This window comes from Pleurodeles waltl, chromosome 6 (genome assembly GCF_031143425.1).
Source record: "Pleurodeles waltl isolate 20211129_DDA chromosome 6, aPleWal1.hap1.20221129, whole genome shotgun sequence".
Lineage (NCBI taxonomy): Eukaryota > Metazoa > Chordata > Amphibia > Caudata > Salamandridae > Pleurodeles > Pleurodeles waltl.
In genome coordinates this window covers 288513518-288585606 of record NC_090445.1, presented here as the reverse complement: position 1 = coordinate 288585606, position 72089 = coordinate 288513518, and the positions used below count along the sequence as shown (strand labels likewise).

The 72089-nt window shown below is 44.3% G+C and overlaps 1 protein-coding gene across 1 annotated transcript; it reads right to left on the bottom strand.

Moving 5' to 3' along the window:
- Positions 1-20350: 20350 nt before the first annotated feature.
- On the bottom strand, positions 20351-56341 carry LOC138301526 (olfactory receptor 10A7-like). Its single transcript, XM_069242041.1, has 3 exons — positions 56144-56341; positions 35279-35401; positions 20351-21319 (listed from the first exon to the last, which is right to left on the bottom strand). The coding sequence occupies exons 1-3, from the start codon at positions 56339-56341 to the stop codon at positions 20351-20353; spliced, it is 1290 nt and encodes a 429-aa protein (XP_069098142.1).
- Between the last annotated feature and the right edge of the window lie 15748 nt (positions 56342-72089).

Here is a 72089-nt window from a genome sequence, read left to right as displayed (position 1 = left end):
AATTTGACCCCCCAACCCCCACACCCCCCCCCCGGGAGCGACCCTTGCCTACGGGGTCGCTCCCCCTGCGTGACATTGGCGCCAAAAAACAAACCCCAGGTGCCTAGTGGTTTCTACCCCCTTGGGGGCAGGTTGACCTAAAATCGGCCAATCTGCCCCCCAGGGGGGCAGAAATGGCCTAAATACAATTTGCCCCCCAGGGGAGCGACCCTTTCCTGATGGGTCGCTCCCCATCTCGAAAAAAAACAAACAAACAAAAAAAAAACACACAACAAAAATGTGCCCTGGTGCCTAGAGGGTTCTGCCCCCCCGGGGGCAGTTTGGCCTAATAATAGGCCTAAAAAATGGCCTAAAATAAATTTGAACCCCCAACCCCCACCCCCCCCCCCGGGAGCGACCCTTGCCTACGGGGTCGCTCCCCCTGCGTGACATTGGCGACAAAAAACAAATCCCAGGTGCCTAGTGGTTTCTGCCCCCTTGGGGCCAGATTGACCTAAAATCGGCCAATCTGCCCCCAAGGGGGGCAGAAATGGCCTAAATACAAGTTGCCCCCCAGGGGAGCGACCCTTGCCTGATGGGTCGCTCCCCATCTCGAAAAAAACAAACAAACAAAAAAAAAAACACAAACAAAAAAATTGCCCTGCTGCCCTGAGGGTTCTGCCCCCCTCTGGGGGCAGTTCGGCCTGATAATAGGCCGATCTGCCCCTAGGGAGGGCAGAAATGGCCTAAAATAAATTTGACCCCCCAACCCCCTCCCCCCCCCCGGGAGCGACCCTTGCCTACGGGGTCGCTCCCCCTGCGTGACATTGGCGCCAAAAAACAAATCCCAGGTGCCTAGTGGTTTCTACCCCCTTGGGGGCAGATTGACCTAAAATCGGCCAATCTGCCCCCAAGGGGGGCAGAAATGGCCTAAATACAATTTGCCCCCCAGGGGAGCGACCCTTTCCTGATGGGTCGCTCCCCATCTCGAAAAAAAACAAACAAACAAAAAAAAAACACACAAAAAAAATGTGCCCTGGTGCCTAGAGGGTTCTGCCCCCCCCCCCCCCTGGGGGCAGTTTGGCCTAATAATAGGCCGATCTGCCCCCAGGGGGGGCAGAAATGGCCTAAAATAAATTTGAACCCCCAACCCCCACCCCCCCCCGGGAGCGACCCTTGCCTACGGGGTCGCTCCCCCTGCGTGACATTGGCAACAAAAAACAAATCCCAGGTGCCTAGTGGTTTCTGCCCCCTTGGGGCAAGATTGACCTAAAATCGGCCAATCTGCCCCCAAGGGGGGCAGAAATGGCCTAAATACAAGTTGCCCCCCAGGGGAGCGACCCTTGCCTGATGGGTCGCTCCCCATCTCGAAAAAAACAAACAAACAAAAAAAAAACACAAAAAAAAAATTGCCCTGGTGCCCTGAGGGTTCTGCCCCCCTCTGGGGGCAGTTCGGCCTGATAATAGGCCGATCTGCCCCTAGGGAGGGCAGAAATGGCCTAAAATAAATTTGACCCCCCAACCCCCACACCCCCCCCCCCGGGAGCGACCCTTGCCTACGGGGTCGCTCCCCCTGCGTGACATTGGCGCCAAAAAACAAATCCCAGGTGCCTAGTGGTTTCTACCCCCTTGGGGGCAGATTGACCTAAAATCGGCCAATCTGCCCCCAAGGGGGGCAGAAATGGCCTAAATACAATTTGCCCCCCAGGGGAGCGACCCTTTCCTGATGGGTCGCTCCCCATCTCGAAAAAAAACAAACAAACAAAAAAAAAACACACAAAAAAAATGTGCCCTGGTGCCTAGAGGGTTCTGCCTCCCCCTGGGGGCAGTTTGGCCTAATAATAGGCCGATATGCCCCCAGGGGGGGCAGAAATGGCCTAAAATAAATTTGAACCCCCAACCCCCACCCCGCCCCCCCGGGAGCGACCCTTGCCTACGGGGTCGCTCCCCCTGCGTGACATTGGCGACAAAAAACAAATCCCAGGTGCCTAGTGGTTTCTGCCCCCTTGGGGGCAGATTGACCTAAAATTGGCCAATCTGCCCCCAGGGGGGCAGAAATGGTGTAAATACAATTTGCCCCCCCCCAGGGGAGCGACCCTTGCCTGATGGGTCGCTCCCCATCTCTAAAAAAACAAACAAACAAAAAACAAAACACAAAAAAAAAACTTGCCCTGGCGCCTATAGGTTTCTGCCCCCAGGGGGGGCAGAAATGGCCTAAAATAAATTGCCCTCCCCCCCAGGGAGCGACCCTTGCCTAAGGGGTCGCTCCCTTTGCGTGAAATTCACGCAAAGAAAAAACTCCCTGGTGTCTAGTGGTTTCTACCCCCCTTGGGGGCAGATTGGCCTAATTAAAAAAGGCCAATCTGCCCCCAAGGGGGGCAGAAATGGCCAAAATATAATTTTACCCCAAGGGGAGCGACCCTTGCCTAAGGGGTCGCTCCCCACCCAAAAAAATAAAATAACACATAAAAAAAAAAAAAAAAAAAAGGTCCCTGGTGCCCTAGAGGTTTCTGCCCCCCCTGGGGGCAGATCGGCCTAATAGTAGGCCGATCTGCCCCCAGGGGGGGCAGAAAAGGCCTTCCAGAAAAAATGCCCCCCATGGGAGCGACCCTTGCCCAAGGGGTCGCTCCCTTTTGTCAATATCATAAAAAAAAAAAAAAATCCCTGGTGTCTAGTGGGGTTTCAAAAGCCAGATTGCAAGCAATCCGGCTTTTGAAACCCTCGGAGAGACTTCAAAGGGAAGGAAATACTTTTCCTTCCCTTTGAAGCCCCTCCGGGCCTCCCCGGTGATTGAAAGAGAAATGCTTTTGCATTTCTTTTTCAATCGCGCTGGAAGCAGAGCTTCCAGCACGATGAGGGAGGCCCCTGTGACACATCAGCGCGCGCGCGCGCGCTGACGTCACAGGGGGGGGTGGGGGGGCGGGGGTGGAAGGGGAAGGTCTTCCCCTTCCATCCCCGCCTTGGGGGGGGAGGGGGGTGCACGGGGGGCGCGCTAGCGCGCCCCCAAGTTCCCCTGTGCCATGGACGAGATGATCTCGTCCAAGGCACAGGGGAACTGTAGCCTTGGACGAGATCATCTCGTCCAAGGCACAGAAGAGGTTAAAGGGTAGGCTAGCGTAAAAAAAAAGACATTAGTCGGGTGGGGCTGGCGGTATGGAAGAAGGGGGTTTTGCACCAAAAAATGATGTAAGGCAGGTCAGAGTGAAAAAAAATGACTCTAACCTGCCTAGAGCCATTTTCTGATGCAAAACCATCCATACCACATGACTCCTGTCTTAGAAAATAGAGAATATGCCCACCACCCAAATGGCCAGCACAGGGGACCAGGGTCCCATGGGCATGGCCATTGCACCAAGTTCCATATAGGGGGCTCCATTTCTTTATACTTACCTGTAATTAACTATACTTACCTGGGATGGGCTCCCCCATCCTCCGCTGTCCCTCTGGTGTGGGTGGGGGTGTCCCTGGGGCCTGGAGAGGGCACCTGTGGGCTTATTCCATGGTGTTCCACCATGGAAATAGGCCCACAGGTCCCCTAACGCCTACCCTGACCCAGGTGTTAAATAATGGTGCAAAGCAAGCTTTGCACCATTATTTGACCCCTCTCCCCCTGTGCGTGATTTTAGCACGAAGGGATAAATATGGCGCTAACGCCATAGAGTCAGGTTTTGCACAGGAATGCCAACTTTGCATCTCATTTACGCAAAGTAGGTTTCCATATCCAAAAAATGACTGTAACTCCATAAATTTGGCACTAGACGGGTCTAGCGCCAAAGTATAAATATGGAGTTAGTTTTGCACCCAATTTGTGTAAAAGAAAATGACACAAACTTGGCTCAAAACAAGTATAAATATGCTCCTTAGGCCCTGATTTATACTTTTTGGTGCAAAACTGCACTAACGCAGTTTTGTACCAAAAAGTTTAGCACCGGCTTGCACCATTTCTGTGCACCCACCGGGCACCATATTTTTGGAATGGTGCGAGCCGGTGGAAAAGGATAGGCTAGTATAAAAAAAAATGACATTAGTCGGATGGGGCTGGCGGTATAGAAGAAGGGGGTTTTGCACCACAAAATGACGTTAGGCAGGTTAGAGTAAAAAAATGACTCTAACCTGCCTAGAGTCAATTTCTGATGCAAAACCATCCATACCCCATGACTATTGTCTTAGAAAAGACAGGAGTCATGCCCACCACCCCAATGGCCAGGACAGGGGCTCAGGGTCCCCTGGGCATATACATTGCACCCTGTTCCATGTATGGGGGCCCTTTTTAGGACCCCCAATGGCATTTTAAAAAATACAATAAAATACTTACCTGTACTTACCTGGGATGGGGTCCCCCATCCCCTGCAGTCCCTCTGGTGTGGGTGGGGCTGTCCCTGGGGCCTGGGGAGGGCACCTGTGGGCTTATTCTATGGTGTTCCACCATGGAAATAGGCCCACAGGTCCCCTAACGCCTGCCCTGACCCAGGCGTTAAAAAATGGGGCAAAGCAAGCTTGCATCTCATTAAGGCAAGGTAGGTTTCCACGTCCAAAAAATGACTTTAACTCCATAAATTTGGCGCTAGGCGAGTCTAGCACCATAGTATAAATATGGAGTTAGCTTTGCACCAAATTAGAGTAAAATAAAAATGATGGTAATTCGGTGCAAACAGAGAATAAATATGCTCCTTAGTTTGTAGAACACTCTCTGTATTTTCTGTGCTTATGATTTTGAGTTCACCTACAACTCTTTGTATGTGTGGCAAATGCATGTATATACATATATATATATATATATATATATATATATATATATATATATATAGATATAGATATAGATATATAGATGTGTGGGTGTCATATGTCACTTATATGAATTTATATGTTCATGTAATGTACTGCGTAGCTTATGTAAAATATACAGGTAAGCAATATGAACATACACATTGATTAAAAGCCTATGGGGCATATTTACTAACCCTTACACTGCCGGTGTGTCACTTTTTGCAGACCCATATCGCTGCGTGGCTTGTCAGCGGCTCGTAGATATGGTGTAGGGCAACACAGAGCTAATTGCTGCGTTGCTTTACATTACGGCAGGGAGGTGTTCAATGGGCATTGCGGTGGGTGCATTCCCAGATTTACAAGGATCTGTAACCCTGGAAATGCATCAAAACTGTACGCAGGCTCAACGAGAAGAAATATTTTTATTTCACCTCATTGTTTTTCTCTTTCCATGTGTGAGGCATTCTGAAGCACACATAGAAAGAGGAAATCCTGCCAACTACACAGACACCATGGTGCAAGAGTGTATACATTGGCGCTAGGCAGCAATTTGTGCCCCAGCGCTGGGGGAAAGGACCGAAATGCACTGTATGTTGCAAATACGGTGTATTTCTGCCCTTTTGAATTGGCGTAGGGAAGCACAGCAAAAAAACAAAGCTCTGCCCTACGCCAATTTGTTGTGAATATGTCCCTTTGTGTATAAGGCACTAGAGGTCATCAAATCTATGGCATACTGGCCTCAAAAAGTTTAGTCACTAATTGCAACCACTTTTTGCAATCAGTATCTCTGTACATTTAGGCATAAATCTTAATGGGAGCCTGAATATGTGCAAACCCCCTGATTTTCGATGTATAGCATCAAACAAATCTGTGTCTTAAACCTTTTTTCAAGCAAATATCTCCAGGACTTTTTGTGGCAGTCCCCTGATGACACGCAAACAATAAGGACTCCAAGACATTCTGGTCAAGCCTGCTTGCCTCTGCTGAATGTCACTTATAAGGTTGGAAGGTGCAAAATGACCTGAGAAAAGGGTACTGGAAGGCTGGAAGAATTCCACTGGATCCGGGTGAGCTAGACATTTCTGCTGAAACTAAGCACCTGGTTGTGTAATGCCTCATGTAGCTGGGAGAACTGACATGGATTCCGATGAGGCAACACCAATGTTTTAGGGATTTTGCTAAAGGTAATAGTGATCCCATAGCTTGTGCTAAACAGTTGTGGATTTATAGAAATGTTAATTTCGGGATTGTTCAGACAACTTGCCAGGGATTGTTTAAGAAATGCATCATTGGTGGCCTTATCTTATTAGTTGTGTTTACTCAGAGCTTTTAGCAAGAAAGTTCAAGGCTATACCAAGATAGTTCTTGTTGTATTTTATGGTTGGGAGGTATAACAATATGGGATGGAATGTCGAGGCACAAGGTGGAGCGAGGTGTGAGAGGTAACGGTTGAAGTCGAGGGTGTGAGACGGGAGAGACGCGTAGATGGATTACTCCTATAACAAATAAACTTACCTTAAACTGTTTATCTTTGGAAGACTCTTTCCTTCATGTTTTGGTGATGAGTGGGAGCAGGAGCAATTCTTATTATCCACATTTTGTAACTCACATCTATTGAGATGCGCAGTGCAGCAAGATTTGACTAATGGACAGGAAAAACTGAACTGGAACATATCCTCGTTTGATCCATGTGGTGAGTGCTATATTTTGTTTTGTAAGCTAGGTGGGAGTGTCCGCTTATGTAACTACTTCTAAAGCTTGTTGAAAGGAAAAAAAAAACCTTACAACTATATCGAATTCCATTTTGTGTTCTTTCACCGTAAAGTGCCTCAGTTTCCTACATTATGAATGGTGATACTCTCTCAATGTCAAAATAAAGTGAACTTGGTTCCACAGTAACTCTGAGGACTTATACATTTTAGAATTAACCAGGCTGAAACTGTTAATTGATACTCTGCATTTTACTCAAATTTCTACTGGCTTAATAACGTCCAGTATATCTCCACCACCATTATTTCTACAAAATAAAGGAGAACCACCTTTAGAATAGGAATTATAGTTTCCCATGTTTTTAGCTTATATTGAAGTTTTAGACAAAGTTGAATGTTCACCTCAAAGGAAGCTTCCATTACTAAAACATACTTTAGGTGGATTGGGCCTGAAAGAATTTAAAACATTACCATCCCAAGAAGATGCTGGTGACATGAATGTTTTTGACTATGCTGTGAAACAGTTATCTAATCATTACGGTAAAAAAAATAATACAGTGATGGAAATATTCAAATTTTATTCAAGAGTGCAAAATAATGAAGAAAATATTGAAGAATATGTATCTGCACTTTGAGCTCTTACTGCACCATGTGAGTTTGAAACAATAACGTATAACCAAGTTTTATGAGATCAGGTCATGATGAAGACAAAATGTAAAAAATTGCAAGAAAGGCTCTGGGTGGGCACTGACATTTCACTGATTGCCATCATTAGCATTTCAAAAAGTATTGAACAGTCAGAGAAATTTGTTCAAGACATTAGAAGAGGTAACATGTTCCGTGATGATGAACCTTCAAAACCAGAGATAAGTAATACTGTTAATGCTATCAAAGGTGTAGAGTATGAAAAATAAGAATATTTACTAAAACAAAGTCTACCATATAATACAGATGTGTCAGTAACTTTCACCTAGGAAATTTTAAATTGACCAAAATTGTATCTGGTGTAAACGGAAGAGGCACTTTGGCAGCGTATGCAAATGCAAACCTACAAATAATGTCAATTTCATTGTAGAGGAGGACAGTGAAGAGGAGTATAAACCAAATTCCATACTGTGTATTAAAGACTCTAAAGTTAAACAATTTCCAAAGTGTGTAGTCAACATAAACGGACAGCATGTTAAGGTCCTGGGAGACTCATGTGCATGGTATAGTATCATTTGCAAAGATTTATGGCAACTGAAGTGGAAACAAGAGAAATTACTGAAACCAGATGTACGTCCTGGAGGTTATACAGGTCATAGGATTGACTTACTTGGTTTTTTTGGGCCAACATTAGTTTTAACAATAGGAACACTCGTGGGAAAATCTACATAGCTGCAACAGGAGACCCAATTTTGGGTTGGCCACATTAACAAGAGTTGAACATGAGACTTGATCCTAATCCGTAGCTAACGGTGTATGCTGTCAAAGATATAGGAAAGGATAAAACAATAGAAGCACTAAAGAATGGTTTTCTGATGTCTTCTGTGGAAAGTTAGGGAAATTGCTTGGTTTCAAACATAAAATCATTTTGTTGCATAATGCTGTACCAGTAAGGCACAAAGTTTGTAATGTTCCCATAACTTATAGAGTAAAGCTGAAAGAAATGTTGGATGATCTGTGTGAAAAAAACGAGTGATTCAACCTATTGAATCTTCTCCGTGGTTGTCACCAGTCGTCATTGCCTTGAAACAGTAAGGTGACCTTAGGTTGTGTGTGGACCTTGAAAGCCTCAATAATGAAATTTGGATTGACAAACACCCTTTGCCGAAACTGCAGGAATTAGTGTCCATGTTGGCTGGAGCTACCGTCTTGCCACACTGGGCTTGGCCAGTGCATACCACCAAGTGGAATTACAGGTTGAATCTTGTCATTTGACTGCATTTATCACTCCTGAAAGGCTGTTTCAATTCTGTAGAATGCCTTTTGCTCTGGCAAATGCAGCATCTGTGTTTCAAAGATTGACAAAAGAAACTTTAGAAGGAGTGCAGGGGTGATCACATTCCAAGAGCACATTTTGGTCTTTGGGAAAGATGAGGAAGAACATGTATTAAATTTAAGAAAAGTTCTTAAAAGATTGAGGGAAAAAGGTTTGACTCTACAAAGAACCCAAGTGCAAATTGAAATGTGATGACCTAGAGTATTTGGGGCATAGCATTTCTAAAGATGGCACATTAAGGCCATTGAAGATGTTCCTATTCCAGGAACCAAAGACCAGCTGACATCTTTTTTAGGTCTTACAGAATTTGATTCCAGATTTATAGATGGTTATGTCATTAAGGTGGAGTGTTTATGCAATTTATTAAGAAAAAACAATTAATATAAATGGTGTACTGAGCATGGTAATGCTTTTATGAATCTTAAAAAAGAGTTGGTTAATGCTCCTTTTTTTTCAATCTTTTGAAACAGGAAGAGAATGTATAGTAACAGTGGATGCTAGCAATTATGGCCTAGGAGCCACCCTTAAGCAAAGAATGAAGTCTGATGAATATGTGGTATTATATGCATCAAGGGTTCTCAGGGATTCTGCGAGTCTATTCTGTAATAGAGAAGGGGTTACATGCTTGTATATGGGCGGCTGATCACTTCAGGCAATATTTATGGGGTACGCGTTTTGTGTTAAGAACAGATCTCAAACCCTTAGTTAATGTATTATCTCCAGGAGGGGGCAGGAATTTAACAGCTATCTTGGCGAATTGGCAGCTAGATTACAGTTATACAGTGCGAGCCAGGAAAGTTGAATATTCATGCTGATTGTTTATCGAAGTTATCACTGGACAGAAGTGTGGATGATGATAATTTGGATTATGATTGTGAGGTGGCATATACTATGGATGACATTAATGGTTGTCATCACAACAGTATAGGGATGAAAAGTATTTCAAAAGAGGATTGGGAAGATCAAATGAGTAAAGATTTAAAAATTTCCACAGTGCGTGAATACTTGACTAAAGGATGGCCTATGGAGAGTAAGCTGCGTGGGGAAATAGGGAAATTTTTCAAAGTAAGAGATGAGTTAATGTTTGAGGGGTTCTGTTTGCTTGGAAGTGATAAGATAATTTCTCCAAAAGATTTAAGAAATAGCTTTATTTATTCAGGTCATGATGGCCATATGAACATGTCAGCTACCAAAAAGAGAATTTGTGAATTCCATTGGGGCCCACCGTGGATAGTTTGGTAGATAATTGGGTCAGAGAGTGTAAATTGTGTCCTAACAGTGACAAATCGATGAAACCATGCTCAACTGACTTTACTCCAGTAGAAGTAGCTACTGTACCCTGGAGGAGGTTGGGAATGGATATATTGGGTCCTTTTCATACGATTCCAAAAAAAGCAGCATTTGCCATAGTACTAATAGATAATTTCCCGAAGTGGCCAGAGGTGAAGATGACCAAAGAAAAAGTTCAGATATTATTATTGAGTTCTTAGATGATATTTTTTGTAAGGAAGGGGTACCTGAAGAACGAGTTACAGACAACGGACCCTAGTATGTGGGTAAAATATTTGAAGATTATTTGCTCAGGTGTGGGATTTAACATAAGAAAACTGCAAATTATTACCCCCAGGCCAATGGTCAGACTGAAAGATTTAACCGTGTAGTTAGAGAAGCTATACAATAAGCAAATAAAGGGGTTTACCATGGAAGAAGGCATTGCAGGCTACACTGCTTTCTTATACAACCTTGCCAAATTCAGGTACTGGATGTTCTTCATTTGAATTACTGCGGGTAGGAAACCAGGATCTAAATTGGCTCCTTGGTGGCTAAGAAATAAGTATTTCTATTCTGACATGAACATAGATTAGAGAGAAATTAGAGAACGTGTTAAAAGATACCAAAAGAAGGTGAAAAGGAGCCTAGGTCAACATAAATCTGTATAATTGGGCAAAAGTATAGAAGTAGTAGATTGGGTTTGCATCAAAAAAACAAATGTGTATAGAAAGGAATTTTCTAAGTGGTCTGATCCTGTTAGAGTACTACAAGTGTATAGCAAGGCTGTTAAGGTACAAGGGGGAAAAATTTGGAATTTGAATAGAGTATCTTTACATAGAGGTAGGGTAACTGCAGAAGCAGGATATAGCATGGATGCTTTTGAAAATAAGGAGGATGATATATATGAGGATAACAATCATTTATTGGGCTTTCTAAAAAATGGTGATTCAATGAATGGCTATTCTGTGAAAGTGAATGAGTGTGAGATGGAAAATGATGATTCTGTGAGAGCTAATGAGATGGATACAAAAATCCAAATATGATTTGCTGACTCGGGGACATTTTGAGACTAGAAATGAGTCTAACCAGCAGCATTTGAAATCCAGAAGTGAATGAAGTAACATTTGTTTTGCAAAACCTGAATTTCTAGCCAAATCAAATACAAGGCATATGTTAAGGAAAAGTTCGAGGGTCAAACATTGTCCAGTGAAACTGGCAGATTATGTTAAATACTAAATGTTTGCCTTCTTAGTGGGTATGCATGATTACATGTAAAATGCTAGTTTATGTTTTGTACAATGTTATGTATTCTTCTTAGGGCAATAATTCTTCATGGTTATTTATATTTGATTTTATGTTGTTTTAATGAGAAACGTGTGTTGTGTTTTATGGTACGGAGGTATGACAATATGGGATGGAATGTCGGGGCGCGAGGTAGAGCCAGGTGTGGGAGGTAACGGTTGGAGCCGAGGGTGTGAGACGGGAGAGATGGGCAGATTGACTGCTCCTATAATGAATAAACTTACCTTAAACTGTTTATCTTCAGCCAACTCTTTCCTTCAGTTCTATAAAGGCTCAAGGCAAAAATACAATCAAAGAGTAGAAACTTAGGCAGGTGATGCTGGGTTCATAGAAAGAAGATGAGTGCTTTACTGTGTCTTAATATACTGTTCTTCAAATATGTGTGCCTCCATTTTATTCCTTTTTCCTCAAGGAGCTGCCCCAGTGAATGTTGGAGGGCTGCTCCAGATTATGGATGAAGTGATATTGGATGAATTGTGCCTATTTTCTTTTACGTTTTCTTCTGCTTGATCTGATGTCATGCAGATGGTAATCTTGTCAGCTACTGCAGATGGTGATCTTGACAGAAAACTAGCCTGGGTGCCAAGAGCCTCTTCAGATGGTAGTCTAGTCAGCAATATAGTCTGGTGCCAAATGGAATGGATTTGCAGGCTATGTAACTGACCTTGAAGATTGTTTGGATGGTGGGGCATGCTGTTGTGGGTAGGTTGACCTTAAGTATGATCAGTGTGGGGTCTAGGAGGCCACAAAGCAGAGAAATCCAGATGAAAGAATACAGAGATTTGAACTGCAGTTCTGAAGATGTGTACGTGGAGGAATGCTTTCATTTTTATTAATAGAGACAGCTGGAATCAATTCCGCTTCTGGTGAATCTGAGTGATTTGGAAAAACTATTTTCTACAGATGTGAGTTCCTTATTGTAGGAGCACATTTAGAAGTGTATAGTAACCTGTGTTTTTTGCTTTTTGTTTTTGTTTTTATGAGAAACCAGTTATTTAAGTCTAAGGTTGGTTATGTTATTGGCACGGACAGAACCAGCTCAGTCTCTCTATTATGTTTTTTTAAGAAATCGTTTCAAATGAATCCGACAAAATCATTGTCATTTATACAGTATAAAAAACAAAGATTCTGAGGATTATAAGGTCACCATGATTTACTTATTGTTGGGACATTCTGGCAGGCAGGCAGGCACCACAGTGAGCCTGAACCACTGCAAAAGTTTATTTGAAGAGCACTGTCAGGAGCCGGCCATTGCTAATGACTTAAAGTAATTACCTTAAAGTTAGTTACAAGGGCTATCTTCCAACAATGAGGGGGGGCAGAAGATAGTCTTTATTTTCTGCATTCTGCAATGCCTGTAACAAGGAATAAAATAGTGAAATTGACTGCACCTTCACATTTGCTTACCACAGATGGAATTTTGGAATTTCACCCATTGCTAATTATCTGGTTCTAATGTGGCTTTTTTCAGGATAGGGAGTACCATGACTGTCTTCAAAACTGTTGAGAAGAAGCTGTGAGAGAGGAGTTGTTGAGAGGGATAAGATGACTTGTCCCAATAACATTTTGAAAATGTCAGACTCACCCAAAAATACAATTCAAAGTTGACACTTCAGACTATGTGGTTCTGGAGGGTCCACATAAGAATCAAGGGTACATCATGGAAAAGAACGGCAACATGGTGTCTATGACTACTGGGGAGATAGATGGAGGTTGGGCAGTCCTGCATACATACAAGTATTGACATCTAAACCACTCTAAGATGGGGGAGGATCACTGTATAGGGAATTAGGGTCATACCTATCCAAGACGGCAATGGTATTTCACTTCCAGATCACGGTACGCAAAACAGAATTTACGGGCTGCAAATTGTTAATGCTGCTGCTACTTACCACTCACTCATCCTCATTTAGCTCATTTTATCCTGGAATTCCTGCATTCAATTTGTATTCAGGCCTCAGTATATGTCATACTCCAGTGTTTCTCCCTTCCTGTCCCCAACTCCCCATTTCTCCAATTCCTAATTCCAAGTGCTTACGTTTCTAATGTCTCAAGAATCTTAGGTTTCAGGGAGGCTTGGGACTATTTGCGTGGAGTCCAGTCCTACCTAAGGTTGTGACAGATGTATGATGATGGTAAGCCATCATCTTTATAGGAGGTAACTTTGAAGAAGTTGCCGAATTTGTCAAGGTCTGCAAAAGACATAGGTTCGAAGGATGACTTTTATGGTATGTAATGTGATAGGTAGGTTTATGAGAAGTAGAGGCTTGGTGTTGTTGATATGCTATAATATGTATTTTTTTACTGAGTAAGAGATTAGAGCCATTATGCTTGTCTTCGGAATACAGGATTGAAGGGTAATATTGGGGGGGGGGGTTGATGCAATGCTGGACAGTCTTCATGATCCTTCTGCTTCACTCATGAAGTTGATACTTTGCTTTGGCTGACACTAAGGACAGTGGTATGGGCAGGTCGAATGGATGTGGTGCTGAGGTGGTAACACAATTCAACTATTGAGTCATTATTCTCATGGAATTTCCTGTAGATGTGGTGGAATGTGATGGACTTGGTTGCAGAGTGTAGGAAGTGGTATGTGAGAAAGTCTGTGAAGGTAAACATTGCTTGCATGTCTAGGAGGCTAGACCAGAAGGACATATGGATGATGATGAAACATTTTCTCTTATGAGCTCGAGCCACATAATGCTGGATGCTGTAGCCTGTGGGGATAAGGCCATCAAGCATGTTTCCGTAATGAACAGTGCTTCAGAGCGGTGATACGCCATGAGGTCTGTGATGACTGGAGGTTGAAGTACTGGTGAGTGTGTACTGATGAGCATGAGTTGGAGTGTGTGTTTGTTAATATGAAGGTGTGTGGTAGTTAATGGCATGAGTAGGTTGGACTGTATCCTGTGGGGATGTCATGTCAATATTTGTGTTGTCTTTGTCTAGTTATGATTGTGGATATTGTAGGGCTGGATAGTGATGTGTGGTGGGCTAGGCATGTGATTATGTTTTATTTTACAGGTGTTTTCAACAGCTGCAGTGCAGCAGGAATTCCTGGGTCTAAGAGATTGAAACTGAAGATATCTATGTTTATGTTTGCCCTGCGGTGAGGATTCCAGCGCTGAAGGATGCACTAAAGTGTTAATTTTATTAGGGGAAGAGTCAAGAGGTTAAGTGTTGGAAATGCAGTAATCTCTTTTTCTTTTGATATTCTGGGGAATGTGATGATGGAATGGGAAATGGAGCCTGGATGCCTGGTTTCTTCTTTTTTTAAATGTGTTTTGTGGGAAACCAGTTGTTTTACTTCCTGTTGATATAGATGCTTGCAAATGCAGTGTTGTCACTTCTGATAAAGCCTGATGCTAGGAAATGTTGGGATGTCATTTTCTGTTGAGAAGGATGTGCATATGTACTTGCAATAAGAGTAAAAACTGGTTGCTATTTATCTTTTGCTGTGAATACCTTGATCATGAGTGCCCAAGAGGAGGATGAGGTATTTGCCCACCCCCTCTGTAAATATCAACACCAGGTCCAGTAAATACCTGCTATCCTTAGTTTTAACCTGGAAATGGGGTATATAGTGTGGAATTAGCATTACAACTACATGCCTCTGTAATTACTGGACATGTTGTCCAACATACATGTCAGGTTTGACCTACCAAAATAAACTTGGGGGAAAGTGTATGGTGCAATAGTCATTATTACCAGTAATTACCCCATGTGTAGAACTCCACAGGGTTCAAATTGTAATCTATGCACAAAAGGAGTTGGAGCAGGGATACAAATTTAGCCCCCACCTTGGAATCAGGGGCAAAGTATTTTAAGTCACAAGAGTAAGTGTTATTGCAGAATTTTATATACCCATGCTCCAAGGTATAACGGCTGATATTGCAACCCTAGGAAAGAGATGGCAATCTCAAATACATTCACAATGTAAAGAGCACATTGGGGAGAGTATGCAGCAGACAATGTGACCACTGTATACTCCCTTTCAATAAAATAAAAAAAAAACACAAGGAGATCAACAAGTCTCCCATGAGAGGAGCGAGAGAATTTATTACAGGTACACAGAACGTTATATCAACACTATCAAACAAATACACAGAACTATATCTTCACCCACTATCTTGCATCAGGCCTACTGGGCCTATTTGCTCCACAAATATAAAGATTTATCTTAAAGGGACTCAACCATATTCTAGGGAGTACTTTGAAAATAATTACCAACCAGGATCCTAAAGAATATAAAGAAAATACCTTAAGCAACCCAGTTTCCTCTTTACTGGTGGTTGCTGAGGTATGATTAAAAACTTTAGGGTGGGTAAAGATTGGGAATAAAGATCCTATTACCCTATTCACTTGTCAACATGTTTTAACTCATAGATTGTGGTCAGTATGGGTCCTTGGGCTTTCAGCAGAACAAAAACCTGCCCCAGAACTTCTGTACCCCTGACTATGCGGATTTTCTGGACGGAAGATAGACAAACATCAAACATATAAGGCATACAAACCGGCATACTGTTCAGAGTTATCAGGAAAAACTTCACTTTTTTTCCTGTGGAATCAACAAATCACATATGTGAAGGCATTCTCATGCTTGCTGATTTTCAAATTCACAAAAGTCGGCCAGAGTAGCTGCGACTTCAGAGCTTTTGTCCTACTCGTTATTTTCTGTGACCCATAAAACCCAAGCAAATGATGGATCATTTAGTTGTTGAAGCTGTTGCAAACAAAAACCCACTCACATGCATAATGAATACCATAAGCATTTCCCGGCAAACAGTAGTGTAAAATTCAGAAAAAATGATGTTAAAGTTGTTCTTACCCTATGCAAATAATTTAGTAGGCGGCATGGTAGGAGGAGGGGAGACGTGACCTGTAGTAACATACTCAGTCAGAGGGAAGAAAAATACTATACGCCAGGAACTCTGCTCCACAATGCGCTCAGGTAGAACCACACATTAATTCTTGTCACACTTACTTCTTTAAGGGTACCATGCTAACTACTATTTTGGCCTCACTACTGCTAGCTCTGTCTTAGCACTACCACAACCAGCTTGCTCATAAAGCTGCTGATTACTACAGCATTGCATAATGTCGTCATCACGTCGTCACATGGCCTGGAGAGAGATGTGAATTGTAGTCCCTAGCTCCTGCAGTTCACAATGCCTTTAGTCTAGGGTTCACGGATCTTCACAGGGGGTGTAAATATGTGTAAGTATGCTTGCTTAGTGTTGGCAAAAAGGTGGTAGAGCTTTCTGCGTTATTTTCAGAGGATGCATACAAATTGTTTGTGAGATGTTTCAAGAAAACAAAGCCATATCAAGATATTATACTGGAAGAGGAGCATAGAAAGTTTGGGGTTTATTTCAGTAAAACAGTCATTTCCATAATGACTAATGGTGTTCTGGTAGTTTAATTGTAATGAGGATGGCTTTTTAAAGGAGATACTGCTGGGAGTTTTGGTTAAGGATCTCGATTTGAAATTTTATTTGTGAGAGGGGATGGTGAGACTATGAATGAACACTCTAAACTTCCTCCCATCCTTTCAGGAAATAGAATTCAAAAGATTCCATGGGGATTTTGTCGTTCAAGCAATATTTATTGGTCCTAAGTTTGTAGATCCAATGCTGTTTTCTTTCCAACAGTCAGTAAAGGCCCCTTTTCTAGATAGTGTTTTGTCAGTTTTGTGGTGGATCTCTGACATCTAATGTTGGTTCTAAGTTCACCAATACTTATTTTGATCTTGAGTGATGTCATGCCTATGTAACGTAGCTTCCGCAAGCATTCGATCAGGTATATAGAATTATATATGGAATTGCAGTTTGTATTATTCTTCTGAACTCAAGGGGTTCTGAGATTCAGGTCAATGGTGGTGAGGAGACATACTGTGCAGTGGCCACAGGGGTGATGGCCCGTACCTTAAGGGATGTTCCATAATGTATTTGTGGAGGTGGTTGTGTTTCTTGGTGGTCTGGTGTGTATCAGAAGGTTTCTGAGGTTGGAATTTCCTTAAAGGAGAAAAGATGTTTTTTAAAACTGAGTTTGTTGCATGTTAGGATATGCCAGTTCCATGAAACTATCCTCTTGACAAATTGGAAACATTACTGTGTGTGGTTACACAGATAAGTTATTTGTGATCTTCTTTATTCTGATCCTGTAAGAGTAAGTCTATGGTTGTTCTGTGCCCTTTTGTTGGCTCTTTGGATCAGTCATTCAAGGTACAGTCTGCCAGAGAGTTTCCTGGCAAGTATAGTGTCTTCTAGCTTTCAGTCCTTGATCCCTGTACAATTTCTAATATTGTGGAGGAATTATCGAACTGGTAGTTTGTCTTTGAGCACCTGGGAGTTCACTTTCAAAGTGGAGGAGACTGTTTCTGTCTCTAGGCTTTGTCTGCCTTGTTAAGCCTTGATAATGACATTGAGGAAGAGGATTTCAGCATTAGTAGTTGGTGTACTAAATCCCAGGAACTTGTTCCCACTGTTAAGCCAATCCAAGAAGTGATCTGCATCTGCAAGGGACTGGTGCCACATGATGAAAATGTCATCTATCTATCTGCGCCAAAGGCGTAGTTTCTGTTGTTCGAACCAGTGTACATACAGAGAGGTGGTGCTCAGCGCGAACATACTCCCCATTTAAGTTTTGTGTTCCTGTAAATAGATGGTATCTTCAAATTGGAAAAAGTTCCTTGTGAGGGCCAAGTGGCCTAATTGTATGACCCAAATGACTGATACTTCAAAAGGCCACTCCCTTTTTCTTTAAGGATATTTTCAGTCATGCAAACACTTTTTTCTTGGGGTATGCTTGTATGAGATGCTTCCCATCTAGGCCTATCAAAAGTTCTGAAGTTCCATCAAACTCGAGGTCTGAGATGATGTTCAGCAAATGTTCTGTATCTTTAATGTAGCAAGACCAGTGGACCACAACCGGGAATAAGCAGCATGTAGACCTTGTTGTCAACCTGATGATGGAACAGCTAACTGACACCTGAGGAACTCAGGGTCCTAAATCAAAGTTTGGGTTTTGTTCCAACTAGCCTTGTTGATTGACATCTAATCCAGACTACACACTTATTATGATTAGATTACCATTAGTCAATATGGAAATTATTGTTTTATCAAGATAACCCCCAAACTTCCTTTGCTCCTCTCCCAGGATCATTTCCAGATATGGTTTTGTTTTCAAAGGACACCTCACAAACCATTTTTGTGTATTCTCTAAAAAGAACAGAGGAAGCTCTACCACCCTTTTGCTAACACTCAGCAGGCATTTGTATGTATTTCAAGTTAAAGTGCATGATCTCCTTTTTTAAGATAATATGCTGATATGTTCCTATTTCCCACAATCGCCTTATAAGCAGGGTATGTTTCTCCTTTTTTATAACAAACTGGCAGGAAGTTCTCCACTTTCTTTAACATGGGGCAGATAGAATTATTCACTTTTGTCTCTCCCTAATCCACCCATGTGGAGCTATGAACCCTGGGCTTAACACATTGTGGATTGCAGCAGCCAGGGACTACAATTCCCATCACTCTCCATGCCCCATGACCATGTGATGAAGACATCACGCGATGCTGGAGTAATCAGCAGCTTTATGAGCAGACTGTTTGAGGTAGCGCTAAGGTGCAGCCAACAAGAGTGAGGCCAAAATAGGTAAATGGGTAGCATGGTATCCTTGATGAAGTAAGTGTGGAAAGAAATAATGGGCAGTTCTATTTAAGCATATTATCTTGTCGAGCTCCTGACCCACATATTCTGATTTTTTTCCCTCTAACTTAGTGTGGGACTACAGGGGCACACCCCCTCCTCTTACCAGGCTTCCTAATGAATTAATTGCATAGGGTAAGAACAACCTTAACACCAAATGGTGTGTTTTTATGAACTTTACACTACTATTTGCCAGTATTTGCCTATGGTTTACCATGCATGTCCGTATGTTTTTGTTTGTCACAGCATCTACGGCTATATGCACTGAATTATTCATTGTTTGCTTGAGTTTTCATAGATCACTGAAAATAATGAGTAGGACAAAAAGTTGGAAGTCACTACTGCTATGCACAACTATTGTGAAGTTGAAAATCAGAAGTATGAGAATGCCTTCACCTATATGATTTGTTGTCACCACAGAAAATGAAAGTGGAGTTTTTCCTCAAACATCAGGGTAGTATGCTTGTTTGTTTGCATGCTTTACATGTTTGATGTCTGTCTATCTTCTGTCCAGAAATCAACATTGTGAGGGGTACGGAAGTTCGGGGGCAGGTTTTTGTCCTGATGAAAGCCCAAGGACCCTTAGTGGCCACAATCTACAAGCTGAAACAGGTCAACAAGGGAAAGGGTAATAGGTTTATTATTCTCCAACTTTTCCTGCCTTATAGTTTATAACCACACCTGAGCAACCACCAGTAAAAGGGAGACCTGAGTTGCTTAAGGTATTTTTAAATTCTTTAAGACCCTGTCTGCTAATTATCATTGAAAGTGCTCCCTGGAATATAGTCGAGCCCATCCTGGATTTTAGTAATCAGGATGAGACCCAATGATGAAGCATGCCACTACTAGAGTGGGAGAGGGTAATTTAAAAGAAAAATGTGTATTTCTGGAGCAGACGGCAATCAACTCAATAGGTGAAGATACAGTTTTGTGTATTTGTTACTCCCTTTCAGGGCCCATATATGCCACTTGCACAATGAAAGATGATCCTTATAGAAGCTACAGCAGTGTGTATGACTACCATTGTCTGCTGGTAACTTATCAATGTGAGTGCAGAAGAGGTTGCATATCAGTGATAGAGTTCCTTGTGAGTTCCAATCAAGATGAGCAACCCCTCTGACCCCTGTTTGCCTTGTGAATCATAAGTGGTTCCAGGGTTGACATTGCAAGCAGCAATATCACTCTTATTACATCACAAATCAGAGTTGTAGTAATGGACAAGTATGAACATTTGTACAAGGGATTCCAACTGCAAATACTTCTTATACATCTGGCTCATCATTTTCTGGGAGTCTCTATTCTCATAACTGCTCTCAAAGCTCTATATCTCTGTACACTGGATTCCAAACTTGAACTTCCTCCTCTCTGAACTGTAAACACAAGAAAGGAGATCATACTAGAGACCCCCTGATATTCACCCTCTGATAAGAGTGTCAACCACTTGCTACAACACACCCAAGAAAAGGTCAATGCAAAGGTAAATATTTTCCCCTGTTTAACCATATTATACCATTGTCACACTCCACTTATTTTCAGAACACACCCTTTCTTCTAGTTTTTAGTGATTTAATGATACTTCAAAGCAATTATATTTAATGGCATGAGGATTAGTTGTCGTGTATCAGAGCAATTATATTCTTTTTGACAGTATGTTTCTATCTAGCACCCTCCACAGGGCTCCCTTCACCTCTTTGTTCCTTAAGCTATAGATCATGGGGTTCAAGAGAGGTGTCACCACACTATACAAAAGGGACAACAGCATGTCATTGTCCTCAGAGGAACCAGTCGTCTTTACCCTAACATAGGTGAAACCCCCGGTTCCAAAAAAGAGAGTTACTGAAATAAAATGAGAGGCACAAGTAGAAAACACCTTCTTCCGGCCTTCAGCTGAGCGGATCTTTAGAATAGCAGACACAATCCGGGCATAAGAGTACAACACAAGAAGGAACGGCATAGGCAGCACAAGAAATCCAGTGACAGACACTGAGATCTTGTTGGGAGTTGTGTCTGTGCATGCTAGCTTCAGAACTGGTGGAATGTCACAGAAAAAGTGCTCGATGACATTGGGACCACAATAGGGCAAGCTGAAGATAGAGGCTGTCTGACCCAGAGAAATCAAGTTACCCCCAACCCAAGATGAGGCTGCTAGCTGCAGGCACTTGCTTTTGTTCATGATTATGGCATAGGTGAGAGGGTTGCAGATGGCCACATACCTGTCATAAGCCATCATAGCAAGGAGGAAGCACTCAGTCACACCCAGAGTGAAGAAGCAGTACATCTGAACAGTGCAGCCTGCAAATGAGATACTCTTATCTTCAGCTATAAAGTTTACCAACATCTTCGGCACAGTTACGGAAATATAGCAGAGTTCCAGGAAAGACAGGTTTTTGAGGAAGAAGTACATGGGTGTGTGGAGCACAGACTCCAGTGTGACAACTATAATAATCATGATATTTCCAGCAAGTGTGAAGAGATAAACACATAGAAAGAGAACAAAAAGACAAATCTGCAGGCGGAAGGGTAGATTGGAGAAGCCAAAGAGAATGAAGTCTTTGACAGAGGTGTGGTTTTCCCATGTCCCATTGCTGGAGGATGTCATCTGGAGGCAAGAGAAAAACAACTTTAAAGAAAGCAGTAGATTGCAGTGCATACACAATGGTGAAATAGTCACCACAGTTTATAGAATGTTGCTATGTCAGAAGCCTTGTCAAGATATTCTTTGCATTTTCTTTCATATTTCATAAGATAATTTTGGAGCAACTTAAATATTTCTTATGCCTAAACCTAAGTTGTAAAATGTTCTACTGCTTTTTAGGAGCATTTTTATAACATTAAAATATTTTTTTCTTAGGATGCATTATAAAGGTTGCATGAAAGACCACTGAGACATGCCGAACTGGATCTGAATTGCAAAAGAGAAAAGAAAGCCATAAACTAGAAATGCTGCATTGTGTAAATTCAGAGTCAGTGGGTGAAGATGTAGGAAAGGAAAATGCAAAACACATGAATTTTAGGTGTGTTCATTTAAATAGCACACAATGTGGAGCCAACTGATGTTGCTGTTATTACTGATAAAGCATTTGTTGCCTGGATGTGACATGACTAGACATTCATGAAAAGGGGAGGTGATGGACCACATGGAGGGTATATTTGAGCCCTTGTTATTCAGCATGCATATTGCTAAAGTGATGGTGCATATGGTGAGATCTTTTCTACCAAAATAGGTTGGCACAAGTATTAATAATAAGGTACATAAATAAAACAATTCTGTTTGGAGAGGGACTACTGCTATCCAATGTGGACTCAATGTTCTTCCTGACGATTGTGAATCAAATATTATAATGATCAATTAGTTGAAATTGAAGATAAAGTCAAACAGTACACCTATGTTGATATGATCCTCCAGAATTGGAGTTGTATACTACCACTGATTATTTTTAAATGAAATCAGATGATAAAGGCCTCAATTTTAAGTTAGGATTGACAGCAATTATTGTTTGTCCCAGGAAAATATAACATTAAGTTTCTGACCCGTATGACTACAGGATGAATATTGCACGCAATATTTTTGCATGTGCCAAGCACTAACGTCTATGGTCTGTTTGCAATATTTATTGCATGGAATATGTGAAAAAGCTAACATGCAGAAAATAAAATCCAATTACAAGTATGGTAGGTCACTAAAAACAATTGAATATAATATATAAAATAGTCCCAGCCATAAGCAAGTATTAAAAGCTGAAGAAAGTGTAGAGAATAAAAAAAAATCTCAAAACCAACACAAAAAATCAGAACAACATAACAATGCAGAAAAACACAAAACATGCTCTGTCTGAGTTGATTAAATAAATGAATTTCACACACTTGCACACAGGGCCAGACCAACATAAATAGCCATCAACAGGTGAAGTATTCACAGGTTGATCTCAAACTTTGACTCCGCAACACACCGCCATGGATGCATCACAGATAGGTCACTACATCATGCTAAGCCATACTAAGGATGGCTGTCAAGTCTTCCAGCCACATCCTCAAAGGCACAGCACCACAGGATAAGGGATAAGATCAACAGAGAAAAAACGGAACCTTTAAATATGACTCTACCAAACACCCTAAGGACATACAGACTTGATATACACTCTGTGCACAAAATCCTTGCCTCATGTGGGCACCCCCTGGGTCACAATAATGGGATCAGCACTGCCATCATCCCAATACTGAAAATGCTACTAGTGCTAGAACGTTTTGCACCAGACACCACACAATGGTCAATAGGATTGGTGCACCACATCTATTAGCCACCATTCAGCAAAATATTGATCCTGTTCTGGGCACTTTGGTGACTGTGAATGGACAGCTTATACATTTTCCCATGGATCCTTCCAACAATAATGCCACCATGCAGGATTTCCTGATGCTCTATGATCAACTCACTGCACTATTGAATCGTCCCATCATCATCAACATCACAATGCAATATCGTTGCAGTTATTCAATATCCACACATACCAGCAGTACCACAAAGAGTTAGCAGCTCCTAAGGCAACACATACAATCCATTGTAAATATGAGAAACTTCAATCTGATAACGATTCTCAGCGAAATCTATTTTGCAATAACATTTACCTCTGTTGCAACATGTTTTTTAGAGTAGATGAATACCTACATGTGCTTGCACACTTGCACCACTTACACCCACGAGTCCCTGCCCTGCAGGTAAGACATGATACCTCTTTATGATGTGGCTGTGACACCAGTACTGGATTCCAGTAATCTTCATGAAGAAGCTTCTAATCAAGCACGCAGACCTCCTAAGGCAGAGTTTTATATGAGTGCACTGTACTAAAGGTGCCTGCAGTACTTTTATGATATGATTTTCTGCATTATAGTGGTTTGTGCCATGCTCCGTAGCTCCAGCATCATGTGACATATACCAATAGCTGAGGACATTGAGGATGGGGTAGACAGCACAGATGATGATTATGAAGAGTCTTGGCAAAAGGAAGAACACAAATAACAGAATATGACTGGGAATAAATTCTGGGACAATGGCAACATGGATTTTTTATAACTGAACATACACTAACACTAATTTGAATGTGTCCAATACAAAGAATGTGTTACAAGATATAAATATATGAGGAATTCATTTATGTATGTATTTAACTGTACTATTTAAATACATTTATTTAACTTTTGAGAGGTTCCAAGATGGTTGACTGAGGGGAGCACCTACAGCTGGCTTCTCCTAAGATCTCTGGAACAAATGGAACACCTCCATCACCCCTTAACCACAAAATATTTAAGTTCAAACTAAACTCTTTAAGATCAGCATAATAAGCCAAAAAATGATATCTTCCTACACATTGCAATGTTATAGTTTGCCTCAGAAAAAAATAAGAAAAAGCACATGATTGTCCTTGATTGAGGAGGCTGACGAAAAAGTCTGTGGACAATCAGAACTTGATGACTTCTACAGCATGATAGTTCCTCATATATGCAAAGCTAATCCACCAAAGTCAATACCAATGAAACCAATCTAATGCCATAAAATTCACTGGAAAAGTAACATAGAGAAGTGACCAAAGTGATTGCAAGTAGAGAATGAAACCAGCATTTGATGCTCACCCGGATCTACCTCTTTCACGTCTGTCAACTTTGAAATTAGCTTTACTGTGCAAGATAAGTTCTCTGGGATGGAGTTGGTGATCGACGTTGCTGTAGATGTTTGTGATTTGCTGTGGAAGAGGTTGGGTACACCAAGGATTAAAAATAAAAATCTTGACTTCCATCCCTGGGAAGTCCTGCGACCATGGATTCTTTCTTAAGAACCCTCCTTGTCTGGACATTTAGTTTTTCTGCACAGCATCATAATTTAGAGCATCACCCAAAAAACCTTAGCCTGTGCAGCGCATAAAAAAGCTACTGAAAATGAAGGTGTATAACTTGGAGTATTGCATTCTAAAATGTACACTCTGTACAACACTAGAGAGCTGTTGGACTTGGCCCATTGTGCAGGGTCATTCCAATGCTTTTTGACTTCACCTGCTTGTTTTCTGAACCAATGTTTGTTGGCTTTTAGGTTTCTATGCACTTTAGTACTGCTAACCATGGCTAAAGTGATTGCGCTCTCTTTATTAAACATGGTAAAATTGGATTACACCCAATTGGCACATTTAATTTACTGGTAAGACCCCAGTTAAGTGGTACTACATGTACCCAGGGTGTTTATATTAAATGCTACTAGTGGGCCTGTAACAATGGTTGTGCCACTCATTTTTAAACATGTCTCAGGTCTACCATTGCAGGCTGTGTGTGCAGTTTTTAAACTGTCATTTCGACCTGGTGAAATAAACCTTTTGCTAGGCCCATACATTCCTTTTTAACATGTATAAGTCACCCCTTAGGTAGACCCTAAACAGCCCATACGCCAGGATGTAGCATAATTCAAATGGTGGATATGTACTTTTATGTTTTGCACGTCCTGGTACTGAAAAATTCCTACCTTCCTTTTTCAGCACTGCAAGGCCGACCTCTCCTATAGGATAACATAGAGCCTCCTTATTAAATTTTTTAATGAGTGATAACTTTCAACTGGAAACAGATGGACAGGTGGAATTTGGTGTCTAAAGAATTGTAATTAAAATACTTATTTAACAGTAAACTCAGATTTATAGTCACAATCATGAAACTGGAGCTTTTAGAAAGTTGGCATTTTCTTGTCCAGTCCATTTGGTGAGTGAAGTCCCTCCCTCGTGCACATGACTAGGTGCAGCTGGCAGTTATTCTTTGTGAATTGCTCCCAGACAGTGAAACACAGGGAAGGTAGGTGGTAGCAGGATGGGCCACTGTGACTTAATGATGGGCTGGGGCTGTCACCTACCAAACTTGCACATCACAAAGGTCCTGCCTGAACACATTTGCAATGGGTTTGTCACTAATCTTTTTTGTTCCAGACAAGCTTGTCCCAGGCAGTGAGGAAGAGAATACCTGACACCTCAGTGGGGTGGAAACCTCCAGAACCTTCTCCTACTTCAAAGTGGCACAAGGTATAAATAATGGACCTTTAAGCCTGACTCTCCAGTACACATCTGGACATGTGGAAGACTCAAAAGAAGGGATGCTGTGCTGCTTTGCTGCAAGGACTGTCACTCTGCTTCCTTACTATATCTGCCCTCCTATCTGAGTGAGAAGGACTGGACCTCGATCTTGAATGAAGGACCACTACAGTGACTTCAAAGGCTAGTTGGCTGGCCGTCTGATCAGAACCCTTAGGAGCAGAACAGGCTTCCTCCATCTGTCAGCCATCAGTCATGCCCACCCAAGAGATGCCACCACAGTCATGTACCCTTGGAAGTGACTTGAAGGTGCTTTGGCAGTCCAGCTGTGGTGCCAGCAGAACCAATGGCTTGCGATGCATGGTGTAGCGCCTCACCAAACCCCTCATTGGGACCATTGCGTGATGCATCCCCAGTGCTGGATTTCACATCGTTGTCCGCAGCATCCAGGAATTGCCACTGCATGACGCTTCTTCAATGCAGTCCTTCACATCGCAAGCACCTAGTCAATGGCATTTTTGGTGTGGACATAGACTCCACATCTCAAGCCCCACTGTTTCTTCAGAACCAGCCCATGAGTGGCACCTCTTTGACTCAGGAAATCACATTGCATGCCCCCTGACAATGGAATCTGCGATGATGATGCAGGACATCGCATCTCAGCCTCGTATTTCCCAGTAACCACCAATGAACAAGGCATCCTTGACGCAAGACTCTGTGTCACTCTGCAACCAGGATTTAAGGGACTTTGTCCAATAGGCCTAACTAGGTAACCCAGTGCTCCATCATGGTTGGCCTGAGCTTGTGACTTTTTCCTAGTTTAGCGTGACCGGATAACCTGGGTTGGCGCATTGTGCCGTTTTGGTTCTTTTATCACTTAAATCTTTAAAACCACATATCTACAGTTCAACTGGTATCATTTTTTGTTATTTTGCTCTTAAATTAATTATTACATTTCACTTTATTTTCCTAATAAAGAGTGGGATTTGCATTTTTTTGTGTTTCACTTTATTACTGTTTGAAGTGCTGCATATATAAATTACACATTGCCTCAAAGTCAAGCCTGACTGCTTTTGTGCCAAGCTGCCAGAAGCTTCAGCACATGTTAATCTGGGGTTTGCTTGTGACTTCACCCTGACAGGAATTGTGGTTGCTGCTTGAATAGAGTCCCCCCTACAACCAGTAGTCTAATTTCTTATAAGTATTAATTTACCTCCTCTGATATTTCAGTTGAGTTATTCCACCAATATGGGTAATCAGTTGTTTTGTTTGTGCAGGGCTCACATACCTCTGAAAGACAAAGTGCTATAGAAAACTCTCAAATAAATAAATAGTTGCTACAAATACCTCCAGACATTGTTTCAGCAGCACCGTTGTGGTGCTCTGCATATGGCAGTGCAAAATAGGTCCTTTGTAACTGAATATCAAACATACATTTAAAAAAATACAAATGTCTGGAAGTCTTATGGCTGCTCCTGAAGAAACTGCCAGCACCCTCATGGCCTAATCCTTGTTATAGATACAGACTCCTCACCAGGCCCAGAGAGCTGAGCCATGAGGGCAGACCATCTGCCTCACCTGAGTAGGCCTGCAGTGACGTAGAGGTTGATGTGGTAGATGTGGCCTTGGAGGATGCAAAATGTTCCCAAACAGCAAATTGCCTTTTGTAACAAGATAACCTCCTGACTTTTAATCCAAACATGTCCATTGTTTTCATGATGTTTGCATATCTGTCATCCATTGTGAGTCTGAGGGTGAGTACTGAAGCTGAATGGCCTATGAGTGCACATGTGTTTAAGGAGTACACACACTTCTGGCATTTTCTATGCCATTGAACATACATTTGTGAGAGATGCTGGAATTGCTACTCATCCTCTCAATCTCCCTTAGCTCTGGGATGACAGGGAGGCATTGTACCTGTTTTCCATAGCTTTCTATAAATGTGGGTTGTTCCCTTTTCATGCTTGATATGCACCTACTGCACTCAAGTACCACTGAGAGTGATTGTTATGTAATATGGGCTTTTTCCAAAGGATGGGTAACTTCTTCCTCTTTTTTGCTCACTCCAGGCAGACTCCAGTCATCCTGGCACTCAGCTGTTCCATAGTTTCAGTGGTTTTCTTCTGTGTGAGTTCTTCAGTGGAAGGAAGTGTCAAGGAGATGACATCTTCAGGCTAGATGAGGTCCTCTACCTCCTCCAATATATTTATAACAACAGTGTTTTGTGCAATGCGGTAGAAGTAGTCTGGAAAGTTATTGTTTCATTTGCAAATTAATGCTTGGCAAGCCATACAAATACTAGTGACATGAAACCTTTTCTGCATGAATATCACTACCCGAGAACTGTAAGTACGGATATGCTGACTAGACAGCCAGCACCTCACTCATGGAAATGTGACAGTGAACAAATGCATCATGCTAATGTGTGTTAATCGCTGTTCTGTCTATATACTAATGTAATGGGGGAAGCTGAAGTAGGCAGGCAGGTAATTTAAATGGAAACTTCAATGGAAACCTCACCTATCTCCACCAACATGTCATGATGTCTGTCAGTAGTCACTTAGGATCTGTAGCAGGATGACATTGTATATGTATATCACTAGGGCCTTCTTAATTGTTAATTAAGAGTTTGCTTCTTGGACATTGATGACCATGCACACATTTACTAGGGCTTCTGTCACTCAGTTCCACAATGCAGGTGTGTAAAACATTGGATTTTTGGTTGACGTGTATGAACATCCACATCAAGGAACCACAATTCTTGTCAGGGTGAACCACAAAAGTCACTAAATTAATATGTGCTTAACACTCTAGTAGCTTGCCACATAAGCAGGCAGGCTTAACTTAGAGGCACTGTGCTAAGTATTTATGCAGCACCCAAACAGTAATAAAGTGAAAACATAACATAAGAGAAACATCACACCAATTGAGAGATATAGAGAAAAAGTTAATAAAGAAAATGACACAAAATTGAATCAAATCCAATCAGTGGAACGGGAGATAAGAGTTTTTAAAGTTTTAAGTGCAAAATAGCACCTAAAAGAATAAAATGCCAACCACAGGCATTTAGTTGCTGAAAAACAATGAAATATGGCTGGTTGCAATGGAGCACAGTCGGATTCAAGAGATTGGGCCCGGTCTCAACTTATCTTCAGACTTCAAAGAAATTTTATAGAAAAGTTCCTGAGAAGGGAAAGTTCAGTAGGGCAAGGCAGCCATTGGTGTCAGAGGAGGAGACATCATCCTAGGGGAGCCGCTGGACGAATTTGTGATGAAAGTTTCTCCATTTGGACTTTTTTGGAAGTCAAAAATCTTCAACAGGATGAAGCTGCAGTTTGCAGGCAATGAGGGCTCCGAAAGGCTGGATAACCTTTCTAAGAGGTCCTGCTGAACAGGTTTTGCTGCTGTGGAAATAAACGTAGTGGGAGCTACCGAATAGTCAGGCCGACCGGCATTGCACCTAGGCAGATTGGTGAGCAAGTAGGTCCCGTTGTCCTGTCATTTTCTAGGCCACTTTTTGAGAAAAATATTTTTAAGTCCCAAGCTTCAGGTTTAGGCAGGAGAAGCACCTTTAGCATAAATTCTAAGGGTCTAAGACTGGTTGGGCACTACTTGGGGAGGTCAGGACTCACTCGCTGTCAGGTCTAACAAGTTGCACATTCCCACTGCCACCCACTCTACTAATGTTTTTTGTACCTTGAGTCCTCCATCCTCGAGTGCTCTACTTGTCATTTACTCTAGACATGCCAAAGATGCTCAAGATTTTTTTTTCCACAACTTGAGGGAGAGCAGTGAAGAACCAACACCAGGTGCAATCCTTTTGTGCTTGTGCCTAGTGACTATTTCATGTACCCACCAACTATTTGTGGGCCTCATTATGAATTTGGTGGTCGGACAATCCAACTGCCAAACTCACGGGGAGGACGCCACCGCCACGGTGGTGGCGTCCCCTCGGTCATATTACAATGGCAACATTGTATTACGATGTATCCACCAGGCTGACTGGCGGGAACATTGTATTACGATCTTCCCACTATGCTGACTGGCAGGAACATTGTATTATGATGTTCCCACCAGGCTGACTGGCGGGAACAGTGCTACGGTATTGGTCACGGCTTCCTTAAGGGAGCAGAGGCCAATACTGTAACAAACAAGCACCATCGGAATGCACACTGTCTGGGGGCATTCCGCTGGTGCTGGGCAGGGGGGCCCCCGGTACTGGTTTTCTGCCACCCTTTTCATGGTGGGGTGACCACCATGGAAAGGCTGGCGGAAAGCTGAACTATAATCAGCACGGTGACGCTGAGTTCCGAGTTGCCGTACCTGAGTACAACTCAGATGTCTGTCAGACCGTCGGGAACGATGTACCTTGCGGTGACGGCATCTCCCTGGTGGTCTGACCGCCAGGGTTGTTATGTGGTGCCACACTCTGAAGCCCTAAGACTTGGAACCTGTTGATATCATTAACATTGCATGAATACAGTATAGATGTTGTCCATTATCATGCTCCACAGGCATATCCTCAGTTTTGGTGTTTTTTTTTATTTTTAACATGAGCTAGCCCATCAGACAGTTGTGGTGTCTTAAGACCGCCTGCCCACTCACAAACAGGAAGGATGTGTTGGCGTGATTTGATGCTATCCTGAAAGTCTTCTGTATACTTTTCTGGCTGTTTCTGTTCCCAGAATTTTTTGTTGCTCCTGGATTTCCACTACCAGAAACTTGCTGATGTTCTACACATCACTTATTATCAGGTGCAGTATTTACCACACCCGATAAATATTTCACACACAGTGTGTATGACATGAGGTTGGTTAATATTGCACACATATTACTAACATTTGTCTGTGTTTCAGAACTCATAATTTGCTGTATTTATTTCACACATTTCCCCACATCTGCAGTGTCAGTTTTTTTTGTATGTGTGAGTATGGCAGTTTTTACCATCAAACTCATATTCGAAGCCATAGAGGATTAATGCAAATTGCTGAAGCTTTCTATGAACGTACCTATTTGCTGATAATATCTGGAGAACCTTGCTTTTTGCCCAAAATGGCCAGATTCTGGTGTGGTGCTAAAATGTAACTTAAGTGTAATTGAAGGAAAGTGATAAAAACCATGACAAAAGCTTGAGGAAAGCAGTACTTTTATGATCAGTCATCGTGGATTTGGATTTAACATCTGTTGAAGCAAAATGATGTTTAGTGTTGTACGATCTAGTCCTTGTAATTGAGTGTACATTGATATGGTATAACACTTATATGTGAAGGAGGCATGAGCAAAATATGAATTATGCTTGTGCAAATAGAACATTTTATGACTTTTGAAGAATTCGGTTTTCTCAAAATGTCACACTAGACAATTTACCATAATTTGCGGCCAAGGAAGAGCAGAACATTTCTTGCTTGAGCGACATTTTTGGCTCGACGCAGTGACCCCCTGCTATTGTAAATGTCTTGTTAAGCAAGGTACTCCCTCCCATTGTATTATCAATCAAGACACTGGCCATTTTGCATAATATTTCTGACATTGTATAAGGAGTAGGTACTTGGTTTTGCACACTACTAGTGTGAACATTGATATGCAATGATCGAGTTTTTGAAATGAGAAATTTAGAACCCTGGAATAAACATTTTAATATGCATTCAAAAACGGTATAATTTTTTATTTCGCTTGGACAGTAACACGAATGATACGGTGTTTTCTTTAGCTATAGCTGATTCAAATCTATTCACTTAAATTAAGCTGGAGGTACTAAGATTTCACCTTGGCTGGCTCACCACATCTGACATCTAGGGTGCATGGATTTTGATTGCACAGCCAGAATTAATTTGCATGCTCTGAAGGAATGGGCTTGTAGTACACATTTTAAATGGAGCAATAGTAATTCCAGGAATAATACAACAAATAAAGCATGGTTCACAATGGAAAACCTTCATTTGGAAATCACTGCAAGATTTTCCCCACACGTGAGTGGGAATATGTGCTGGATGGCATTCATCACACATATCCAACTAGTAGTAGGATTTACAAGTGTTTACCCCCTTACATGAGAAACAACAATTTACATTTTCAGATCTATGCAGGGATTTCCTGCAATAGAAGCAGAGATTGTAACCTGTGCTAGGGAGAAATCAAAACGACAAAATATAAGGCAACTCTATTCAGCTGACCTAAATCACACACCTGGTCTCTTCCTTCTTATTCTTTGACTGTGTCACTATTCATTCTGATACAGACATGAAAATAACTACAGTCACCAGGATGCAATCAAACCCACTCAAAAGGAAAAGGAACCTCAATGAGGAGACAGACCTTGTACTTACCATTACCACTACATGACTTGTTTTCACACACCCTCAGTGAAGTCAAGAGGGCGGCCATGTGTCAGGAGGAGACAGATTGCACTGGGGTGGAGGTATGCACTATCAGAAATTTAAAAGAAAATACCAAAAGAAGAGAAAGAGAGTGAAGGAAAATTGTTTCCAGGATTCGGGTGGCAAGACTCTGCCTCGATGAACATCTTCTCTCTACATGCACCCTGATCTGATATGTGTCCTGCCTGTTTCCGAAAATCCCAAAGCCAAACCAGAGAAGAAATTAATCCCCTCTATGTTACAACCACATTTCTACTCTTTACTCATATCGCACTTTTCCTCCTCAATGGCAGGTGCACATCTCGTTTCTACTCACACACAGCTTTAGCTCCTCCTTGGCGTTTAATTGATTACAGTTAACTTAGGGTGATCCATTCTTTATGTTTGGCATGACAGTACAGTTCTCTGCATGACCTTTTAGTATAAGTGCCTTAAATCATTCATAGAGTGGTCCTTGGCGCTGCCTTAAAGGAGTATTACGTGGCAGTATTTGATGGCTAAAGAAAGTGCACTCAATCATCGCACATTCATTTCTTTATGCAAAACTAATAGGCAAAGGCAAATCCAACCTGCCCAAAGTACATACATGTGCCCAACACCCCAAACAATGAAACGAGAGACCACGGATCCAGAGTGTGCCTTAAGCTACACAGGCCACACATGAACCTTTATTCTGCTCAATGAGCAACCAAAGTGCATTTAAAGCCAATGGCCAGTCCAGGGATAAAGAAGTCCGATGGGCCACAATGGCCTCAACTTGACTCCCATAAGTGCAATGGTACTCCACCTCATAGGGGCAACAATGGGGCATCCAGGCACATCGGGGGAACTGGGGCGGGGGTGGCAGGGGTGGGGCCTTGCGACTGGGAGGGGGGCTTAGATTTATGTTTGGAAGGTGGAGGGGGCTTGGGTTTTGTGACAGCAGCTGGTGGAGTGGACTTGGCCTGGGGTGCAGCAGATGTTCCTGGGCCAGCACGGGGTCTCTTCCTCACAGGGGAGGCCCAGGAATGGGAAGGGCGGACAGCGGCAGGCTGTGACGTGGGAGGAGTGGACAGGGCAAGGAAGTGGGCACGTTTAGGGATGAGACGGGGTGGGCCAGTGGGTTCAAATAGGTCTACACAGGATAGGAAAAGTTTCTTAGGTGCAATTGGGGTGAACCTGGAGGAAGGCGTGGGAGTGGAGGTAGAGGGAGTGGTTTTAGGTGTGCGTGATGTGGGTGCAGGTGACTGGACAGTATGCTGAGGTGTGGTGGATGTGTGATGGGTGGGTGTTTTGGTGCGTTTGAGTGTCTTGGGAGGAGGGGGTGGACACAGTTGGACAAGGCAGGCTGGTACTGTAAATGTATGTTGTCTGGGTGTCTGCAAGTCTGGTGAGCGTGCTGCATGTGTCAACTAAAGTTGTGGTGAGTGCAGGTGTGGTGTCTGGGTTGCATGAATGGATGTTTGCTATTGTGGTGACTGCAGGAATAGGGTCAACGTTGAATGAGGGTGCAGTGCCTGTGGGTGTGCATGTACAGGGGACAGACAGGGAGGCGGAAGAGGTGGGCACACTGGGGTAAGTGGATGTTGGTGTGTGTGCATGTGTATGTTGGCTGTTTGTATGTGTGTGGTAGGTGGTGTGGTGTGCTTCTTGTGTGTTGAGGTGTGGGCCTGCGTGTCAGAATGTGTGCTTTGGATGGGTGAAGGGAGTAGGGTGCTGGAAGGGGTAAAGGTGGTTGGAGGGGGGACGGATTGACCAGGGACACTGGCTGCCATCAAAGAGGAGGCCAAAGCCTGAAAAGATCTTTGTAGGCCGGACACGGCACCGTGAATGCCACCCAGATAGGCATTGGTCTGCTGCACCTCTGATGCTAGCCCCTGGATGGCATTGACGATGGTCGTCTGCCCTACAGAGATGGTTCTCAGGAGGTCAATAGCTTCCTCCGTGAGGGCAGCAGGGCTGACTGGGGCAGGGGATAAGGTGCCTGGGGCAAAGGAGACACCCACCCTTCTAGGTGAGCGGGCACGGGAAACTCGGTGGGGAGCAACTGGGAGGGCGATGATGGTATGGGGGTGGCGGAAGATGACACAGTAGGGGTGGGCCCACTAGGGTCCACCACCGCCAGGGAGCTCCCATCGGAGGAGGTATCGGAGTCACTATCTCCAGTGGTAGTTGCCTCCCCTGTGGTACTCCCCTCACTCCCCAACCCACTGGTCCCCTGGGCGTCAGACGAGTCTACCTCTGAGGATCCTTGGGCCGCTGCATCCCCACTCACTGGTGCCTCAGCTCCCTCGCCAGATAATGTTGATGTACACAGACAACACAAGAGAGCAGGAATGGGGAGACAAAACAGGAGAGACACTTGTAAATAGTGGAATGGAGATACAGAACTGGTTCACACATACAACCACCCTGAAAATATTCCACCATGCAGCATCTACCGCTATACACATGGCTATGCACCTGACTAGTGGCCACAACCCTGCTCTACAGCCATTCCCCACAGCACTGAAGGACCTGACGTACTGCAGACTTGACCCTTACACCCCTACTCCCCACGGGGGCCATTATGTAGATGGACATCAGTCAGAGTCCCTGCTAGACAGCATAAATACAAACGCACACAGACACATTCATCAAGGAGCCAAATTATGGTATTTGTACTCATCCCCTTGTGACTGCTGTGCAGCCTTCAAGCGCCCATCCAGGTCCAGGTACGCCACTGCCAGGATGCGTTGCATAAGGGGGGGTCTGTGCCTCGTTGGGAGGACTTCCCCATCTGGGCCTCACAGATCTTCCTCGCCCAGCGCCGCAGGTCCTCCCACCTCTTCCTGCAGTGGGTGCTCCACCGGTTGTAGACCTCCAGGGACCGCACCTCCTTGGCGATGGCATGCCAAAGTCCCCTCTTCTGATGGGCACTTACCTATAAGGGACACACAGAAAAAGTAACACTGAGGTCAAACAATGGCCAATAATATACAGCTGGCTATACGTCCACTATGGGCCGGACATTTCAAACAGCCTAACAGCACACACACACACAGCATGTCAGAAACCCTGGACTATACAGTGGACACGTGCACACATGTATGCAGCTATATACTACCATTACACAAATTCATACTCCCCTATCCTCCTACTCACCTGTACATCTGGCCAACTGTAGAGCTTGGCATACAGGGACAGGACGCCGTCCACGAGGTTCTCCAATTCCTCGTTGGTGAAGGCCGGGGCTCTTTCCCCTGCAACACGTGCCATTTCCATGACCTGAGGCAGGACACAGCAGTACACTCAGTGGAGTACCTGCATGCACGATATCCGGGTGTCAAGTGAAGTTGGGGTGATGAGTTCACGTACACACCGCGGTGGTGTGCACCATCACCACTGGCAGTGATCATGATACGCTAAGAATGCCCATTGATAACCATGTTAACCAATGAATTTGAGCACAGCAGTAAACACCGCCTTACGCTATTACGTCAACCGCTATCAGTATGAGGTCACTTTCACCACAACACTTTTGGATTACATGAGGCAGACATTTTGGCCATAACTACGCAGTTGTAAAACCCTCATCTGCACAATGCAGGTCCTATTGTCCCCTAAACACCCATAGGCATGAAATAATATACATTACCTCACCTGAACAGCTTTGATATACTGTTGTGGTCATGTTGCTGTAATGTCACACATACTAAGCATTTGTGTCGTCGACAATCATGCCAGCAGTGCTGAATCAGAAACAATGTGTGCAGATGTATGTGTGTTGCTCACACGTGTTCTCAATTCCTCCTAGTTACAGACCCTTGAATGAGGGAGGACCCCATTGGTGTCCAGACCACCGTTGTTGATTTGCGGACCATGGTGGAGCGCCACATCATTGTCAATTACTGCTACTATTCATGAACTTTGTACTTTACTGGATCCAGCACTGAGACCGGCTAATTGGAATTAGCATGCCATCCCTATTGAAGTACAGGTGCTCTCTGCACTCCATTTCCTGGCCACGGGCTAGTTTCAAGTGACAGTGGGCATGGGTGCAGGTTTTTCACAGCCAATGTTTAGCAGTCTACTGTCCAAATTCCTGAATGCATTTGACACCCTCAGTCCTATGTGCTGATCTCCTTGCCATCAAGTTGGACTTCTATGCCTTTGCCAACATACCCCATGTGATAGGTGCCATCGATGGCACCCACATAGCTATCATCCCCCCAAGAGTCAGTGAACAGGAGTACCGAAACAGGAAGAACTTTAATTCCATGAACATTCAATTGGTGTGTACTGCAGACCAGTACATCTCACATGTGAATGCCATGTTCCCTGGATTAGTCCATGATTCCTTTGTGCTAAGGAACAGTAGTGTGCCACACAAGATGGAACAACTACAAGGGGACAGAGGATGGATCATAGGTAGGTGTTTCTGACACTTATTGCCACATAGCAGAAAGCCAGGCTGTCTGTCACTGAGGGTTGTCATTGACAGTCCTGTTTTGCCCCCTTTTTAGGTGATTCTGGCTAACCCAACATGCATTGGCTCCTGACACCAGTGAGGAATCCTGGAACAGATGCAGAGAGGAATTACAATGAGGCCCATGGATGGACTAGGAGGGCGATAGAGCGCACAATAGGTCTCCTGAAGGCTAGATTTTGTTGCCTACATGTCTCTGCCAGTTCCCTGGCCTATGGGCCTGAAAAGGTGTGTAGAATAGTGGTAGCCTGCTGCATGCTGCACAATGTGGCTGTGAGGAATTCTATCCCTCTCTTAGAGGAGGAGGGTGCTGTATATCCAGGCCTGGGGGATGAGAGTGATGGTGATGAGGAGGAGGGGGAAGATGCACATTCCAGGACCCAACTGATACAACTCTACTTTCAGTAACTATGTGGGACTAATCAATGAGATTGCTGTCTGTGCAGCATACTGTCTGTGTGCCTTTTCATCTAGGGGGGTGTTGGGTGAATAGTCATTGCCACTGTGACCAGGTCTGCATAGGACAGGTAACATTATAGTATGATAGTTCGACACATACGTAGGCACAACAACCTGTTATGCATGTGGTGCATTTCCTGCTACTCAGATAATAATAAAATATTTATAATACAGTTGCATCCATACTTCACTTTATTTAAACATAATAATGGGGCATTGTAATAGGTGAACTGGTGTTTTATTTTGTGCAGGGATTACATCGTTCAGATTACAGTGATGAAAGTGGGCTACTGGTGGTTGTACAATATGGCAACATGGTTGCAGCATTTGTTGGCAGTAGTGGTATGTCCATCTCTGTTTACAAGTGTTTGTTGTATTCACACTGTTTGGTCATTTATTCAGTGGGGCACTTGGAGGACAGTTCTTGCCAGAGTCACTTCTTTGATGGGGCCTTGGTCTTGGCAGGTGTTCCAGTGCCATATCTGGGCCTGAGGGACCGTTTGGGTGCCTGGTGTTGGCTTGTACTGGATGAGATGCATGTCTCCTGTGTGTCCTGAGAGGGTGGAACATGTCCAGTTGCTGCTGATGCTGTTGTTGTCTGGTCTGTAGCTTGGCCTGTAGCATGGGCTTCATGGTCTGTGTGGGCCTCCGGCTGTGTTGGGACAAGGTGCAGCAGCGCACCTGCTATGATGGCCATTGTGGCACTGCGCAGTTTCCACTGCTCCATGGCCTCTTGGTGGTGTGCTAGCTGCATCCTTTGACTCTGCTGTGGGGTGGATACTATCTGGGCCAATCTGTCCTGTGTATGGTGATATGCTCCCAGGACCTCAGAGATCATGTCCTGGGCTGCAGTATCAATCCTGTGGCCTCCCCCCTGGGCCACCGTTGCCCACCCACTGGGCCAAGCCCCCTGTGCCTGTGTTCCCTGCACAGGACTGGCGGTACCACTTGTACTGGGGCCATCGTCTTCCTGCCAGTTGGTAGGGGGTGACTGTGGCCTCTGTCCATGTGTTCCACCAGTCTGTGGCCTGGATACACAGGAGTGGGGACGGTTGCTCTGGGCTGATGTTGTTGGCTGGCTGGTAGGGGTGTCAGTGGTGTCCTGGGTGGGGCTGCTGGATGATGACAGTCCAGGACTGTGTGAGGGGCCAGGGTGATCGTCAATGTCCAGGGTTCCATCTCCAGTGTCCTGGGAGGTGCCTCTGTCTCCCTGTGGGGCACTGCCACTCCTTGTCCTGTCTGTCAGGGTGGCATGGGTGGTGGTGCCTGTTGAAGGGAATGGACATGTCTGTTACAATTGCATGATCATATGGGGTGCACAGGACTGGGCAGGTTTTCACACTTTGTGGCCATGCAGGGTACTCGTGTGAGGTTTGCATTGCATTTTGCTTTGGATGTGGGGGTGCCTTGTGGGTGGCGTAGTCCCTTTGTGATTCCTTGCAGGGTTAGGTGGTTGTGCACAAGGGGAGGGATGTGGGCCTGTTAGTGGGTTTGTGGGCATGCAGGGGGACTGGATGTAGTGATTGTGGCCTGGGTGGGGTAGTGGTCCTGGTGGGTGTTGGAGGGGTGGATGCTTTACAGGTGTGATAGATGTGGGGTAAATGTAGACGACTTACCCGAGTCCATTCCTCCAGTGAGTCCAGTGAGTCTCTCAGGGTGCAGGATGGCCAGTACCTTTTCCTCCCAGTCAGTGTAGTCGGGTGGTGTTGGTGGAGGCCCTCCACCAGACTTCTGGGCTGCAATGTGGTGCCTGGATGCCGTGAACTTTACCTTCCCACGCAGGTTGTTCCATCTCTTGCAGATGTCGTACCTGGTGCGTGGATGGTGTCCCGCTGCATTGACCTTGTTGACTATTGTCTGCCATAGCTCCATCTTCCTGGCGATGGGTGTGTGCTGGACCTGTGCCCCGAATAATTGTCGCTCGACCTTCAGCATCTCGTCCACCATGGTCCTTAGCTCCCTTTCTGTGAAGCGTGGGTGTATGGGGGGTGCCATGGTGTGTGTGTTGTGAATGGTTTCTTGTGTGGATCTAGGTGAGGGATCTCTTGCACGGCTGGGTGTGGGATGTGGCATTCAGTGTCTGCTTGTAGTGTTGTCCGTCTTGCTTCTCCCATTGGCAATGCAAAGGATTGTGGGGTAGGTCTGTGAATGTTTTATAGTGTTGTGGATGTGTGTCAGGTGTGTGGGTTTTAAACTTGCCAATGTATGCATTTCTTACTGTTGGGTCCACTTGACGCCCGTGGCGGTCTGTACCGCCAATGTTAATTCGGGTTCCACTGACCGCCACGATGATTTGTGCTTCATTATTTGGAGGGTGGGGTGTTTGTGTGCTCGGCGGTGGCTGGGTGGGAGGTCCAGCATTTCCGCCGACATGGTCCTGGCGGTGACTGGTGGCAGGGAGATTATTGTTGGTTTCTGATTTTTCCATCATTATTTGGTGGGTTTCTGTTCACCACCAATGACAGTCTTCTGTTCGCCATCACCACGACGGTCGACAGTGTTTGCCTCCGTGTTCATAATAAGGGCCATATTGTATACATGAAGAAAGCTGTCCTTGTTATTTTTTTCACTGCAGCAGTGAGCCTCCTCTGTTTATTTACTTCTCCAAGTAACAGTTTATGACAGTATTCAGTTACAGTGCAACAATATCCACTGTTTAAAACTATCTTTCAACTGGATTTGTTCAAATTAAATGCTAGACTACCAATTCTCCATTTTCGCGAATTACAGATTGGAACTGGGTATCATCTGACCTAAATCAAAACAAAATGGATTTACATCACTATGAGACATTTCTGGTTAATCAAGATGGGATAAATAATTTGACACAGCAACTTCCCTTTGAACAGGCCATGCAAAACTTAGCTTGCTGTGATAACAAGCTACTTAGCAGTTCATCATGTTCCATGTCTATTATCTCATAGAACATTGCAGGAATATGAAAAACTCCACTCAGATCTAGAACTTGAGGTGTGTCTGAAGATTTCTGATGTGATCTGCATTCAGGAGACAGAAAGTGGAGGAACAGCCACTGGAAGTGTATGTCAACATCTTTGTCCCAGCAGGAAAAGCCAGGATAAATAGGCACGGCAGGGGCAGCCTCTCAATGTATGTGACGATGAGCAGGCCATTCTGCTTGAGTCGCTTGGAGCCCAACGCATCACACATACTCGGCCTAACAATATCCATCTGGGTCTTTGGCAATAGAATCGTCCCAATGATTATCCTAAACATCTGCATCAACCCAGGCTCCAGGCAAAATCAGCAAAATATAACATCGATTGAAAACTTTCTCAAGGCACTAGAAAGCATGCATAATCATATTCCTTGAATACTTACTGCAGATTTTAATGTTAATCTGGCTAATCACCTAAGAAGAAGTGGTAACTTAAGAAGAATGTGCGTGCACTGGGTCATGCCACTACAAACTTCAATATACAGTTGCATTAATAAAATGCTCTCCTCTGTATTTTTAAGGCCCTTGGATATCCGGCACTCAATGGGCGCTGCCAAGGCGATATCCCAATGTCTTCCACAAGAAAATCTCTCAAAGTAGTGGAGTACACTTTTGCCACGCTTACCCTTTTCAAATAAATTTCTAGCTTCAATATAACTGTAAGATATTAACTATAAGATGTGAGAGTGATCACTCACCTTAGATAATCAAGATGAATAACTCTAATGAACTAGTACATGCAAACAATGCCATTGACATTGAGGATGCAGGCAGCCATTGGCATAGGATCAGATGGACTACCGCAGCACAGGCTAGCTATAAAGAGTGAAAGCAGACCAGCACGGCATTAAATTGGAACCATGAAGACCCAATCAGGGCATGGTAAATTTCTTTAGATAAACTCAAAATCCATCTCACAAAATGTATTAATAGGACTCTGCAGTAATCTCCACCAAGGAAATATAGAAAGTTGTACTCTAAACCTTTAAGGCCCCAACACTGAGAAATGACAACTGAAATGAAGGCTATCAACACTCATCCCAATCCCACAGTGTGAAAGATACTGCAAGCTATGCAAAGACTATAAAAAATAGTCAGGTAAGCATACCTGAACAGGAGTGAATTGACATTGTGCAGGCCATTAAAAGCATATCAAATCCTTATATAAAGGTGAGGACCAAAGCCCTCTTCTATCATACAATGATATTTGCACAACCACCTTAGCCTTCTCTGCCAGTGAAATCAAGGAAAAATTGAGAAATGTAGAAGGGATTGGACTCCTAGTCAAAATGTCTATTTACAAACAAGACATTGATTCCTGTTGTGCACGCTTTTACTCCTTGTCCAATTTCTGCCTAAAGGAAAAGGTAGTCCCAGAATCATGGTGTGGTTCATTTTTCCAACCCATTTTCAAGAAAGGCAAGAACAACTCCCCCCACGTTTATCGCATGATCGCCCTTTTGGATTTAGATGCAAAAATCTTTGCTTGCTTATTATTGGCATAGCTGGAATCTTGGGTGGAAAGAGAATAAATTAATTGCCTTCAATCAAACTAGATTCAAGCCAGTTCTAGCACCACAGATAATTTAGTTGTGCTCTCAGTGATTGCTGAGAAATATATCATCAACAGGAAACAACTCTTATATTCCTGCTTCATGGATTTTTCCAAAGCATTCAACAACATCAACCATAATCTCCTAAGGAGAAAGCTGGTCAACTAGAAGATTCCAGCAGAACTACAAAGTGCCATCCAACTATTGTATTCAAACTGAGCAATGGTCAAACTTGGTTCAAACAATGGCTTTTCATCCAAAATGACAGACAAATGTGATCTGAAACAAGGATGTGTTCTGGCCCCACTGCTCTTCAATCTGTTTATATCAGACCTAGGTGCCCACCTCAACAATGCCAAATCTCAGCCGCCAAAACTGGCCATTGTCAAGTGACCTCATTACAATATGTGAATTATGTAGTCCTGTTGAACTTGACAGGCATTGGCCTACAGAGGCTCTTAAATAATCTCCATGCCTACTGCTCCAAAAACAAAATTGTAGTGAACCACATAAAAACCCAGAATTGTAGTATTAAGAAGGAAGGTTCGGAAGAAAGGTAACTGGCTCCTGGGTAGACTGACGGTCTCAAAAGGCACTTGATATAAATATCTTGGTGTTTGGCTGCAGGAGGACGCCCGTTCTTCAACTTTTATCTAAATCCAATAAAGCCAAAGAGTGCTTTTCAATCATTACTTAACAAACTGAAAAGTTCTAACCTGGCTCCTCTTCTTGTTGTGGTAAAAGCCAAACTCATCCGAACAATTAGCATTGGGTCAGTGGCCTTTCAGGGGAAGCTTGACACCTACCTCAATTCTGCCCAAAGCAAATCATTTCACATTCTTATTGATCTACTGCAAAGCAATGCTCCAGCACAAGTGCGGCTCGAGTTTGATCTGCTAAACCAAGTACTAGTACAACATGTCTCTTTACTTAAGTACGTGTCATGACTAAGGCTAGCTAAATGGTTGTCTATGCGTGCTGAAATATCAGAAGAAATCTAAATGTCAACTCCAAAAACAGAGTTGGGCACATACCTTTGCTCTGGCTATGAATGCCCTTGAGGCAAATGATCTATTGGGAGTACCACTGTCGCATGCCCTCTTCAAAATATGCTTAAACACGCAAATAAAGAAAATCTCATGGTTGAGTGACAAGAGAGATTTTAGTAAAAGAAGTCAAGAGTGGACAGTAATTGATTCATACGAACAACCCCATCCACAATCATACTTAACTATTTTAATGTGTTTTTTATCAAAATCAAGTTTCTTCAAGCATACTTCATCCCGGGCCAAACTAATGATTGCTCACCAAAATGGACAAGAATATCTTTGAGTTTTAAATGCAGGCTTTGCCTAACTCATAAGGAAAGTTAGACTCACATTGTCTCAACCTGTACCAGAATGCTAACTGAACATAAGGTTTTGCTGCATAACCTTTTGTGAGAACACTGGGCTGATTGTAGAGGCCCCCTGACATTTTGCCCCCATTTTTCACTTTTTTGGTGTTTTCCTGACTCTGATGGTGCTCTGGGTACTGCTGACTAGCTTTTAAACTAAAGTTATATGCAAATTCGACTTTGGAATTAAAAGTACTTCCAAAGTCTTACACTACCTTAATTTTACATATAAGACACCCCTAAGGTGTACCCTAAGTGCCCCTACAGTTGGGTGTCATGCAATTATAAGCAGGGACCTTATAAAAAATTTTATAAGCCCTGGTGAGGTAAAATAGCCAAATTAGTTTTTCCCTCACTGTAGTGAATGGCCTCCATAGGCTAAGATGCGGAGGCTTTATTTCAATTAACAGAGTCCCCATAAGCGCCAGATACCTTGAGTTTGGTACCACATTAATTGTTATAATAAATCCCACAACTTTCCATTGTTGGAATTAAAATAAGTAGTTCAGGTAAAGAGTTTTAACACTCTACCTGAAAGTTGCCAACTTCAGCTCTGTGGTGCCCTTCTCTGATTGGCCGGCCTCTGGCAGCCTGACCAGGCTGCCTTGATGAGATGTTAAGTGGCCTGGGCTAAACACAAAGGATGTGCCTGGGGGAGGAGATCTGATTTAGCAGATGGTGAAACAGGATGGGGGAAAGCAGCCAAACTGGTCTTCAAAGGTAGGGAAGGACATTTGGAGCAGCTCAGGACCTCCCCCATTTCCTGCAACCCCAGACAATTAGGTGTCCTCTTGATTAGATTAGGAGAGGGGTGTGTTTATAATTTGTAGCCACACCAGTGGATGGGCTCAGCCAGATGTAACCTCCAAAAAACAGTTTCACCCATGTTGGATTTTTGAAGAATGTTGCTCACTGGGATTGATTTTTGCCATATTTCCCAGGAAATGGTCATCAAAGGGGAAGGAGCCTGCCTGTGATTAGAAAGTCACCCCCCCCCCCTTTCGGCCCTAGGAGCAAGGATAAATATGGCAGAGCTGCACCCACACCTCAGATCCCTACAAGGAACACGACAAAGAAGAAGAAGGACTGCCCTGCTGGTCCCCTGACCTGTACATGTACACTGCACTCTGAAGGGCTGCACCAGCTGCACACTTGGGCTTCACCGCTAAAAGGACTTTGCCCGTCTTCTACTGCTTCAAGAAGAGACTCACTGTACAAAGGAGCTGTACAAAGGAGCTGACCGGAGTCCCTTGCATCAAGTCCTGCAAGCAGAGCCCAGTTGACCAGCGTCCAGTGCCCATTTGAGGATTCTGAACAGGTGCATTCTGGGAATTGTAGTCCCAAATCTCAAGAAGCAACTCAGCGCTTCTGTAATCTTGGATCAAGTTGTGAACACTTCAAGGACCCAAAAAGGACCTCTGGAAGAAGATCCAGAAGTTTGGAGATGTTTGGAGCGACTCTAAGAGTTGAATAGATGCATCGTGGGAGTTGTAGTCCCAGACCCCTAAAGGCAAACCAGAGCCTCTGAACTTTGTCTGGTGCTGTGGACCCTTTGCTGAATCAAGAAACACTTCCGAAAGTAAGTGTAAAAGTGTTCCCTTGTAGATGGCCTGAACTCTGGACTTTATCCTGTCCAGTGTTACCTTTTTTTAACTCTTTGAGCGCTAGTTGATTGTATGCACTAGAAAACATTAATTCTTTAAAAATTCATATCTCCAGTTCCTCTTATCCGATTTTAATCATTTTTGTGTCTTTTTAAAGATTGAAATATAATCTATGTTTATAAATTGGTGTTGGATTTTGTATTGTGTTTTTTCACTGTTTTGTGATTTTTAAATGCTTTACACAATTGTCTCCTAAGTTAAGCCTTGTCGCTCGTTGCCAAGCTACCAAAGGTTGAACTGGGTTTAATTTATTGAGACCTAATTGGACCTGAGTGGAGGTTAGTGGCCTATTGCTAAGTGTAGGTACTTACCTGCCCTTACTAATAATCCACTTTCCAACACCATTTTAATCAGAACGATATTAGAACTTGCCATCATGCCTTACTCTTTTGTCTAAAAGTTGAATGTCCCCGAGTTATCACAGTTTTCACAAACGTTATTATAAAAGTCAACAAGCTGCTATTAGATAAAGACCAAGTGGCTACAATGAGAAGGAATTATTAACAATAGCTCCACTCTTTCAGGCTCACTGTTACTTATGCATTTTACCCATTAAGAATGGTAGCGGCTGCACAGGTCACGATGAAGAACATCAAGGTCCAAAGGAACACAAAGGGATACAATTTAGGATTTCCCTGTTCTGTTGCTTCTTTCATTAACTTGTGCACTTTATTGCAAATTGTGCTCCATTGCAAGAGAGGACAAGACTTTGTTTAGATAAATGTCAAACTGTAGATGTTCCAGAGTGAGGAGGTTTAGTAACTTTGGTATTATAGAAAATGTAGAGCAAGGCAAGAGGCCTTATTAGCACTTCGAGCATTGTCATATTTGCATCAATTATTGGGACTTATGAACAGGCCATTGTGCAATAAAATGTTTACTATATTTTATTTGACTGGGAGGGAGAAATAGAGGCTGTTCTGGTGCCTTCCCCTACTTCTACTGAAATGTTACTATACATTTTATCTTGTTATTATTTCACTTTATATTTGGTATTGTGTAAGAAATTTCAAGACAATGGGCAACCATGTGGAACAAGATGGCATGGGATGTCGTCGATGCCTGTAAATAGTCCTCCCTTTGTTTGTTTCTCATGTATGTTATTTATGTACTGCTATCATTCTCCATGCTGCCACAATTGCACTTTACAATGAGTCCCACTGGCAGAAGCACCACAAGATAGGTAGGAATTGAATTATATAATGCAGGCTGCTTCTGCTTTTAAACAAGTGGATTGTTTTAAGTCTTTGTGAACCTTTTTTTAATTATTTACATTGTGCAATTTGTGGTTTTAATTAACTGAAATAAATGTGATTTGATTTGCTTCAAGTTCAGTCAAATCTGAACATTTTGCTTAGTCTGCATGGCTTTGATACACTTTAAAAGTGCAAAGAAATACTCATCTTTTTGCCCTGATGTTCACTCAGCAATGAGTTTCACTGGTGCATATGCTCTACAGTTTATTTCATTTTTTTGTTCCTTTCCCTTGATTTAGTTTGCTGTGTTTTCTTTTTTGATTCATGAAAATGCTCCTTCTTACTGTACATTTTATTTTGCTAAGGTATTGGGCCATGGGGGATGACAGGCAGGAAGGAGGAGTGGTGGCACTGCTGTCAGTGCGCATGTGGGTTTGGCCAGCCATCTCAGGACGACCAAAACGACATGCACACTGGTCTGTCTTCAGCCTGAGCTGTGTTGCCGGGTTGGAGACAGCAGACACAGACTCCCAGTCTGCCTGGGAGTGCAAATTAAGGGTGCTCAGGCCAATCCTCACACTGCTCTCATGCTGCCAGCAGCCTGAGACCAGCATTAGGGTTGGCCGCAGGGCACTCTTGGAGCCTGTGCTTACCTGCAGGGGAGCAAGAAGAGCGACGATGCAGCAATGGGGCGTCCAGCAGGTACGTTTTTTGGGATTTTTTTTCTGCTTGTGTTTTTGTTTTGTGCCCTCCCCTTCCACTTTCACCCAACACCAGTTGCATCAGAAAATTCCAGTTGTCATTTGCGTTGGAATGTGCTTACGTGTATAGTTTGCATTAACACACTCAGGACATATACAACTTTAAATTCAAAATGAGAGAAAGAAATATTCATAGAAAGAAAGATTTCCGATGAGGACTAACACAGATTACCAAAGACATGCCGGCTGTTCTCAAGCATGTTATCCCAGACCAAACTACAATCAGATACTGTGGTATCACACTTTTAGTCTTCAAACATTCAAAACAGATCTTTCATTTTAGTATTTCCTTTGAAAAATGTTTTATTCAAAGATAATAGAAGTCTTTGATATACATTCAATAATCATATGATTTATTTAATTATTTCAGGGTATTTATAATTGTAATTCTAGTTCCGTGTGTCAAAATGCTTCACAAAAAACACAGAAAATGTTTAGATAGATTACCTATCAACTTATTTTCTACAAAGTCACACATGCAAATCACACACCAAAATGTTTGCTAACATATACATAATCACACAACAGTTCACACAGCATCACATCAGCACTCATCACGTGGAGGCACATAGCCCAATAAACACAAAATCACGCAACAATGTTACACACACACCAGTACAACTTCACACACTCTCATGCATGAACAAATCACACCCCCACTCAGTCACGTATAAACGCATACACAAACACTGTCAGAAGCTTTCATTCTTAATCCTTCTGACTTTACTGTTCTGTCGTAATATGTGCATATGAATGAGTGTAATGAACTGTACTTTGTGGATACTTGATGTGTGAAGGAACGGGCGTTGCACAGCTATTGCTGTGACCTGCATGCATTTCCTCTTTTAGGAAGGTTTGTACTGCTACAGCCCATATTGCACTGTGGTGTAGGTATACAAAACAGTACATTCGACAATGGATGCTACAGACTCCTTCAAGATACATATCAAGAATTAAGGGAGCCTTAGAAAAGTGCTACCCCTTGACATTCTTCCACAAAGCAAGAAAGCAGTACAAATTTCTATGAAGAATATATGGTGCTCCAGAAGAAAAACGTAACAACCGTGCACTTCAGGTGAAGGGTGATCAATGTTTGTTTAGTATATACAGATTAAACGTCAAAGAAACTTGATTGCCAGTGGTTACAACTTTTTGTGGGAAAATCAATAAACTGAATATAATAATACCCTAAGGAACACATCCTCTAAGAATCATCTCTTCCATCAGATGGCAATCCAAAATGTGGTAGATCTTTGATGTTTTGACCCTATAGGATATTTTGCAGGAACGTCTTCATGTCGGGGAAGGATGCCCCCTGGAAAATAAAGGAATGCAAGACTGGATCAAACGATTGACTAGAGAAGGACACCACACCTGAAACCCACAAGTATATTTATTCATTGTATCAGCTACAAGCCTTACAATAGCATAAAATAGTATACGTAAAACAATAAAAACTTAGATAGCATATAAAAACAAGCAATTGTTGTGAAAGAAAAAAACAACAGCAGCTAAGCAAAAAAGCAGCTCGACCCAAGGCAGTTCACTAATTCATAGAACCACCTTGCACATATGCATACAAAAGCAGTGCCACCATCTACGACTACAAAGGACAACCCCACTTCTGTGCATGTAGCTGGGGCCGACCCTCATTATACAAAGGATACTAAAAGTGAGATACAAAGAGAAAGTGATTGTGCATACAACAATTAGCTACAGAAAGGCATTAGATGTGGCAATTGAGGGCAGCCCCATTTATACAGGCAAGAGTAAATAATTTCATTGCACAGAAGCACCAAAGCTGGGGGCTTGTAAGATGTTATATTTCAGTCAACCCCAGCTTGGCTGGCCAAGCGGCCCACATATATGAGGCTACCGAATTGTGTGCACTGATGTTGCGTGGCATTACACAAAGTGCTAGTGCAGTTTTGATGCAATTTGCCCCACTGGATTTAAAACATCGCCAAGCCACATCAAATTTCTTGCAAAACAAGGTGAAGTGGATAACATTATCCACCTCCCCAAGGCTAGAATTGCAATATTCAAGTCCAGCCACTAGCCTATGTGTACGGGCTAGATAATCTCTTAATGGCAGTACAGCCAACCAATATTTTAAATACAGAGGGGGCTTCAGTTCGAGGTACAGCAGATCCAGGTAATCTACAGGGGCTGGCTTATAGGTGTTTTTAAAGTAATATCTTGCAATTGATTTGGGCCTAAGTTCCTGGTATACCCTCATCTTATTGAATTTGTGGTACTTGTCCTTGACCTGACCCACAGTGTTTTGTCTGACTCTAGTGGGTTACACCTACAGAGCCTCTAGGTGAAGATATCCTAAGATATTTTTAACATGAACACCCCACAAATGCCCCTCAGGTCAATCCTCAAAGGGACATCTTCAAGAGCTTCCAAATACACTTCTGCCTTGGAGTTACATACTACCCTTACCCAGTATAATACTGGCCTTAAGACTCCAAGGGCCAGATGTAGCAAAGGCTTTTGCCCATTCTGTGTCTATGGGAAAAAGTGTTCGTACATATGGCCCCTAGTTCTGATGTTGGCAACAGGCTAAGCCCAATAAGGATCTCAGGAAATTATTCTCAGCTACTTGCAGCACACTAGTGTTCACATATCCCCAAAGCTCTGCTCCATAGAGTTTTGCTGCCACTGCCTTTTGGGTGTATATTTTCACTGATACGTCTGGTATCAGCCTTAAGCTTAAACTTCAACATTGCCCACTCTGCTTGCTTTAGGGCTATAGCTGCCTTCCGTACATGACTGTCCCAGTTTAAATTATCTGAAAAATGCACGCCCAGACATTCAAGTCCTTGATGGCATCAATTGGTACATCATTGATCACTAGTTTTCGCCTAAGGTTATGAGATGGCCGCAAGGTCATACTCTTGGTCTTACTACAGTTGATGGTCAGTAAAAAAAATTCTCGCAATACTTTGCAAAGCGACCAAGTAGCCTGTGGGCTGCATTTTCTGTGTGTGTCAAAAGCATCATGTCATCTGCGGAAAATAATATTGGGACCCTCCAACCGGCTTTGACAGGAACATCTAGCTGCTTTTCTAGGAGGTAATGAACCACATAATTCAGGAAGAGGCTAAAATGTGGTGGCACCAAAACACAGCCATACCGGATGCATTTTTTAACCTAGAGCTAGGGGAACATCAACCCCTATGCCCAGCAGTGACCTACAAAATTTGTCCCTTTCCACTGAATCAAAGCCCGCTTTTAGGTCTATGAAGACCAAATACAGCGAAGACCTCCTGATTACTGTGAATTTGACTGAAATCTTAAAGAGGATAACCTGGTCAGTAGTTCCTACCCGGGACCGAAAGCCAGCTTGCACTTCTGTCATAATATCCTGGGCATCTACCCACCCCTGCAGGTGGTTAAGCAAGACTTTTCCTAGAACCTTCCTGGATCCATCGAGAAGGGAGATCAGCCAATAGTTAGCAGGGCAGCCTCAATCGCCCTTCTTATAACTCAGGACAATAATGGGCAGGACTGAGGAACTGCATTCCCCCCAAAGTCTGTAATGAACAACTAAGTGAGGAGAGTAGCCCAGTAATAGGGTGCCTCGCAATAAAGGTCAGGAGCCTTATGCTTCTTCATAGCACGCAGTGCTCTGATTACATCCAGAATTAGTATTTCTTTTGCATTAGGGCAGGTATGCAGGACATCTCGCACCAGCATGGAATCCAAGGGGCCAGCCAAAGCAGTACTATATAAAGTACTAAAATGGTGAACCGAAACAGATGGACCTCTCGAAGTGTCTAAAGCATTCACCGTCCCCTTCCCCGCTCTAGCTACCAATTCCCAGAATTTCTTGGAACCTTTCTCAGCTGCAGCCTCCCTCAGTTCTGCTAATAGAGCATTTTGGTACAGCAGTTTCTTAGTGGCCAGAAGACACTTATAATCTCTTCTACACTCTCTAAATTTCTCTTTGCGAGCGCAGGTATCATGAGCCATGCTAAGGTATGGGAAACATCCCTCTTCACTGTCACACACTCCTTGTCACACCAACCTTTCCACTCCAGATGTTCCCCTTTGTTAACAACTACCTTAGACTCTGCAGGCTTTGACCATAGGGCCCTTAACTCTCTTACCATCTTGTCATATGTAGCTAGGATCAAGGGTCTATCACTGGTCAGAGCATCTACAATAGATTGTCCATAGTTGGCCACTATTGCCCTCATTACAAGTCTGGCAGTCTTCTGACCACCAGACTCGTGGTGGCGGTCCCACTGCCGATGGGCCGGTGGTGAAGACCGCCACCTTATGAGTGTGGTGGTTTTGCCTCTGCCAAACCACCACATCCTGCTGCAACCGCCAGGGTGGTCAGACCGCCGGGCCTGAGATCAGCATCTCCGACCCGGCGGTCCACTGATGACCGCCGGTGGTATTATGAGTCTCCTTTCTATCACGGTTTCCAAGACAGTAGCACCACCACAAAAACCCTGACAGAAAGGCTACCGGTGACAGGAAATTTCTTTCCTGTTACCTTCAGACAACACCCCCATCCCCCATCCAATTGCCTCCCACCCCTCACCCCCTTCCCTTACAACCTCTCCACTCCCACCCCCTATAGACATCACCCTCTACGCCCTGCACCCCGTACTCAGCACCCAGCCCCCTGGCAGACACGCACACTCGCCCCAACCCCCCTGCAAACACGCACACTCCCCCACACGCACACACTCACACCACACACGCACACATTCACAACACTCACATGCGCACACGCACACATTCACAACACTCACACTCACACAACCACAACACTCACTCCCCCCCTCCCCCGCATCCATATACACATACACGCACACACACAAAACACCCCACCTTCCCACCCTCCCCTGTAAGACGGTCACCTTACCTGTTGCGTCGAGGTGGTCATCTGGGAGGGAACGGGTCCTGGTGCTGCCACCGCCTCCGGTGCCGTGCCAACATTACACCACCACGCCATATTTCAAATCAAAATACAGTAGACGAGTCCTGTTGGAGTGGCGCTGATGTTTGTGGAACCGCCTCTTCACCGCTGACCGCCACTACAACTGCTGCCAATTTTCCACCCAAAGACTGGTGGAAAGCCGCCTGCAGTTGTAATATGGCGGTCTGCAGCCGAACTGTTAATACACCGCCAAACTCATAATGACCACCTATATGTTCAAGTTGTGGGACTTCTCGCAGATACTTCTCACCATTCTACCTTATTCTCCTTTTACAATTAGATGGCACAATCTCACGCCCATAATTCCCCGCAGCCCGCCTTGTCGCGATTTCTTTCACCATGACAATCATCCTCATACTGAGGACAAGTGGGTTGTGATCACTCTCCACTCTATTGATCACACCCATATCAAGGATGGACTCTCACGCCTCTGCATTAACAATTACACAATCGATAACAGAAAAACATCTTCCATTGTTATAGGTTGCCTTGGCAACACCATCTGACTTGGTGCACCCATTAACAAAGTGAAGTTGGTCATTTGACGAGATTAGTGAATGCCTCAGCCTTTCTTGTGGACTTAAAGCAACATATAGCTGCGCTCTTCCCTGAGGATTTCACTATTAATAATGGCATCGCAGGGTAGTGTATTAAAATCTCTACAGATCAGCATCAGATTTCTGCCTCCTTCATTCCCCCTCATTAGTTTGTTATCTATCGAAGCCTGTTTAGCACTTCCAATATAAACAGAGCAGTCTTTCCAGAGCATCTGGACCTCTGGGACCATCCTGGTGAGATATATACATTCAGGATGTCAAACACCCCCACCCCCATCCACCCCAGGCCTAAGTCTCACATGCTGGATATTAGCAGAAAGCAACAGAGGTAACAAATCTACTTACTCTACAATTTAGCTTAAACAAAATCCATACTGAAAGACCACTAGATAGCCGCCCCTTCCTAGAACGGGCAGCTATGGCGTCATCCCCAAGAACACATTTACACATACTTAACCAAGGGACCATGTTTCTTGGAAGCAACAAATATCATGTAAGCTGACAAATTCTAACCAATCATTGTCTTCCATTTTACTAGAAAGGCCTGCTATGTACACAACATAATTTGTATGCATTCCCCCTTCAAGATTTTACAAGGGGAGATTTAGAATCAATGTATGCAGGGGAGATGGCAAAATAGAGGGGCAGTTCCTTCTTTACTAAGTCAAATCTCACTCTAGGAGGGGCTCCTGAGTCTGTTGCAGTGCTGCTGCTACCCATGACCAGACCTTGCAGTCGTTCCCAAGTTTTTTCATGCCATGGTTGGGGATCCTAATTTGCCTACTGTTTTGGTGGGTAGTAATGGTCAGGGTACCACACATTCTATTGCCATCAGCCAAAGACCCCCTCTATATTCCCAATGCTACAGATCCTTATCCATACGGGCTGCCTGAGCTCAATATACCTGTGTTACTCCTGCACCTCAAATCCAAGCAAGTCTCTTGATTGATATTAAGACACAGCAGTGCATCAACCGCAATCGATATGGCTAAGGATGAGTCTGGCAATACCAGTCAGGGCAAATTCGACTAGAGCAGAAGGCCAGGAAGCTGAGGGCCACTTAGGAGGGTAGTGGGATCGGCACACCTCCTACCTCAGACATACCACTGTTTCTTTCTCCCCACCTTCACTAGTATCACATCACTAGAAGAAAGAACTCTCAGCTCTGGGACAGTGTAAAAGAGAGCTAGCAGCCTTGATCTGTTTAAATGTTGGTTTAGCCTGGCATCAGGAAAAAGATCAACAAACTCTAGGCAGTGCCCACTGTTCCTTCTTTCAGACAAGATGCCAACAGGAGCAGCAGTGCGATCATAAAACAGATCGTGATCTTCTGTCCTGTCTCTGTGTCTAATTACTGGAGATGCAATAAATGGTAGAGCATCAGGGTTCAGGCTGGGAGGCACTCCGATTCGTTAGCATTACATGCACCTTCCTGACCAATTTGGGCTACAGCTGTGTCCTGGGTGCAAGACAGAGGACGACAAGCCTTAGCTGCTCTCCTTGTACACTTTCTCACTGCTCTCCTCCTAGATCCTTGGGAATCCTTAAGGTGTTCTGGGCAGGTTGCCTCTTCAGTTGGACCTCCCAAACTTCAACTGTCCTCACAATAGGGGGCTTGGGTAATTCCAGAGGCCCCTGCTTTGTCCCAACTCCTTCCATCCTGAATGAGAAGTTAGCCAACAGTGGAGAAGCTAAATTGCAGGCATCTGTATTTTCCGCATTTGGAAAATCCTTATAGCTGGCGGTTGGAATTACCCCACTGGCTGCACAGACCTTTGAGTTGAACAACAACCATTTTAAAGAATAAACTGGGAGCGGTGTAGCCCCCTCCCCCTTTTTGGTGCATTTCCCTTCTTCTTAGTACCGATACTCAGCCCTTCACCTACTTTGCCTGGGGTTTTTCCCTGTGGCTCAGAGATTCTAACTTCGGACTACACAGTGCTGACCAATGACTGCTTGGGTAACAGCAACATTTTCAGGGCTGCTAGCCTGGTGCTCATCTACGGGCTGGCTATCCCTCCCCACTGAGATAGCCCCATCACCATCTCCATAACGGCAATCACCATCATCACAAAGGTTGACCGTAATCGCATTGATTTGTGTTTGACTCTCAATTTGTACAGGAGTTTATTAGAGTTTGCGTCCGGACAGTATTCCTTTTTGATATTGGAAGTTTGGTCCAGCTGTGGCCATATCGTTGAGGGGACTGAGGGGATGTATCTGTTTCCTTCCATCCATCCTTCCATCTGGAACTACGGTCTGTAATATCATAGTTAGTAATGACTCAGGTGGTCATTTTGTACATGGCGGTGTGGCCCACGATTTTCGGGCAGTGATCTGCGCGACGGGTGCAGCTGCTCCCGCCGCACAGAGGCATTGGCAGAGGCTCCATGTGGAGTACAGTCAATGTCCTGGCCAGACATTCCTGTGGGCCGGCCGGTGGAAACAAGGTTTCCGCCTGCCGGCCCACTTGAATGTTCTTTATGCGGCTGGCGGGGATCCGGGGATGCTGGCGGATTGATGCCAAAACAAAGTTTAATGCAACCATGGCTTCAGAAATTACAAAACCTTGTGAGGACTCTGCAGGTATGGGGTTACCGCATGAGTATTGGCTAGCAGGGATGCTCTGGAATATAGAGTTATCCAAGCAGTGCCTCATACTAGGGGAAATACTGTCACTGACAGATTTGGTGCCAAGTACAGCCTCCATCCTGGCCTCAAAACCGTCATCTAGTGTTAGTGGAGCACCAGGCGAGTCACAAGACCCAATTTTTCTTGCACTTGCCTAATTCCTAATAGCTACTGGGCTACAGGGTACATCAGGGAGTGACGTGTAAACGTGAATACCAGGTTGCATGCTAGCTTACCATATCAAATGAATACCAGATTTTCAGAAACAACATCCTGATTGCAAAAATTCAACAATTCAACCAGAATTATGGACCTATTAAATGGACCTACTAATAGAGGTGTACAAAATTCACCTAATATACTTTCATTTAATTTTATAAACTTCCAGGAAAAATTCTGTGTAATTACACAACATGCATATCCATCAGTTAGCATATATAAGCAATGCTACATTTTGACATGAAGTTCATCTGCACATCAATTCTTGATGCAAGGATGCATTTTGTGGTACACAAATAGTGAGAAAAACACAAGTGGTGCAAGGAACATCCGGTTGCTTCTGGCCATTAGTGTCATTCCTGAACGCTTACAGTAATTTTCTTTTTGCTATGAGTAGCATGTAATTATACAACATGGTCTAATAGAGTAATTTCAAAGATTTTGTGTATTAAGCTCAAGGCAAAATTTCCAAAATTCCATAAGTGATGCAGCAAAATTTTGCCGAGGTCTACCTATTATTCAAGGAAAAGAAAAAAATAAAATAAAAAGTTTAAAGGAGGTGGAAAAAGACTTTCCACTTAAGTGTGGCAGAACTCAGGGGTAAAATACAAAACAATAGTGAATGGTACAATGAAGATAACCATGCCTCACCATTTTTTGAATAAAAGAGATTCTGCAATAGAGTGCATGTCAGGATAAATGCCTTCCTGCAGTAAGGGACCGACAGCTTGATGCAGTTTTGTTGCTTTTTATTTGTTATAAATTCTATGTGATATATATACGATAGGAAGTGAGAAACTGGGTCTCTCTGTAACTCTTCTTTCATCTATTCCAGTCAACTACTTCTCTTGGGGAGGCACCACACTGAGTACCTCAAGATAAAAGAAGAGTACAACAGGTAAGTGTCTATTCTCCTTTGGTTCTTATATTCCTTCACCAAACACCTGGTGCTTGTGATGTGAGTGATTCAAAAACATATAGCTTCTAATTAGCTTGAGTCTTTAGTGTAGAGCAGAACTTTGGGCTACAGCTCTATACAGCTAGTCGAATAGAGGACACCAGAAGTGATATGTGAGTCCAAGAGACAAAAAAAAACTTCCCAATCCTTAAGTTGCATCACTTTAAAATTGTTCATGCCTTGCTTGTCTCCCCCCCCACACTTCCAGGCCTGCCACCGTGGATGCACCTGATGAAGCAACGTTCCTCCTGGAAGGTGGCTGGGTTCTCGAGTGTCTCCGGCAGCTGTTTGCTCTTCCCGCTCTGCACCACTCAGGATGGTGAGGAATGCTGAAATTGCCAGTTGTTTGACTGTTTCCTCTGTGTTCTTCTGGTCCAGCATGACAACCAGCTGTTCCTCCTTTACGGACAGCGCTCCCGCCCTCATTGTTCCCCTTTTGCTCTCTGTTTACTACTCTTCTGGCCTGTCCTCTTCCGTCAACACAACAGGATTACAGGGGTAGCAGTCGCCGCAAGACCCCATCCCTTCAGCTCCTTCACTCCCTCATTTTAAGGGCTCCTGCGGACGAAAGCAGATGGTATCCATGTTATGATGAGGCGGGGAGAATAGCAGTGTTCCTTCAGGGAAACCTCCTGCCCTATCACAGTGCGGTTTAGCACAGAGGTGTCTGATTGGGACCTTTTAGTGCCAGTGTTATTGAGGAATCATGTATACACATAAGCAAGATAACATAAAGATGTGACTCCAACTAACACAGAGTAATAACTGGCTATTATACAAATATTGAAATTTAAACCTAGTAGTAGAAGAAAAATATCTAGGACTACAAAAAGGTCCTTTACAATTAGATCCAAATTAGCCATGCGGGTCGTCATCAATAGACTTCCCCGTTCCTCGTATTCATTCAACCCATTTATAATTGTATTCAAGGATTGAATCCATTTGCATTCATGAAGTTTCAGAATCAATAAAACATCAATTCCTTGTGGATTAGGGAGGATTTTCTTTCACATGCTACTGAATTCTGTCAGGGGTCTGAAACTGGGATGTGAAATGTTCTAACACTGCTAGCCCTGTGGTGCTGCATTGAATCCTCCTGCAATGATGTAGGATTCTAGTCTTCACCTTATGTTTAGCCTGCCCTACATATAATAAAGACATGATATCTCATGCACAATACAGTTATAATTCGAGAAAAAAATTTAGAGTGACTTTACTATCACAATATTCAAACATCTCTGTCTCTATACAAAGAGTATTTGCATTGCAACTTCCACATTTGATGTGGCCTATGGGGGAGGGTAAATCCCATTGAGCATCAATAGTATGTGGAGACTGGACCTGCAATATCAACCTCACTACACAGTCTCTCACATTCCTACCTCTCTTATATACAAAAGGGAAAGACTAGGTGGGCCCAATTAATCCTGTATCACATTCCAATGTTTTCACATATTATTTCCAATTGGATTACTTTTGGTACAAAACATAGTTACAAACACCATAATTAGGCGCTCTACCCTCTGCCCTGGGTTTCAATAGAGAGTCTTTGTGGCAGTACAGGTATGCTTCCTGGATTTTTTCAGAATATTCAAAGAATAACCTCATTCTAACAGTTTGGCAGTGAACACATTAGATTATCTGAAATTGTCCATCCTATATTCACAATTCCTCCTAACCCTGAGGAATTGCCCTAAAGGTAGCCTTCCCCTAAAGTTGTGAAGGTGGTAGCTAGAGTAACGTAAAAGTGGATTTCGTTCAGTTGTTTTTTTAAAAGCTAGTGGTATAAAATTTTGTACCCTCAACTTTACTAGTTAAATCTACAAACGTTACCTCAAGAGAGTTATAGGATATAGGGAACAGGGTATCCTGAGAATTAATACTCAGTGTAAGAATAAGTAACAATAAAAACATAACTAATAATCAAGTAAATGTTTTTGGTATTTGATTACCATCAGTTAAAATTAAATCGTAGACACAGAAGAAAGACATAAGGCAAACACGGTGAAAGTTGTTGAGAATAGAAAAGAAATGGAATGTGTATTTAAAACTAAGATAACCTTTTGGTGTTTAATTTAAAAACCTAAAAATGGTCAATAACAAAATGGAGACCCTGAGTAACAATTGGGTGATAGACACAGTAAAATGACTTAGTTGAAAAAAGATTTGTTGAAAATATAGACGATTAAAATCATGAACAATTGTAGAAAACTGTTGAAAAACTGGGTAACTCAAACACACCTTTTAAATTATTGAGACTTTTAATGAAGACTCGCTAAGCATTATTATTATGTTGGTAAAAATGGTATAATAATTAATACATAGGAAGAATTATGTGGGAAACATTGCAGATGGACTTTCAGGAAAATGAACCAAAACGTCCAAGAGAAAATCATTCTAGGCAATTAATTCATCCCATGATGTCCATTAGATATTAAGTCCAGGCTTTCCATCCGGAGGCATTCCCTTTTATTTCAATGTATAGCAACATCTACTACTCTTAGCTAGCAGCCATTAATGCACAGATGTCCTTAACAACTAAGCAGGATTCTCTGAATCTCGAGAGGAAGAAGAGTAGAACCTTATTCCCATTCGACAAATTCCCTCCCACAATTTCCCAAATGGCAAACATCAACCTAATGGACAGCCTGCTGGTATTGTCATAACTACTTGTCATAACTACTAATCACATCAAATAATATACACCATCTCTATTTTATGCATATATACATTCAGTAATGTCAAGTGTGCTCACTATTTTACCGTTTATTTTTACCTTGGGTAGATGAAGCACCTGATAATCATGCCTTAGTATTGATGAGCAAAGGACAGTGTGCAATCCTCCTACAAGCTGCCATTTCTGTGGCCTCCACACTTCAAGAACGAGGAGGTTTTTGCTTTCAACCAGGATAACACCTTAAAAAAGACTAGGGCCAGACAGCAGTCTCCAAGGGAACTAACATGTCTTGCAAGTCCCCACCCAGAAATCACTAATCTACAGATGCTGATACCAACTGTGTAGGACTCTTTTTAACCCACTTCTAAGCCTACGGATTCCCCAGATAACTCTGGTGGTTCACCCTGCAACACAGATCTTCTCTACATCTTAGGAGGGAAAATATAATAACTTTATCCCTCTTCAAAAATCTCCTTCTCAGGGTTTCCCTGATAGCATCCAGATGGCAACCCTCAACCTAATGGGCAGCCCGCTGGTATTGTCAGGTTGGCACACATACAGAGGGGGGCTTAGCATAGTCACAACCTGTCATCTGGAAACATCACCTTTTGCAAGAACATTAGTCTGTGCACAGGGATATTCATCATATGAAGCAGGCTTTGTGCACATCCTAACTCACCAAGACCAGGCATCAAAGTTGAAGGAAAGACTGACCAGTGTCTTAGAGAACATTAGAACCATGCAGAGGTTATAGGCCAGATCACCCAGGTGCTGGTATAAAATTGCAAAGCCACAGCATGCACCTCAGTCAAATGGGGTAAAACCCACAAATTAAAAAAATTAAACAGACATTTACTAAAAATATTAAATAAAAAATACAAAACATATACATATATATACATACAACCTGTCATCTGGAAACATCACCTTTTGCAAGAACATTAGTCTGTGCACAGGGATATTCATCATATGATCAGGATTTGTGCACATCCTAACTCACCAAGACCAGGCATCAAAGTTGAAGGAAAGACTGACCAGTGTCTTAGAGAACATTAGAGCCATGCACAGGTTATAGGCCAGATCACCCAGGTGCTGGTATAAAATTGCAAAGCCACAGCATGCACCTCAGTCAAATGGGGTAAAACCCATAAATTAAAAAAATAAAACAGACATTTACTAAAAATATTAAATAAAAAATACAAAACATATTCATATATACAGTATACATATAGGCCCTCATTACAACCCTGGCGGTCGGTGTTAAAGCGGCGGTAATACCGCCAACAGGCCAGCGGAAAAAAAAACTGGATTGTGACCGTGACGGAAACCGCCAACATAGACAGCCACTTTAACACTCCAAACGCCATGGAGGTAGAAACAAACAGCACGACGGACACCGCCAACAGACAGGTGGGAGACAAAGTACCTCCCACTGTATTACAAGAGGCCTATCCGCCACCTTTTCCGGGGTGGAACCAACGCTATCAAAAGCACAGTGGAAACAGTACACAGAAGGGAAAACACTCACCTCCCAACACCCAACGAGGAACCAGAACGCCATGGAGCCCGAACTTCATGTGTTACCCATGTTGGTTTACCTCCTCTTCTACCAGGAGTACGAACGGTGGCGGCGGCGACCACGGTGAGTACTGCACCTACAACACAGGGGAAGGGGGAGGAAAGAGAGTGACACACACACGCAACTGGCAACTCCCCCACCCTCACCCTCACACACAACAACATACACACAAATACATGCAGCAACATTACATATACACCTCCCCACCCCCTGGAAAAATGCAAGGACAAAAGGGAATGATTGTAACGATTGTAGTCATGAAAAATCCATTAGTCAAAAGTCAAATTTCAGTATATACAAATATGTACACCAACTACACAAGTCCATATAGTGTACTAATCATTGTTCGTGGACCACTGGGCCCAAAATGCATCAGCGAGGCCCACACATGATACCTGACTGGAAATGGAGAGAACACTGCTAGGGCATCAGATCAAAAATATACAGACACCTCGGGTGGAGGGGGAGGGGGGCACCTCAGCCTGATGAACGCACGACGCCACTTCTGCACGAGGGGGCTCCATGCCCGTTGATGTATCCTGGGGAGTGCAAAGCCACAGTCTCTCAAGTGGGTGGTTTGCCAACTGCTTTATCCTGGGGAGTGCAAAGCCACAGTCTCTCAAGTCTCTCAAGTTGGTGGTTTGCCCACTGCTTCATCCTGGGGAGTGCAAAGCCACAGTCTCTCAAGTCTCTCAAGTGGGTGGTTTGCCCACTGCTTCATCCTGGGGAGTGCAAAGCCACAATCTCTCAAGTCTCTCAAGGGGGTGGTTTGCCCACTGCTTTATCCTGGGGAGTGCAAAGGCACAGTCTCTCAAGTACATAACAGTCTCCACTGGTTCTGGAGGGGGCTTTGTGCCCAGAGTGCTTCACCCTGCCAAGGACCAAGGTAGTGGATGCCTTTCTCCATTGTTCTGGAGGGGGATCTGTGCCCAGAGTGCTTCATCCTGCCAAGGACTGAGGTAGTGGATGTGATACTCCACTGGTTCTGGAGGGGGCTTTTTGCCCAGAGTGCTTCATCCTGCCAAGTACTGAGGTAGTGGATGCCTTTCTCCACTGGTTCTGGAGGGGGCTCTGTGCCCAGAGTGCTTCATCCTGCCAAGGACTGAGGTAGTGGGTGTGATACTCCACTGGTTCTGGAGGGGGCTTTGTGCCCAGAGTGCTTCATCCTGCCAAGGGCTGAGGTAGTGGATACCTTTCTCCACTGGTTCTGGAGGGGGCTTTGCGCCCAGAGTGCTTCATCCTGCCAGGGACTAAGGTAGTGGATGCCTTTCTCCACTGGTTCTAGAGGGGGCTTTGTGCCCAGAGTGCTTCATCCTGCCAAGCACTGAGGTAGTGGGTGCCTTTCTCCACTGGTTCTGGAGGGGGCTTTGTGCCCAGAGTGCTTCATCCTGCCAAGGACTGAGGTAGTGGATGTGATACTCCACTGGTTCTGGAGGGGGCTTTGTACCCAGAGTGCTCCATGTGCAGTGTGGCCGGTACAATTCCCTCACCTGGGTGTGCATGCCACAAGATTTGCGAGATTCAGGTAGCATGATACGCCATGGAGGCAGCGACATACCCCACACTGCTGCGGCTGCGCCTTCCACCTGCAGGTGCAAACAGTGATGGAAGAAATGCCTCATGGAAGCTGACCAGGGTCCAGGAACTCTCCTCCAGCCTCAGACGTCTGACCACAGGGGATGCTAGCCATGTCAGCAGTGGTGCCTGTGTCCAGGGATGCCGTGGGGCCGGTGGCGGTGCTTGCGGCGGTGTCTGTTGCGGCGGTGCTGGCAGTGGTGCATGTGTCAGCACCTGCTGACGGACACAGCAGGACGTCTCCTGCAGCCTCGGATGGCTGCCCACTGGGGAAGAGGCTGGGGACTGTCGCTGAGGCTGTAGACGTGCCGGGTCGGTGCAGGTGGTGGTGCTTGCGGCGGTGTCTGTCGCAGCGGTGCTTGCAACAGTGTCTGTTGCAGCAGTGCTGGCGACGATGCATGGGTCAGCACCTGCTGAGGGACACAGCAGGACGTCTCCTGCAGCCTCGGATGGCTGCCCACTGGGGAAGAAGCTGGGGACTGTCATTGAGGGTGCAGACGTGCTGGGGGCGGTGTAGGTGGCAGTTGTGGTGGCGGGGCAGCTAGCGGTGTTCGCCTCCGTACAGGTTGGTGTGGTCATGGACAGAAAGTGTGACACTGGTCCCTCAGTCGGTGCCACCATGCCCTCTCCTGACCTGTTCTTCAGCTTTTGTCCCTTCCCCAGCTTTGATGGTGCCGCAGTTGTCTTGCCACTATCCCCTTTGTTTTTTGCTGAGCCCTTGGTGGCTGGTACTTTCGGCTTCTCCCTCCGGGATGTGGGCACCTTTTTCTCCTTGGCAGGTGGCGGAATGTCCTTGCCCTCACTACGTGGCACACTGGCACCCCTGATGTGTGGAGCACTGCATGACCCTGCAGTTGCTGGCACCACTGTGCCTGGGGATTTGGTGGCTGGGGTGCTGGGCTGGGACCTGGAAAGCCTGGCCCTAGGGGAAGGACGGGGGGGGAGTGAAGGGAAGAGGTCAAGGTTTGGCAGGAAAAGTTTTTTAGACACACTGGGACGGGAAGATGGAGGGGGTTTCGGAGTGGAAGTAGAGGTAGAGGTAGTGGTTGTAGGAAGTGTACGTCTGCTGAATTTGGGTGAAGGTGCATGGCCCGGAGGCTGTTGTGAGGTGGATGGCTGTTGGGTGGGTGGGTGCCTGCGTTTGTGTACTTTGGGAGGAGAGCTCACTGACACACTGGGAGAGGACACTGGGGATGTGTGAATGGTAGTGGGGGTGGTGAGTGCATGTGAGCGGTGTGTGGTGATGGGCGTGCTGGGCGTGCTGGTGATGGAGGCAGTGGCTGAGGATGTAGTGTATGCAGGTTTGAGTGGAGATGAGACAGGGAGGGAGGAGGAGGACGTGGAGGAGGGGGACACAGTGGAGGCAGTGGATGTTGCTGTGTCTGCATGGGGATGGTGCTTGTGTGAGTGCCTGTGGGATGTGTGGTGCTTATGTTTGCCATGGTCACTCTTGTGTGTTGATGAGTGTGCATGCTGGTCTTATGGTGTGCTTGGGATAGGCTGCGGTACAGGGGATTGCGTCTGGGTAGAGATAGTTGGAGGGGGGAGGCTGGACACAGGGACAATGGCTGCCATCAGTGCTGAGGCCAGAGCCTGAAATGCTCCTTGTTGGGCCACCTGCCCAGAATGAATGCCCTCCAGGTATGCATTTGTTTGTTGCAAATGCCTCTCTACACCCTGGATGGCATTCACAATGGTAGATTGCCCAACAGCGAGTGATCTCAGGAGGTCAATAGCCTCCTCACTGAGGGCAGCAGGGCTGACTGGGGAAGGGCCTGAGGTGCCTGGGACGAAGGAGATGCCCACCCTCCTGGGTGAGCGGGCACGGGACACATGCTGAGGGGCTGCTGGGAAGGTGGTACTGGTGGGGGGTGGCGGCTGTACCTGTTGATGTGGTGGGCACAGAGGTGCCTGCCACTGCAAGGGAGCTCCCATCAGAGGAGGAGTCGCTGTCACTGCTGTCTGCTCCTTTCCCCGTTGTGGAGCTCCCCTCGCCCTCCGTCCCACTGGTGGCTTCAGACTCTCTTGTTTCATCCTCCACGACCAAGTGGGTTGCAGCTCCCTCCTGCTCCGGTGCCAATGCTCCTCCGCCTGATGATGCTATTGCACACAAGATCAGGGAGACCACAAAAAGGGGGGGAAGACAGAAGAAAGATATGTTCTGTGCATGCAACACCACTACCGTTGGCGGACACAGCCCTCTGCACTATGCCATGCACTGTCAGTTCCTAGAAATTTCATCTGACCATGGGGTACGAGGCCTAAGACCAATTGCTGCACACCTGGAAGTCACAGGAGCCTGACTAGGTGAGGATGGCTATTACCACTGGTGGGTTTCAGGTGCCACATGGCCTGCCTCACAAGGGACCTTGCCTACCAAGTTCACCCTGGCCTAGGGGAACCCACTGCCCACCTCCCCCACCCAGACACCTTATAATGCGCGCAGAGTCAGCTGAATGAGAGTGTACTCACCTCCTCAAGCGCCCATCCAACTCTGGATATGCCACCACCAGGATCCTGAACATCCGGGGGGTCAAGGTGCGACGGGCACCCCTCCCACTTTGGGAGGCCATCCCCAGCTGGCCCTCCGCCGTCTTATTGCTCCAGCGGTGCAGGTCCTCCCATCTTTTCCGGCAGTGGGTGCTCCGTCTGTGGTAGACCCCCAGGGTCCGAACGTCCTTGGCGATGGCACGCCAAATACCCTTCTTCTGGTGGGCGCTGACCTAGAGGAATGGTACAGAGGGAAAGGAAATTACTTACCCATCAGGACCGTCATACTCATTGCCCCTGAGTTCCCACCCTTGCCCTGATGCACATACAATCCCCATCCGCACATGCAGGCCTCAGCTCCCCCCCATGTATCTTCCATCCACACCACTCCAAACAGGCATTGCCCATGCAGCATGCTCACAGTGTACTCTCCTGTTTATCTGGAGGACCGTACAGTTGCGTGTACTGGGGAGGACCCCATCCACTAGTTTCTCCAACTCCTCCAAAGTGAAGGCAGGGGCCCTTTCTCCAGACACATGAGCCATCGTCGCTTCCAGACACAGGTCACAGCAGCACTTGCAGTGTAGGTCCTCTCCTGTTGAAGGTCAGGTATCAAGTGAGTGAACAGACAGAAAATGGCGGTCACGTCCACGGCGGTGCGTACCTTCACCACCGGCGTACATCGTCATTGGCTCCTGGGACCCATAGGGCCCAATGTTAACCAATGCAGAATTGCGCCGCGTTTTTCGACCGCCCACCGCGACTGTGTAGAACGCCAGCGCAGTTACCTCATATCCCCTTGTCCCACCTTACAGGTCAGGCAGCCGCCATTTCAGGAGGCCACACATATCTAGGTCAGGAATATAGACAGATACCGGCACATTGCGGATTACTAACGTATCTGCAAATAACACATTGTGATACCTCAGTGTTGGATGACTCTCTGCTCACTGTTCTCCTCCATAGGGTACGTCCGCTGGGGCAGGTGATGAGATGGCGGCATTCTCCGGTGTACAGACCCCTGGGGGACCTGTCGACAATTGAAGAGAGACACACCCTATTCACCTACAGACTTGATTGTGCAACAATCCAGGAACTGTGTGCCCAGTTGGAGCTGGACCTGATGTCAGATACCTGCCATCCCACAGGAATCTCCCCTCTAGTGCAGGTCCTGTCTGTACTCCATTTCCTGGCCAGTGGGTCTTTTCAAACAACAGTGGCCATGGCATCAGGGATGTCCCAGCCAATGTTGTCTAACGTGTTGTCCAGAGTGTTGTCTGCCCTGCTGAAACACATGCGCAGCTACATCGTGTTCCCTCAGGTGGAGGATTTGCCCACAGTGAAAGGTGACTTTTATGCCCTGGGACATATCCCCAACATCACTGGTGCCATTGATGGTACACATGTGGCATTTGTACCCCCCCGCAGGAATGAACAGGTGTACAGAAACCAGAAGAGCTACCATTCTATGAATGTGCAGATGGTGTGTTTGGCAGACCAGTACATCTCCCATGCGAATGCCAAGTATCCTGGCTCAGTCCATGACGCTTACATTTTGAGGAATAGAAGCATCCCTTATGTGATGGGGCAACTCCAGAGGCACCGTGTATGGCTAATAGTTGAGCGTAAAGTCCCCACACAGTTTCATTTGCTGTCTGGGTATGGGGCTGTCCCTAAGGGTTAGTGTGTGTCTAACAGTTGTCCCTCGACATTTGCAGGTGACTCTGGTTACCCCAACCTGTCATGGCTACTGACCCCAACGAGGAATTCCAGGACAAGGGCAGAGGAACGCTACAATGAGGCGCTTGGGTGAACTAGAAGGGTGACCGAACGCACCTTCGGCCTCCTGAAGGCCAGATTCTGGTGCCTCCATCTGACATGTGGCTCCCTGTACTATTCACCGAAGAAGGTGTGCCAGATAATCGTGGCCTGCTGTGTATGCTGCACAACCTGGCTTTGCGACGCCAGGTGCCTTTTATGCAGGAGGATGGGCCAGATGGTGGTCTTGTGGTAGCTGTGGAGCCTGTGGACAGTGAAGAAGAGGAGGCAGAAGAAGAGGATATAGACAACCGAAACAACATCATCATGCAATACTTCCAGTGAGACACAGGTAAGAAGATGCCCCTGCTTCCCACATCTCATTCTATTGTTGGAACTAGCATAAGTCTGTCATTTTCATTTAGTATATGGACCCTGACTTGTCACTTTGACTTTCCATTTCACAGATCTGGGTCCCACTTTGTGCCCTCTGCTATGTTTATTGCTGGCCTACAGCTGTGTTACATTGGTATGTGAACAAGTAAATTGACATTGCTATATTCCATAGGTATTGCAATTACACATTTGTGAAAGCACAGACTGACTCCAGATTGTTTTGTGATTGAAGAGTGTTTATTCCTGTGCTAATAAGTGAAGGGGGTTGTAAAATGGGCTGGGGGGTGGTGGAGGAATGTCCATGGCAGAGTCCAGTCTATTTGTTTCACAGGTGCATTGTCCAAAGGGGCATAGGAAGTGGAACAATGGCAGTTTAAGGATGGACAGGATGACATAGTGGGACAGAAGGGTGACATTCAGGAGGGTCTCATTTCCTGGCGGGGGTCTTGGCAATGTTCTCTGTCTTGTTCCTGGATCTCAGGGACCGTTTGCGGGGTGGTTCTCCATCTGCAGGGGGTGGGGTACTGGTGTCCTGTTGTTCCTGTGGCGGTGCCTCCTGTCCACTAGCACTGGTGGAGGTGGAGGGCTGTTCATCGTCCAGGCTACTGTCAGGGGCCCCTTGTTGTGCCACTGCGTCTCTCCTGGTATTGACAAGGTCTGCCTGCACCCCCTGCAATGGTGACCAGGGTGGTGTTAATGGACTTCAAGTCCTCCCTGATCCCAAGGTAGAGTTACTCCTGCAGCCGCTGAGTCTCCTGAAACTTGGCCAGTACTGTTGCCATTGTCTCCTGGGAATGATGGTAAGCTCCCATGATGTTGGAGAGTGCCTCGTGGAGAGTGGGTTCCCTGGGCCTGTCCTCCCCTGTCGCACAGCAGGCCTCCCAGTTTCCCTGTTATACTGTGCCTCTGTCCCCTGAACCATGTGCCCACTGCCACTGCCCCAGGTCCCTTATTTTCTTGGGTTGGTGGGTTTGCCTAGGTTCCCTGTAGTGGGGAACACACTGCTGATTGACGTGTCCTGGGAACAGAGGGATGGGTCCGCTGGGTGGGTGCTGTGCTGGTGTTTCCTAAGGGGTGAGGCTCTGTGGTGGCTTGTGACAGTGCCAGGGGAACCGACTGTCCCGAGGTCCCAGATGGGCCGGGCTGGTCATCTTGATCCAGGCGTCCAGAGCTGCTGTCATCACTGTGGGCCTCTTCTGTGGGGGGAGTGGATGTGTCTGGCACCTCCTGTCCAGTGACGTTGGGTATGGGTCCTGTTGGGGTGTAAATGCATAGTTATTGTATCTGTGTGTGCCATTGTGTGCAATGGGTGAGTGACCCTCTACTCCAATGCTTGCATTATTGGCTTGGTCCTTGTGTGATTGGTGATTTGGGGGAATGAGTGAGTCTCTGTAGTGGACATGCTTGGGCGATGGGTGTCCATGCATTGGTTTTTCATGCAGGGCTTGATTTTGGGATGTGTGGGCTGTGTTGGTGGAGTATCTGTGGTTTGTTGGGGTGATGGGTGTGAGGGTAAGGGTGGGAGTATGTGATGGCACGCAGGTGCGGTGGGGGGGATAAGGTAGTAAAGATTTGCCTTACCAGAGTCCAGTCCTCCTGCTACTCCTGCGAGGGCCTCAGGATGTAGTATTGCCAAGATTTGCTCCTCCCATGTTGTTAGTTGTGGGGGAGGAGGTGGAGGTCAACCGCCAGTCCTCTGTACAGCAATCTGGTGTCTGGCGACCATGGAGTGCACCTTCCCCCGTAGGTCGTTCCACCTCTTTCTGATGTCCTCCCGTGTTCTTGGATGCTGTCCCACTGCATTGACCCTGTCGACAATTCTGCGCCATACATCCATCTTCCTAGCAATGGAGGTCTGCTGCACTTGTGATCGAAATAGCTGTGGCTCTACCCGGACGATTTCCTCCACCATGACCCTGAGCTCCTCCTCAGAAAACTTGGGGTGTCGTTGAGGTGCCATGATGTGGTGTGGGTGATGTGTGAGGTGGTGTCTGTTGTGATGTGTGAGGGGGTGTGTTGGTGTGTGTTGTTTGAGGTGCGTGGATGTTGTGTAAGTGATGGTGTTGTGTGTCTGTGGATGCTGGTGTTGTTTTAGAAAGGGGCTCTCTCTGGCGTGCTTTCAAATTTCTGGTAGTAAGGGTTAGTGGGTAATGTAGGTGTGTGCTTTATATTGGAATGGGTGTGTGGGTGTGGTGTGTGTATGTGTATCAGGTGTGTGTATTTCGAATTGTCCAATGGGGTTGTGTTTTGTAAATGTATGTGTATTTTGAGCGCGGCGGTGTGTACCACCAATGGATTACCGCGGTTGAAAAACCGCTGCGTTGATTCGAGAGTAGTGATAGTGTGGGCGTGTTCTTGTTGGAGTGACGGTGTCAGTTTTGTTATCGCCGGTTTATCACTGACCTTTGGTGTGGCGGACTTGTGTGGGTGTCTGTATTGTGGCGGATTCTGGGCTGTGGGTCGTAATACCTGTAGCAGAATTCCGTGGCTGCAGCGGTATGTTGGCGGTCTTCTGCACAGCAGTAAGCAGGATTTATCGCCAGGGTTGTAATGAGGGCCATAATATCAAATTGAACTCATAAACAAATAATAATATCCGATATATTTCATCAATATTAAAAAGGTAGTAAGGTCTGAGAATAATAGATATACTATATCCACTGATATGTGTTCAACTGTAGGGAAAGTGTTTGGACTTTGAAGAGGTCAAATTTACTATTTCAACTCCAGTCTGTGCAACTGCAAGGAAAGCGTTGGACTCTGGAACGATAACCTTTACTATTTCCATCCCTGTCTGTGCAACAGTAGGGAACGTGATGGACTTCAGGGGGGTTGAATTTACTATTTCAACTCCAATCTGTGCATCATCAAGAAAAGCGTTGGACAACAGAGTAGAACAATGTACTGTTCCTACTCCACACTGTGCAACAGTAGAGAAAGCATTGGACTTCAGAGGGGTAAAATTTACTTTTCCCACCCTGTCTATACAACAGTAGGGAAAGTATTTCACTTCAAACACATAACATATATAAAACATAACCGTATTAAATTATGACAAATATAAAACTCTTATATACATATATACACACACACACACACACACATATATACATGTATATGTATATAATGTATATACATACATATATATATATATTTTGGGTTAATTAATAAAGGAGTATAGCGTGAGAAGTACATTATTTTTATATAAATATATATATATATATATATATATATAGATATAGATATATATATATATGTATATAATAAAAAACAATCAATTAACAACATTAGTAAACAAATTAATAATTAGCATTTTAAAAAACTGTCATTTATTTAATATTTAATTAACTTACCCCACAGACCTAGCAGCCCACACTTGAATTATAACTAAAATAAATAAATGTAGCACAATTAACATGATTAATAATTAATTAAATAATAATTAATAATATAATAATTAATTAATTAACAATTATCTTCCCACCCTATACCCCTACATACCCAACAGCCCGCACATAACATATGTCTTAAAATATAATAGTTACACAATTAACATAATAAACAAATAAACAATTTTAAAATGTTTTAATTATTATTTAATTTAACTTAATTAACTTCCCGCTACAAGCCCAGCAACCCGCACCTAACATACAACTGAAAAATTGATTAATCACATAATTACCATAATTAATAATCAATTAAATAATTAATAACAAATTGTTACATATGTAATAATTAATTATACTTAATTCCTCTACACTATATATTACTATTAACAATTATTGTAAAAATTAGAAATATCTTAAAATTACAAACTATATTTAAAATATTGTTAATTATATAAACAATATTTACCATATTAAATAATATATGACTAAAACACATTAAAATAAATAAAAAAACAATAATATTTACAACTATATTTTTTAAAACGATATTAAGAATACAAATATTTTTTAAAGGATATTACTTACCTAAAAAGTAGATATTAAGAACAATGATATTTCTGCATTACTATATTTTTGTTTCACAATATGTTTTCTAATATTTCTATATCTCGATATGTTAAAATTAATATTATGTCCAATCACCCTCATTGACACATCCTCAAACAACACATGTGTTTTAAAATAATCCATTGCACAATTTTGATGTACATGGAAACACTTTTTTTTTTCAAAAATTTGCACTTCCGTTCAGCTCCGTGTCATCTCTTGTGTGCCTGGCCAGGGATGTGGGGATGGTGGAGTAAAGTAATATAATGTGTTGAAGACAGTAGAACATTTAACAATATTTTTATAGGAAAACAAACACATACATCTTCAAGCATCCCCACACACGGACTGAAACTAAGAACACAGCCAGTTTAGCATCTAAAAATAAAAAATACAAGTAAAAAATATTAAAACAATTGCCAATTGCCAAACATCTGGCGATGTTGTTCTCTTCACCCTGTGCCCACCTAGTGGCCAAAGGCTTTTTGCCACGGTCCCACGGTTTCTTGCTTAGTCATTGGCTGTTCACAGAAAAGGAAAGTGTAGAAAATATTCATAGATGCATGTAAATCAAAATACTATTAAATGTAAAAAAGGAATTACAATGTCATTTAATCTACTCTCCTTTCCAATGGAAGCTTCTGAAATCAAGCCAGCACATTTACCAATGGGCGACTATGATTATTAAAGATACAAAACAAATTCATTTTTATAATTTAAATAGAAAAAGTATTTGGGTTATAGCAACAGAAACATCATCCAAGCATATTGGTGCCTTCATCTACTAAGACAATGGGTCTGATTGCGAAGCAGTCCGGTGGGAAAGGTGCAGCAGCATTGTCGCTGGCTCATAATAGAACTGGCGGCAATGCTGCTGCGCACAGGGGCACCGGCACCCTGGAAATGTGCACTGTCTGCATCGCCCCCCTGTGGTCCCCTGCACCTGTTCTCTGGCAGCCTTTTCATGACACTGTGAAGAACAAAGTTGTAAATGCTCTGGTTAATTACAACCTGCACTGCCATCATCAAGTCGGGATCGGAGATCTTTGCGGAGGCGGAGGTAGGTTGGCATGTCTGCATGCCAAACTCGTATTGCGGCAGTCAGACCGCCACAACCGCGGTGATCCGACCACCACTGCAAGTCTGTTGACCGCCAGACCCGTAATAAGGCCTAATGTCACCTAACATCACATGTGAAGACAAAAAGGAACAGAAACATGATGTGAAGTTAAAATGTGAATATTAGCTGCATGCGTGCTTCTCAGGTGGCCATGTGATTTCTGATACTTGAGTGACAATACCCATTTTTAAGTGGAAATAAAAATGTATTAAAATGTGTCTAACACACCGTAAAGGATGAGTGTCTGACTTTGTAAACATCACCTAAATTGTATTTGTATTCAAAGTGAGAAAATCAATCTTTCAGGTGCCACATGGCCTGCCTCACAAGGGACCTTGCCTACCAAGTTCACCCTGGCCTAGGGGAACCCACTGCCCACCTCCCCCACCCAGACACCTTGTAATGCGCGCAGAGTCAGCTGAATGAGAGTGTACTCACCTCCTCAAGCGCCCATCCAACTCTGGATATGCCACCACCAGGATCCTGAACATCCGGGGGGTCAAGGTGCGACGGGCACCCCTCCCACTTTGGGAGGCCATCCCCAGCTGGCCCTCCGCCGTCTTATTGCTCCAGCGGTGCAGGTC

What these genes read in the sequence shown, in the direction of transcription:
- LOC138301526 (XM_069242041.1), bottom strand. Translation starts at nt 56,341, where the DNA reads ATGAGGGCGGGAGCGCTGTCCGTAAAGGAGGAACAGCTGGTTGTCATG. An exon ending in GAGGAACGTTGCTTCATCAG is followed by an intron (nt 35,402 to 56,143) that starts GTGCATCCACGG and finishes GTCCTGCCTCAG; the next exon opens with GTCATGGAAATGGCACGTGT. An exon ending in ACAGTTGGCCAGATGTACAG is followed by an intron (nt 21,320 to 35,278) that starts GTGAGTAGGAGG and finishes TCTTGCCTCCAG; the next exon opens with ATGACATCCTCCAGCAATGG.